At 42.5% G+C, this 52,989-nt stretch overlaps 5 protein-coding genes, 4 long non-coding RNA genes and 1 pseudogene across 17 annotated transcripts in view; 8 read left to right on the top strand and 2 right to left on the bottom strand.

Moving 5' to 3' along the window:
• The first annotated feature begins 865 nt into the window (after positions 1 to 865).
• LOC309689092 (inositol polyphosphate-4-phosphatase type I A-like) lies at positions 866 to 6,109 on the top strand. Of its 3 annotated transcripts, none has more exons than XM_082505264.1 (3): positions 866 to 890; positions 1,888 to 2,347; positions 5,600 to 6,109. In XM_082505264.1, exons 2-3 carry the CDS (start codon positions 2,276 to 2,278, stop codon positions 5,807 to 5,809), a joined length of 282 nt encoding a protein of 93 aa, XP_082361390.1. In that variant the 5' UTR covers positions 866 to 890; positions 1,888 to 2,275; the 3' UTR covers positions 5,810 to 6,109. The 3 variants fall into 3 exon arrangements, with proteins under 3 accessions (XP_082361390.1, XP_082361389.1, XP_082361391.1); XM_082505263.1 differs by lacking the exon at positions 866 to 890 and adding an exon at positions 1,457 to 1,536; XM_082505265.1 differs by lacking the exon at positions 866 to 890 and having other exon boundaries at positions 1,875 to 2,071; positions 2,137 to 2,347.
• A 3,053-nt stretch (positions 6,110 to 9,162) lies between these two features.
• LOC309689833 (calcineurin B homologous protein 1-like) lies at positions 9,163 to 9,808 on the top strand (annotated as a pseudogene). The gene has a single exon. The product of its transcript is annotated as a calcineurin B homologous protein 1-like (transcript).
• A 2,424-nt stretch (positions 9,809 to 12,232) lies between these two features.
• On the top strand, positions 12,233 to 15,957 carry LOC309689832 (multifunctional protein CAD-like; the record flags this gene model as incomplete). The annotated part of the gene is made up of 9 exons (XM_082506496.1): positions 12,233 to 12,250; positions 12,814 to 13,015; positions 13,107 to 13,297; positions 13,425 to 13,565; positions 13,655 to 13,744; positions 14,472 to 14,610; positions 15,154 to 15,347; positions 15,451 to 15,525; positions 15,679 to 15,957. 9 exons carry the CDS (start codon positions 12,233 to 12,235, stop codon positions 15,955 to 15,957), a joined length of 1,329 nt encoding a protein of 442 aa, XP_082362622.1.
• A 91-nt stretch (positions 15,958 to 16,048) lies between these two features.
• On the top strand, positions 16,049 to 17,072 carry LOC309689479. 3 transcript variants are annotated; one of them, XR_014271389.1, is made up of 3 exons: positions 16,049 to 16,260; positions 16,335 to 16,612; positions 16,788 to 17,072. It is a non-coding gene; the product is annotated as an uncharacterized lncRNA (long non-coding RNA). The 3 variants fall into 3 exon arrangements; XR_014271390.1 differs by having other exon boundaries at positions 16,335 to 16,553; positions 16,788 to 17,070; XR_014271391.1 differs by having other exon boundaries at positions 16,335 to 16,566; positions 16,788 to 17,070.
• A 5,612-nt stretch (positions 17,073 to 22,684) lies between these two features.
• Positions 22,685 to 23,762, top strand: LOC309689478. The gene is made up of 3 exons (XR_014271388.1): positions 22,685 to 22,973; positions 23,048 to 23,325; positions 23,500 to 23,762. It is a non-coding gene; the product is annotated as an uncharacterized lncRNA (long non-coding RNA).
• A 242-nt stretch (positions 23,763 to 24,004) lies between these two features.
• Positions 24,005 to 27,156, top strand: LOC309689263 (multifunctional protein CAD-like). The gene is made up of 5 exons (XM_082505552.1): positions 24,005 to 24,122; positions 24,209 to 24,364; positions 24,456 to 24,557; positions 25,083 to 25,177; positions 25,421 to 27,156. Exons 1-5 carry the CDS (start codon positions 24,117 to 24,119, stop codon positions 25,518 to 25,520), a joined length of 459 nt encoding a protein of 152 aa, XP_082361678.1. The 5' UTR covers positions 24,005 to 24,116; the 3' UTR covers positions 25,521 to 27,156.
• A 3,408-nt stretch (positions 27,157 to 30,564) lies between these two features.
• LOC309689099 lies at positions 30,565 to 31,246 on the top strand. The gene is made up of 3 exons (XR_014271254.1): positions 30,565 to 30,721; positions 30,791 to 30,819; positions 31,043 to 31,246. It is a non-coding gene; the product is annotated as an uncharacterized lncRNA (long non-coding RNA).
• A 1,675-nt stretch (positions 31,247 to 32,921) lies between these two features.
• LOC309689637 (uncharacterized protein) lies at positions 32,922 to 36,008 on the top strand. Its single transcript, XM_082506213.1, has 5 exons — positions 32,922 to 33,688; positions 34,456 to 34,560; positions 35,430 to 35,456; positions 35,548 to 35,714; positions 35,939 to 36,008. The coding sequence occupies exons 1-5, from the start codon at positions 33,646 to 33,648 to the stop codon at positions 35,945 to 35,947; spliced, it is 351 nt and encodes a 116-aa protein (XP_082362339.1). The 5' UTR covers positions 32,922 to 33,645; the 3' UTR covers positions 35,948 to 36,008.
• A 9,405-nt stretch (positions 36,009 to 45,413) lies between these two features.
• LOC309689096 lies at positions 45,414 to 50,502 on the bottom strand. The gene is made up of 4 exons (XR_014271250.1): positions 48,081 to 50,502; positions 47,262 to 47,361; positions 46,122 to 46,166; positions 45,414 to 45,563 (listed from the first exon to the last, which is right to left on the bottom strand). It is a non-coding gene; the product is annotated as an uncharacterized lncRNA (long non-coding RNA).
• Positions 50,503 to 51,691: 1,189 nt separating this feature from the next.
• LOC309689089 (inositol polyphosphate-4-phosphatase type I A-like) overlaps positions 51,692 to 52,989 on the bottom strand; it is a 6,259-nt gene continuing 4,961 nt past the window's right edge. For all 4 annotated transcript variants that reach the window (XR_014271246.1, XR_014271247.1, XM_082505258.1 and 1 more), the window contains one exon: positions 51,692 to 52,989. This exon is cut by the window's right edge and continues 487 nt beyond it. The gene's annotated coding sequence lies outside the window, so the exon portion shown is untranslated.

The following is a 52,989-nucleotide window of genomic DNA, read 5'->3' as shown; positions in this document are numbered from 1 at the left end:
TAACATATTTTCCACACTATATGACACACTTAATTAATTTTCTCAAAAATCAAAAGTGTGCCTATGAATTCTGGTTGTGCTTACTGACCTCGAACCGATTTTGGCGTGCAGAAATCTGTTAAAAAATGTTTTAGTACAACTTTGGTAAGCTGCACTGCTTGATGGATTGTCAGAGCATTACGGCTGCCGTAGTGAGGAGCTTCACGGAGTAATCTGGGTCCAAAACTCCGTGGGCTTCAGCTCCCAAAGTCAAACAAACACTGAGAGTTAAAAACGGTCTAAATTCTTTCATCTTTAATGAAATCATCAACCTTGCTGCTTTACCAGGTGTAACAATTAAGTTTAACATCCATGCATCAATGAAAACAGAATTTATTAAATTTAACGGAGTTACAAGTTAACAGGAAGTTAGCTTGCTAGTTTCCATCTAAACATTTCATACCATGTTCTGACTGAGAGATTTTTTAAACTAATTAAAACGTACAGCTCTGCTACCACTTCCAACATAAATGAAGACAGAAAACTAAACAGCAGTGGCGTTTGCAGGGTTACTGAAGTTGGACTACCTGGTATATAATGTTGTGCTACGTGATTGCCAGCTTTGTTAGCATAACATTAGCACAGTGAAGCTGGAGGATGAACGCCAGCTTCACTTTTTTCCACTTGATAAAAGTTAACGTGAGGGACAAATGCAATCGCATAGCGATGACCTCTGCTCCTGTTTTGGGTTTTTATATTTTGCTTTATTCGTCTTGTGATTTGTATTTAAACAGTCGTTTTTGGTCATCTTGTTTCTTCAATTTCTGCATTAATACTTCAGTTCCCATTTTATGGCTTCCTCTTAGTTTTGCTTTTGTTACTTTTCCAATCAGCGTAAATGAGGAGGAATGGTGAGTCCTTGCACTGCTTTGCTTGTTTTCATTTGACTGAACTAACTTCATTAGAGTTATTTGATATTGTATTTTGCACTATCCTACTGTATATTACTGTATTAGTAGTATTCTTATTGTATATATGGTATATCTTATTCCTCTGTCTCTCTTGCTGCATTGAGTATGTGTATGACTAAAGAATTTCCCTCGGGATAAATAAAGTTCTTCTTATCTTATCCTTAAGATTTGTACAACAAAGTATTTTCAGTTTTAAGCTGGAAGAATGGGGTTTTGCACAGCTTATCATGTTAATGCAAGGAAAAAAGGGCACGTAGCGCATCGGTGATGTGTTCACTAATAGAACTAAAATGTGTGTTACCTTAAAATGAGCAAATCCTTTGTCACAAAGTTGTATATGAATACTGCTCATTGTATACATTCAGTCATTTTAAAGTCTATCAAAAACATGTTTCTGTGCTTGGAAAGTCAAATCCTGACAATATTAATGAGACGTTTCTAAAATTCTTCTACACAGATGGTCTGAATTTGTGAAGCGAGTGGTATCGCATTTATCAAAGTCGGCTCCTCGTTGTTTTTTCTAAGCCACGATTAGGCTCATTGAGAGCAGGCATGTGCATGCAGACAGTGTTTGTTTTTACATCTGGTGGGTAACGTCCCTCCCTATATTTTTGGAACAGTACCTCTGAAGCTTGATTTAGATTTCTGCAGGAAATTTACGTTCTAACTTCAGATGTAACACCTCTTAACACTAAACCGGTCCATCACGCTGTTGTTTCCAGTTACAGCGTATATTTCCTGCTGAAGCATATTTCAGGCATAAGACAGAAACATTACAAAAATATACACCTGCAGGCCACTCTATTGTCTTTATTTGACTAAATGCACTAAATTGCTGCCACAAGCTTTTGAACACATGTACCTAATAAAGTGGCTGGTGAGTGTCCTCAGTCCCAGCTCGGATACAGATGTGTTGGTGTGTCTTTGTTCCCTGCAGTAGTGCCCTCTCCAGCTCAGTCATCATCCACATACCCCAGGACACTGTCCGAGCCAAAGAGATCATCGCCTACGTCAACACGCTGAAGACTCAGGTCAGCTATTACGCAGAGAGGCTGTCTCAAGCTGCCAAAGACCAATCGGCCAGCGGACTGGAGTGGACGCTCGCCAGTCTGGTTGACAAGGTACTAAAAGTGTTTGACGTTACGTGGGGACGCTTCATATTTCATTCATACCCTCTTCCTTTCAGACCCGTCAGCTGGTGACAGTGTGCGGCTGCAAACTGCTAGCTTCAGCTATTTAGGCCCTGAACGCAGTACGAGTACATCGCAACCAAAGCTTCTCCTTCCGCTGAGTCTGAACAAGTAGTGCTTCGCAATGACCAGGATATGCTGAGAGCAAAGTACAGCGGTCACAACAGCCAGTCGTCACTGCACGTGGACTGGCACGAAGAGGAGTGGGTGAGTTGATCAGCAGTTATTGGCTGTTTTCTGATTCCAGATTTTTTATTTCTTTAGCATGACAACAGGGCAAACTGAGGGCTCGGTGGAGAGATTACATTTCACAGTTGGCTTGGAAATAATTCAGTTTTCCCCCAGATGAGCTGGAAGAGGTGGCTGGCAAAAGGGAGGTCTAAGTTTCTCTCCTTAGATTGACCAAACCCATGACCTTGAACCTGGATATATAGGACAGGGAGGATAAATAAAAGGATGTTACATTAAACCAGTGGTTCCCAAACCTTTTTTTTTTTTTTGTTAGACCCCTGTTTGTTTTACAAGAAAATCTTCGCAGCCCCCCGGCACAAACACATCCTCAAACCACACACAACCATTTATTGTTTTCAAACTCCACTGCAGTTTCTTTTACACCTCAAACCTTTAGAAAACCAAAAGCAAACAAATAAAAGTAAACTACAATAAATTACAGGTTGGAACAAAATAAACTAATACCATCTTTATTTTAAGCGTAGTTGTTTCTTTCCCCCTTTGTAAGAATAATTTTTCAAAACATGCCTCTATGTGCAAAGTGGGTTTAAAAACATAAAACGTGATTTGGACAGGGGAAATGGGTTTTGGTTTAGACACAAATACATATTGATTGATTGATTGATTGAATCTTTATTTTGAACATGTTGAAAAAGTATAAAAAAAAAATAGAATTAAAAGAGACAAATGAACAAAGCAAACAAAAGGAAAACGAGCAACCACAACTCCAAATAACGTCCATGTTCAAAAAGGAGCAGGAAGAAGCATAAGCTTATTTAATCCCACCCCTTTTCCACTATCTAGTATCAATAGACTACAGAAATACCTCCTTGTAATTACATTATATGTTATGTGTAATTTTTTTTTTTTTTTTTTTATATATACACATATATGTTTCTATTTATCCATACCTACGTATATACACACATACGCACATATACACATTTTCAATAACCCCATTAACACCTGAAGGATACACAACCTACAATTTTATATATATTTAATATATATATATATATATATTTAATATATATATATATATATATATACACACATACATACACACACATACACATATATATATATACATACATACATACATACATACATACATATACATACATATACACATACATATATACCCATACCAACAAACCCGTGCATGCGCACACACATGAAAATATTAGACAAGAACACCCTATCAAATCTCTACCTTTTCCCTGTACCCTGTAAAAACCATATCCTTAAACCGCTTTTTAAACTGCGCCATGCTTGGACATTGCTTCATATCTTTACTTAGTCTGTTCCACAGCTTCACTCCACACACAGAGATGCAAAAACTTTTTAATGTTGTACGGATACGAGGATGTTTTAAATTTAATTCCCCCCTCAAATTGTATCCCCGTTCCCTTTTAGAAAACATTTTTAGAATATTGTCAGGAAGCAGGTTATTTATTGCTTTATATATAATTTGTGCTGTGAAAAAATGAACCAGATCTGTGAATTTTAGAATTTTTGATTTTAAGAATAGTGGATTTGTATGATCTCTGTAACCAGTTTTATGGATTATCCTTATGGCCCTTTTTTTGTAATATAAAGATTGATGATAGCGAACATTTGTAAGTATTGCCCCAAACCTCTGCACAGTAATTCAAATACGGTGCAATCAGGGAACAATAGAGAATGTGGAGTGATTTGTGGTCCAGAATGTGTTTTACTTTACTCAAGATTGAGACACTTCTTGAAATTTTGTTATGTATATGATTTATATGAGACTTCCAGTTTAATTTATCATCTATAATCACACCAAGAAACTTATGTTCAAGTACTCTTTCAATTTCCACACCATCTACATGAATCTGCACTTGTGCATTTCTAAGGGAATTCCCAAATAAGATAATTTTAGTTTTACTTAGATTTAGCGATAGTTTGTTCCTGTTAAACCATTTTTTAATTTTGCACATTTCTGAAGTAATTGTATCCAGCAGCTCCTTTAGATTCCCCCCAGAACAAAAAATATTTGTGTCATCTGCAAATAATACTAATTTTAATATATCAGATGCCTTACAAATATCATTTATATAAATAATAAATAATTTGATTTAAAAAAAAAAAAAATCTTCTTGGGATCGCACATACTTCTTTTTGTGCCTCTAAAACATCCTTGTTTGTCTTTCCAGAAAAGACATATGATGTCGTAACTGTCGGAGCACCGGCCTCTCACTGTTTCTAAAAATGGCGTTCTGAGGAAGCTCATCCAGAAGTTTGAGGAAGCAAAGAAACAGTAAGTTGAGAGTAAAGTCGGGCGTCACATTAGGGCTGGGCGATATGGCCTAAAATCCATATCGCGGTATAATTTGAAGCACGTGCGGTAACGATATATATCGCGAAATATTCTTTTCTTCTGTATAACATATTTTCCACACTATATGACACACTTAATAAATTTTCTCAAAAATCGAAAGTGTGCCTATGAATTCTGGTTGTGCTTATCTGACCTCGAACCGATTTTGGCGTGCAGAAATCTGTTAAGAACTGTTTTAGTACAACTTTGGTAAGCTGCACTGCTTGATGGATTGTCAGAGCATTACGGCTGCCGTAGTGAGGAGCTTCTTAAATGTTGGTTTAGTGTAAGCTCAGCTTTTTAACTAATGTAAGAAGTGTTATAACTGACTCGTTTTTAATACCTAAATCTGGCCTCAGTGCACAAACCTAAATGAATCGGTACATATGAAAGCGCCCAAGTCACGAGCTGAGTTCAAGGACATGGATAAAACAAAAAGGTTCAAATTTGTGCCCAAAAACCCCACAAATCAGTGTCACTGTTTTAAAATCTGCTGCGAGACCGCTCTAAATGTCAGCTTTTTCTTTACGTAAAGACTGGGGTCTGTAACATATCAGCTCGTTTCTTATTTATTAAAGAACATGCCTGACACCAGGCTTTTGAGTCAAACGGCTCCATTAGATCTCTGCAAGTATTTTTAAGTATTTTTAGGTTCTTTCCAGCAGGATTTGTGGCTAGTTCTGGAGCTTGACCCTAAAAGATTTCAGTGTGTCGGTGCTTCTGCTTTCCCTGTTGTCCTTCTGTTCCGTCCTTTTTTCTGTTTCTGTCAAATTTAAAAACAACTGCACTCTGAAATACACACTCTTTGCAAGATGTTGTCTAAACTAGTGGTTGGAAGGCATATTTGTGTTTGGTCTCTGATGGTTTATTTACACTTTTTGCAGGCCACGCCCACGGACTACAGCGCCATGATGAGCAACAAAGCCAAGAAGTCTATTGACTTCCTTCTGATGCAGGACACCGCCCCGACGATAGCCACGGACGTGTCACTGCAGTACCGCCTCGACATCGTCTTCTGCCAAACGGTCACCTACACATATTTTAATTATTGTATGTCTGAGCTGATGCGTTTATCCTGGAGTGACTCAGAGTGAAGGAGAAGGCCAAGAAGAAGTGTAAATATCATAGAAGCAAGGAGTTCAGAGCTCTACGACTTAGTGTCTTTATGGTATTTATGTGTGTAATGGAGACCAGGGGTTCCATTACCCTTACTTGTATTTTTATTAATTGACTGACTGATTTGTATTTAAAAACCGTAATGAAGAAAAACACACACTGGTTGATTGTGATTCTTTATTAGGCTTTTTGGGTTGTTATTTAAGTGACTCGTTAAAGGTGAAGAGACAGGGGGACTGGCCATCCTACCTGTGTCAGGAAAAGAACCTGTGTTAGAGCTGTTCACATTTAAACATTTGTCTGTAACCTAAATTAGTTGTATATGTAAAAAGAGAAGTGTTAACAGTACTCACTTTGTAAAGAGTAAAAGCAGCTCAATCACCTGCTTATGAGCTCCTGGAGAAAACCAATGTGCCAGGCTAGGGGAGTGTGTTGGAGTGATTTTGTTAAAAGTTGTCATTATTGTGCTTGGACCTTGTCTTGAACTGTATGTTCAGATATTTTCTGTTCCTCCCCCACATGTAGGATGTTGGGGATGTTACTAGCTATAGTTTTCAACTGCAGGCACAATCTATGTAAGATTCTGGTTTCCTTATTTGGTAAGGAATGTTCACTTCCTGCCCTTTATGGGCTCACCATGTAAATGGTGGACTGTTAAAGAGGTTAAGCCATATACGAGGTTGAGGGGAGATGACCCTTTTATGACTAGAGATGCGGTTAAAACGTTTGTAAGCAGGAAGTCACGTATACAGACACACATACACTCTCTCTCACTCACACACACACACACACACACACACACACACACACACACACACAGTGCCTTAGCTTTTACCACACAACATATGGGGTTTACAATGGGCGGTTGTGTAACTGTTTTCATTCAATAAAAGGCTGGAGTTGGAGTTGTCTGAGTTTGGGTGTAGAGCTTGCAACTCTGAGAATCCGACCAGGCTTCCCCTGCACAAGTAAAAACCAATCGAGCTCTGATTGTCTTACTTTGTTCTGAGTCAGCGAGGGCTGAAACCTAACTGTGTGGTTAAGGTGTTTTACAGTTTTTCTCGATTGCTTAAACACTATAACCAGGCCTCTAAACTAAAATTTCAAAACCGTAACGCTATTGTTCAAAAAGCTCACCCATTTCCCTGAACTATAAACACTATTCCCTGCTTTGACACATGACTCAAATTTGGTGAACTGTTACTGCAAAACTCTACACACAAATCCCTACATTTTACAGTGCTTACACCATGTAGTCATTTAGAAAGCACTAGCATGCAATAATGTTAACTTAAGTCAGCATAGCTTGAGCTCAATTAGCACACAATTAACCAGGTGGAAACACTAGGAGTCAAAATTTAGCACACACCAATCAGAACCTGCGATGGATAGATAAAAGGGCCAAAGTCAGCTCATTCAGGTTTGAAACAATGGATCCAAAGAGATGCAAAGGAAGAGGACGTGGTGAAGGAGGAGGACGTGGTGAAGGAGGAGGACGTGGTGGAGGAGGAGGAGGAGGTGGAGGTGGAGGTGGAGAACGACGGCGACAAGGAAGGGGAAGAGCAAGGGCACGAAGACAGTCAGTCTCGGATGAAATTCGAGCCACTTTAGTTGACCATGTCCTTGTCCATGGGATGACTATGAGGGAGGCTGGGCAACGAGTACAACCAAATTTGAGTCGCTTCACTGTTGCCTCCATCATCAGAACCGTCAGGGAGGAAAACAGGTAGGTGTACTTGCAGTAAGACTGCTTTGTACAGTAACGTTTAAGTTACTGAACTTATGTGTCTTGAGTTTCAGTATGTTTCCATTATTTTCCTGTAAAATGAATGTGTGACAGTTACACTAATGAGTGCTTCTATTTTTGTAGGACACAGAGACGACCACCTGCTGGAGGCAGGTTAAGGCTTTTGTCGGAGGAGCAAGAGAGGGAACTTGTAAACATGGTAATTGCAAATAATGTAATCCGCCTGCAAGAGATTCAAAGGAGAGTGATTGAGGATGATCATCTTTTTCGAGGCATAAATGCCATCAGCCTCTCCACAATTGACCACATCCTCCGAAAGAATCAATTCCGGATGAAACAGGCATACCGAGTCCCTTTCGAACGAAACTCTGACAGAGTGAAAAACCAACGTGTGGAATATGTTCAGGTATGAGTTTTGATACTGTATAAAGTATTGTGTACCATCACAGCATGGCAGTTTATGCTGCCATTTCAGCACTCTTGCACTGTGGTTCAGGGTACCGATTGACTCTACTGTGTTATGTGTTTTGCAGAGAATCTTTGAGATTGAAGGACGGCCTGTTCCCCATGAAATAATCTTTGTGGATGAGGCAGGTTTTAACCTGACCAAAAGAAGGAGGAACATAATTGGCCATCAGGCTATTGTAAATGTCCCTGGTCAGCGTGGGGGGAATGTCACTATGTGCGCAGCCATCAGCCAACGAGGGGTACTCCACCGCCATGCCGTACTAGGACCCTATAACACTATGCTTCTCCTTGCTTTTCTTGATGGTTTAAGACAACATATGTTCCAGCTGGACTACAGGGAACCAGCACAGCCAGAGCAGCCTCACTACGTTGTTGTGTGGGATAACGTCAGCTTCCATCGCGCTGCTCTGGTTCGTGACTGGTTTACCAATAACCCAAGGTTTTCTAATATCTTTCTGCCTGCATACTCTCCCTTTCTAAACCCGATAGAGGCGTTATTTTCGGCATGGCGGTGGAAAGTGTATGACCGAGAACCTTATGTCCGTGTTCACCTCCTTCAGGCCATGGAAGAGGCCTGCCTAGACATATCAGTAGATGCATGCCAGGGGTGGATCAGGCATGCAAGAGGATTTTACCCCCGCTGCCTGGCTGGGGCCAATATAGCCTGTGATGTGGATGAGATTCTCTGGCCTGACCCAGACCAAAGACAAGATGCTGAGGTGGGATAATGTTTCTGGTGTGTGTTGTACTGTATAGTACATGAATGACAATGTGCCACTGTACATTGGTTGCGTCTTTTGTGTTTATCATGTGACAAGGGTTTTGAAGGGGAGAACCATAAGCAACCTAATTGTTTTGGAACTATTGTTTTGAATTAATTGTACCAGTGTGCAAAACTCTGTTGTAGTGTGTGTGTTTTTGAGGGCTTGTGTTTGATGTCTGAGGGGAAAGTTTGGTTTTTCAGCAGGAGTGAATAGTTTTGAGTGTAGAGCTTCATTTTGACCTGGAAATAGGATGTTTGGGGAATTGAGTGAGATGTTATGGATTTGTGTTTACTGTTGTGAGGATATGAGGCGTAGTTTCAAGAAATGTGTTTTAGCAATCGAGAAAAACTGTAATAGAGACTCTTGGAGAGCTTGCGCAAGACGCCTTAGCGAATCATCTCGATTTTAAACCTCCGTTAACATCTCACCATGGGATCCAGAGCGTCCAGATTACTCAGAGAAGAGGAAATTGAAGAAATTAAGAAGGAAACTGGCTTTTCCCACAGGAAGATCACTCGCCTGTACAGACGTTTCACCAGCCTGGATAAAGGGGAAAACGGCACCCTCAGTCGAGAAGATTTCCAGAGAATCCCCGAGTTGGCCATCAACCCTCTGGGAGATATAATCATCAACGCATTCTTTCCCTTTGAGAGGACCAGGTAAATTTCCGGGGCTTCATGCGGACCCTGGCTCACTTCAGACCAATCGAAGACAACGAGAAGAACAAGAACCCCTCAGCTACAGAGCCCCTGAACAGCAGGACAAACAAGCTGCTTTTTGCTTTCCGTCTGTATGACCTGGACAGAGATGACAAGATCTCCCGAGATGAGCTCCTGCAGGTCTTGCGGATGATGGTTGGAGTTAACATTTCAGATGAAAAACTCGGCAGCATTGCTGATAGGACCATCCAGGAGGCTGACACAAACGGAGATGGCTACATTTCCTTCAATGAGTTTATCATGGTCTTGGAAAAGGCAAATGTAGTTCAGAACCAATAAAACATTTAGAAAAATGTTTAAAGGAAGAGGTCGATAAACATAAGCCAGGCAAGACAAAACCATGGAAACAGGAAGAACAAAGGCGTGCTGAAAATAGAAAGCAGAAACAGTCTAGACAGCAACTCACATCTCAGGCCAGTAATAAACCACCAGTTCCACAGGTGGCCTGTTCACAACCACCACCATATCAGCCAGAACCCTCAGCCTCAGAGGCACCCACAACCACAAAAAAAACCCCAACGAATCCGTTCCTACCACCACAAGGCCCATACGCCTCAGCCAGACACCAATTGAATTAAATGTCTCGCGACGTCCCCACACACAAAGAGCAAGAAGAAATAGGGACAGATCCTTACAACAGGGACATGGGAGGACACGGTCACAGTTACCCCCAAGAATTTAAAACTGCTCACCCTCTCCACCGCCTCACTGCCAATGAAGAGAGGCAGATGGTTGTTATGACCCCTCTTCCGGAAATCTACAATGATCTCCTTGGTCTTTTTGGTGTTTAAGACCAAGTTATTGTCGTGGCACCATGACTCTAGTTGTTGCACCTCTGTCCTATAGTTTGTCTCATCATTGTTGGATATAAGTCCGAGCACTGTAGTGTCATCTGCAAACTTAACAATGAGATTGGACGCGCAGGAGGAAATACAGTCATGGGTGAAGAGAGTGTATAGCAGAGGGCTCAGAACACACCCCTGAGGGGCACCGGTGTTGACCACAAGGGTGGAAGAGGTGTTCTTACCCACTCTGACACTCTGTCTACGGTTAGTGAGGAAGTCCACAATCCAGTTGCACAGAGAGGAGTTAAGTCCCAGTTGGTGGAGTTTGGGACGGAGTTTGTATGGCCGGATGGTATTAAAAGCCGAGCTGTAGTCTACAAAGAGGAGCTGTGCATAGGTATTCCTGTGTTCCAAGTGCTTCAGTAATGTGTGCAGCACTGTGGCGATCGCATCCTCGGTTGACCGGTTCTCCCTGTATGCAAACTGGTGCGAGTCCAGGGATGGTGGAAAAGCAGCTCTGATGTGTTTAATGACCAGTCTCTCCAGGCATTTGGCGGGAATGGGGGTGAGTGCCACAGGTCTGAAATCGTTCAGACATGTGACATTTGACTGTTTTGGGATGGGAACGATGGTTGCTGCTTTGAAACAGGATGGTACCAGTGAACAGGACAACGAGGTGTTATATATAGAGATGAAGACGTCCGCCAGGTCTTTTAGCACCCGGCCCAGCACTCCATCCGGCCCGGCCGCCTTCCTGGTGTTAATGCTCCGGAACACACGCCTCAGCTCATGAGTGCTCAGGACCGGAGCAGGGTCGGTTGAGGGGAGAGGGGACAGGACAGGGTCGGTGTTCTCCCTGTCAAAACGGGCATAAAAGAGATTTAGATCCTCAGCCAGAGTAGAACTGTCGGCTGAGGGTGATGGTGTTCTTCTTTTGTAGTCCGTGATAGCCCTGATGCCCTCCCAGACCTGCCTTGGGTTTGTGTTGTTCTCAAACCTGGGTGTTGTTCTCAAACCTGGCCTCGATACGCCTCCTGTGCTGCTGCTTGGCAGTCTTGATGCCTCTTCTCAGGTTGGCCCTGGCAGCACTGTATGCCTCCTGGTCCCCGGATTTGAAAGCGTTGTTCCTTGTTCGAATAAGTTGTTGAACTCCGTGTGTCATCCAGGGTGGATTATTAGGGAACACACGGAATCGTTTCCAAGTTGTTACATTGTCCACACAGAAACAGATGTAGTCCAAGACAGTGGAGGTGTAACTGTCCAATGCGACACGATTGTCAGTGTCCTGCACCTTGAATACATCCCAGTCTGTGCAGTGGAAACAGTCCTGAAGCATCGGAATAGCATCCTGCGGCCATGTTCTCACGGTTTTGGTTGTAATCCCAGTGCTCTTGATCTTTTGTGTGTATATTGGGTGTAGCAGAAGGGAGAGATGGTCTGACCCAGGTGGGGATAAGCCTGGGCTCTGTACGCATTCGCCATGTTGGTGTACACCTGGTCCAACGTTCTATCTCCTCTGGTAGCACACTTCACATTACGGTGGAAATTGTGAAGTACAGATTTCAGGTCCGCGTGGTTAAAATCCCCAGCCGCAATAAAGACACTGTCCGGGTGTGCTACCAGGCTGTTATTGATGCTGCTGCTCAATTGTGCTAACGCTAGCTTAGCATTAGCATCTGGTGGAATGTAAACAGCGCAGATGTAAACGGCAGAAAATTCCCGAGGGAGATAGAATGGACGGCACTTTAACACCAACAGTTCTACCTCCGTACTGCACAGTTTTTCCGTTACCGTGACGTTCGTGCACCAAAGGTTGTTAATATAGATGCACAGCCCCCCGCCAGTCTTCTTACCCGAGTCCGCAGACCTGTCGGCTCGATAGGCGGTGCGGCCTGCTAGATCGATAGCCGCATTGGGAATGGCGCTGTCCAGCCAGGTTTCAGTGAAAATCATGCACGAACAGTTATTAAAAGTCCGTCGAGTGGCGATCTGCAGTCGTATTTCATCCAGTTTGTAACGGATTGAACGGGCGTTGGAGAGGAATATGATCGGGAGTGGTGGTTTAAACGGACTAGTCTTTAGCCGTGCCCACAGGCCTCCCCGCTTGCCTCTCTTCTGCCTCCGCTCGCAACGTCTCCTCCTGCGGCTTGCTGTTGCGGGTAGCCCCGGGGGTTGCTTAACGATCTCCGGGGGGATGAGATACTCGGATGTTAGTTGAAGATCTCCACGGCTTAGTTGTAGTAGATCATCTCTGTTGTATTGAAGTAACCCCAGACTGTGTGAAATAATACACAGTACCACCAAAAGTGCAAAAGTGTAGGAGCTCCGGGCCGCTGCGTCTGCGCGCCGCCATCTTGGTTGCTGCTGAACCTTTGAACCTGGTTGAGCAGTTGGAGCCTCGGTGCTATTTGGTGTTTGATGCTTCGGCTGTTAAAGTGCATCTTATCTTAATTTTTTGGATTCTTTCCTACAGTTTTAATACTTCTTAATGGTTTTCAGATCCTGATAATCCGAGCTGCAAAGCAGAAGGGCATCCAGGTCACATGCGAGGTCGCCCCTCACCACCTCTTCCTATGTGAGGACAATGTGGCGCAGATCGGCGACGGTCGAGCGCAGGTTCGACCCATGCTGGGAACACGCGAGGACATGGAGACACTCTGGGAAAATCTGGACATTATCGACTGCTTTGCTACAGACCACGGTCAGAGAGCATTCATTTTCTGTCACCGATCATGCAGAAAGACTTGTCTTCGACCTTCCTGAACTGTACGGTTTTTGTTTTGTTTTGCTAGCTCCTCACTCTGTAGACGAGAAGAACAGTGAGCGTCCTCCTCCTGGTTACCCCGGTCTGGAAACAATGCTGCCTCTGCTGCTCACCGCCGTCAGTGATGGACGTCTGACTCTGGATGATATTACCAGACGTCTTTATGACAATCCACGCAGGATCTTCAACCTGCCCGTTCAGGAAAACACCTACGTGGAGGTAAACAGACAAACACAATTAAAGGGAATTCATTTTAAGGAGACATTATTTTGATGCAGTAATTAGCAGCCTATCTGTACTCTGATGAAATATGTTCCTAATTATTTATCAATTACGTGTCTTTCAGGTGGACCTGGAGCAGGAGTGGGTTATTCCTCAGGCCATGCAGTTCACTAAGTCTAAGTGGACTCCTTTCAAAGGTATGAAGGTGAAAGGTAAAGTCCGCCGCGTGGTCCTGCGAGGAGAGGTGGCCTACATCGACGGCCAGGTCAGCATTCGTGCATTTTGCTTTTGAACAAGAAAACAAAGAGAATAAATGTAGTTGATCTAATAAAGTACGTGTCCTGTCTCCTTCAGGTGCTCGTGCCTCCAGGTTACGGTGAGGATGTGAAGACTTGGCCCACTTCTTCCACCCATCCTCCAGAACCTGTCAAAGAAACTCCAATGGTAATAAAAGTGAATGCGGTAATAATGCAGCTGCCTTCCATGCTTTCTGTTGAAAGATAAAGACTCTACAATAATATTACATCACATTGGTGTTTTGGCCACCACCATGATTATTTTTGGAGCCAAAATTGACCAGATTTAAGAAGAGAGTGAAGTTATCTGCCAACACTAACACACTTCTTTAGCAGCCATAGCCATGAAGAACGTGCACACAGCAGCAGATATCGGCTAGTTGATGCTAAGTAAACGTAACTGAAAGAAAACACTAGAATTTCATTCAACAAATTGAATAAAAGAACTTCTTAGATGTAATTAGTTTAAAATGCTGTAAAAGACACAGCAAGCAAAATCGAGAGGTTCAGATCAGTGATTAAAGTTGGTGTTTCTTCCATGCCTGAAATGTCTGGTAGGAGGCAAACAGCAGGTATCAACTTGTTCCTTTTGAAATGTGGAGGAATAGCAGCTCCTCACTTTATTTCTAAGAAAGAGGTCTTAGACGCCACCGTTTGGAGGAAGCTCTTTTCCGGTGCTTATATCCCCGGTCTTCTTTCTTATGAGCGTAGATGACATCTAAAAAGTTCACAGAATTTGAACGTACAGCTAACAGAGTTTAATTACAAACAAAAACATTTAAAGCCTGTACTTAGAACTGTTTTGAGTGTTTCTTGAACTCCTCTATGTGGGGATTACTTGATGTGTTTTGTTTACATTAATTCTGCTCCATCAGACTCCTGAGCGTCGGCGTCCAACTCCACCCCGGGATGGAGTGCGGACTCGAGCTGCGAGCCCACGACGCATTGGTGGAGAAAGCCGCTACCTGCTGCCGTCCCGTATCCACCGTGCCTCTGATCCCAGCCTGCCACCAGGTATTACAGCTCCCAGAATGCTTTGGAACAGCAGTTTTTTGTTTTACCTCGAGGGTTTCTCCCAATGTTTCTACCAGTGTATTATCAGCCTGCCTGGCTGTGGTGGGGCGTGGTCTGCGGTGCCGTGCAGGGAGGGCGGACGTACCTGCACGGCATCCTTAATCACGCCCGTCTAGTTAAAAACACGGGGACTCAGGGGTTTGGGTGTGTAGTGGTGAGATGTAAATAAAGATGGCGCCGAATGATACTCCGTGGTCCCGCCGTGCCTTATTCTCGCCACACTGGCCTTAACAGGGGATTTTTAAAGCCTTCTTTAGGCAAAAGGTATCAATAAGTTGAAAGAGGGGTTAAAAAATGAAGCAGATGTTATCATATCATTTCACATGTTCAGCTGGTATGTCCATTAATCAAGTATGTCAAAACTGTTCATTGCCGTATAAAAACAAGTTTAATTAAAGTTGTTTGATGTTCTCCTGCTGATTCTCAGTGAAACACCTTTGCTGTGTTCCAGTCATTGATACACTGCGACTCTTATCCCCACAGAGATGGTCATGCTCCCACCAGCCGCTGCTGTTGACGGGTACAGCCATCCTCCCCCACTGTCCAGGCTGCTGTCCCCACAGTCTGGGTCAGGACAGGTGCCTCCTGGTCAGGTGTCACACCTGCAGATGTCTCCTCTGCTTCACCCACTGGTGGGACAGCACATCTTGTCTGTCAGACAGTTCAGCAAGGAGCAGGTACGCCGAAGAAGATGAAACACACTCTGGGAATGCTGACAGGTTTGAAACAAGATCTCGGGTCTGAACAAAAGCTTATTTTTGTGTCCTTCGTTTGTTTCAGATCTCACACCTGTTCAATGTTGCTCACACTTTACGTTTGATGGTTCAGAAGGAACGAAGCCTGGAAATACTCAAGGTATCTCCTAAACGTGCCTCATGTTACTGCACTATTCACTAATTTCAGTTATGTGCTGTTACAATGGTGGATGTTCGTATCAAACATGACCAAAGTTATAGAATGATGAGGTACCTTAAAGTAATCCCTCATTCCTCATGCCTTCCTGTTCAGGGTAAAGTAATGGCCTCCATATTCTATGAGGTCAGCACTCGCACCAGCAGTTCCTTCGCAGCGGCCATGCAGCGTTTGGGCGGCTCCGTCGTCCATTCCAGCGAGGCCACTTCCTCCTCGCTGAAGGGAGAATCGCTGGCGGACTCTGTCCAGATCATGAGTGGCTACGCTGACGTCCTCGTGCTGCGTCACCCAACACCTGGAGCTGTAGAGGTGGATTTTAGATGGATACTTTTTTTTATTAAAAGTTTTCTTTACGTAAAAGAAAATAAACACTAATTGGTCATGAAAGTAACTGCAGCAGCACCCTGTTGTGTGTTTTTTGATGCTTGTGTGGCAGGATGAATGTTATCCCTCAGTCCAACCCACTTTCAGCCTGGCCCATTAGGGGGCGCTGGTATAAATAGTGGCCATTTGAGTGTCTCTGCATTGCTTGCCTGTGATCTCCTTTTTGGTCACCTGACTTCCTCGGTGTGGTAGAGATCGTTTGTGGGTTACTCTAAAGTCTCCATCGCGGCTGGTCGTAGCTATAGAAGCCTCCTCTGAGCTATTCTGCTTACATTCTATGACCCGGCTTACTTGGTACGTAATCAACTTTTGTTACGCTCTCTGCCTTCTATTGTTCTTTTATAGTAATTATTTATTATGTTTCGCAGGAAGTGTGGACCTTAGTTTTGCGCCAAGCTACGCGAACTGAAGTGCTGCTGTTTTGCCTTGCTGTGCTTTTACCGTCTGTTCCCGTTGTGAGAATTCTTTCCCTGCTGCTGTCAGCTTTTACAGTGGACGTCGGCGTGGACAACGGCCATATGCATGCCGGTTATCGGAGTCAGCTGGCGTGCATATTGATTGACTGTTAACTTATCGTCGTGTGGACGGCAAGTTGGAGCAGTACGGCGATTCCGTTTGCTCCAGATTTTAGAGTTTTATTCAGATTGTATGTGGTTTTATTGCTTTTTGATTTGTAGTTTGGATTCTCTGTTACACCACTGGTGGGAGGCCCTTTTTTTTAGCTGTGGATCACCAGTGTGGTCCTGCAGTTGGGTTATCCCCCGGTGCTACACATTAGTTTGTTGTAATATATTAAAATTTTCTTTGTTTCTTTTATTCAGATGCGGAGTGCCGACGTGGAGGAGACTAGGGTGCCTTGGTGGTGGGATCCCTTGAGTGTACACACCTGCCTTGTCTAGTTTATTAGTGTGAGTGTGTGATAGTGTGTTGCACTTGTGTTTTGGTGTGTTTTCTTTCTTTAGTTGTGTGTGGCATCCCTGCCCCTCCACTGGTAAGCCTCAGCTCTGAATACCTTTTTAAGCATATTTGTATTTGAATATTTATGATTGTGCTTTTATATGGTGTTTTAAATAATTATTAATAAATTGTCAATTTGTTTATTATTGAACCTCGTCTCTGGATTGAGTATAGCGAACCTAAGTGCCTTTTTGGTGATTTGGTGTCATTTCCAGTATTCTCTGGGTGAAATTCCCAGGGTGGCGTTGTCGTTCTTTAAAACTGAAGAGTATTTACTTTATATCCCAACCTCGTCTCGCCACAAACTTGGCGTTGTTGTCGACAGGATATACTCTTTAAAACAGAGACGTGTGTTCTTCTTTTTTTGTTTGGTGTAACGTAAATTGTTTTTTTATATTATTTTGTACAGAATAAAGGCAAAGCAGCAGCTACTTTGGTGTGGGATTTCACAGCTGTGTTACAGAGATGGAGGAAGAGTTACAGGAACTCAGGGACTTGATCGCGCAGCTGAAAGCAGAAAATGAGAGGCTGCGTCAGGAGAGGGCTGTTGGGTCAGGTACTAGTGCTACACCTTCTACTTCAACTGCATCATCTGTTAACCCCCCAACGGCTGGTGTCTCTGTAGCAGAGAGACTAGTTTTTGTGCCCCGTGACAGAAAGTGCCCTATGTTTAGAGGAAAATCAGGTATAGGGTTGAATGAATGGTTGGAGGAAATAGAAGGTTGTGCTAGAGCACGTCATTTGTCTTTGGCTGATAAAGCATTTTTCCTGTTTGACCACCTAGAAGGGGAAGCACGTGAGGAGATCAAATATCGCTCTAGTGCAGAGAGGACTGATCCTGCTAAGATAATCACTATATTGCAAGAACTGTATGGCTGTTCAGACTCCTATGTAGCATTGCAGGAAGCTTTCTTCTCTAGAAAACAGCAGGAAAGTGAGACACTGCAAGAGTTTTCCCTCGCTCTCTTGGGTCTTATGGAAAAAGTTAAATCGAGTGCCCCCAATGGCATGCCCAATGCTGATCAATTTGTTGAACAGGTCTTAGATAGTACCTTGCGGCGGGAGTTAAAGCAGCTAGTAAGGAGGCAGCCAACACTGACATTGCTGGAGATTAGAGGGGAAGCTATTAGGTGGGAACGTGAAGGGTTGCCTAGTGGCGTTAGGCATAGAAGCAGTTCTGTCCCTTCTGTTTATGGCATTCAGTATGGGGTCCATAGCGGTCCCTCAGGAATAGCTCAGTCTACCCATTTGTCTGAGATGAGCGAGATGAAGGAATTGTTAAAGCGCCAGCAGGAGCAACTTAATCAGCTCACTCAGAGCATTGCTCGATTGCAGGGCCCCCATCGAATGCCTCGCTCAGGACGGGGCGACTCCATTATATGCCGTCGTTGTCAGCAACCTGGACATGTTGCTCGGGAGTGTGATGGGGAACGCGTTCCTCATTCCCGGCCTCCTCCGCAGGCCCCTCTGCATAATCGCAGGCACTCTCCTTTAAATACGGCTTCGGAAAACTAGCACCCTCCGTATTGCCGAGCCACAGTTCGGGTGGGGTGTCTATTGGCTCAAGGGTTGTTTCTAATGGTCCAGAGGCAGTCTCGAAATTAATTTCATCCTGTCCTCATATAGATGTGGACATGGGCGGTATAAAAGTACCTTGTTTGGTTGATACAGGGTCCATGGTCTCTACCATTACTGAAAGTTTTTTCCGCCAGCATTTTGAGTCCTGGGGTCAAGAGCGTCTCCAAGCTTGTCATTGGTTGCAGCTTAAAGCGGCTAATGGGTTGTCCATCCCTTACCTTGGCTACATCGAGCTAAGTGTAGAGCTCTGTGACAAGTTCCTTCCACAGTGTGGCGTGCTGATCGTTAAAGATCCTCCAGGTGCAGGACCTTCCACGGTTCCGGGTGTATTGGGGATGAATGTCATTCGGAAGTGTTACCACGAGCTTTTTGGGCAACACGGTGAAGCATTGTTTAGTTTGGGCTTTGCCACAGAGGTCCCTAAACCCCTTGTGCAGGCACTGCAAGAGTGCCATGACGTTAGTATAAGAGCCCCACTGGATTTGTCTGGCCATGTGAGAGTGAGGGGTAAGCGAGCATGTTGCATTCCGGGTGGTGTAATGAAAGTAGTGGCCGCCACCTGTTCTGAGCAATATTCAGGTGCCACTGTGTTATTTGAACCTACTGATGTTAACTTGCCTGCTGGACTTTTAGCGTCCCCTGCATTGGTTCGAGTGGTTAGAGGTACTGCATACATACCAGTTGTTAATGTAGGGACTACGGCGGTCTTGCTTTACCCTAGGACCGTTATAGGGACCCTGGAAGATGTTCATGTGGTCAGTTTGCCCGCTGGTGTGACAGAAGTACTCCCTAACGTAGCCACAATGGCATCTTACACCGCCACTCCTACTGTGCAGGATCAGATGGAAGGGATTGATTTGTCTAAACTGTCAGCAGAGGAACAGGGACAGGTGAGGTCTCTCCTTAAGAAATACAGCTCGGTCTTTTCTGCTCATGACACTGATTTGGGTTGCACTAACTTGATCTCCCATGACATTCCAGTCTTAGACGATACCCCCGTGCGGCAGCGTTATAGGTGCATCCCCCCTTCAGAGTACGAGGTTGTGAAAGAGCATATTAACCAGTTGTTAGGGGCCGAGGTGATTAGAGAGAGTAGCAGCCCCTATGCTTCTCCCATTGTGCTCGTTAAGAAGAAGGATGGCAACCCGCGCATGTGTGTTGATTATCGGCAACTGAACAACAAGACAAGGAAAGATGCATTCCCCCTGCCGCGCATTGAAGAATCCTTAGATGCGCTGACTGGTGCCCGTTGGTTTTCCACCATGGATTTAGCAAGTGGCTATAATCAGGTCCCAGTTACGGAAGAGGATAGGCCCAAGACTGCCTTCTGTACTCCTTTCGGCCTATTTGAATGGAACCGAATGCCATTTGGGCTCTGTAATGCCCCTAGCACCTTCCAGAGACTAATGCAACGCCTTTTCGGTGATCAACAGTGCCAGTCTCTGCTTCTCTATCTTGATGACATTGTAATCTTTTCATCAACAGTATCGCAACATCTTGAGCGGCTGGATGTGGTGCTAGGTCGGCTTCAGCAGGAAGGTTTAAAAGCCAAGCTTGCCAAATGTGCCTTTTTCCAGCAGGAGGTTCGCTACCTAGGCCATGTCATCTCCGATCAAGGTGTCTCTACGGACCCTAGCAAGGTGGAAGTGGTGGCTAACTGGCAGCCTCCTAAGACTGTTTCGGAACTACGCTCCTTCCTTGGGTTTGCCAGCTATTATCGCCGTTTTGTGGAGGGTTTTGCCAAGTTGGCGGCACCTCTGCATAGACTGGTGGCAGAGTGGGGAGGCAGAAAATCAAAGAAGAGGTCAGAGCATGGTGTCGTGGAGAACTGGACTGCAGAGTGTGCTCAAAGTTTTGAGGCATTAAAGACTAAACTGACAACAGCACCAGTGCTCGCTTATGCAGATTTCTCTTTGCCTTTTATTTTAGAAGTGGATGCCAGCCATGCTGGCCTAGGGGCAGTGCTTTCCCAGGAGCAGGGAGGTAAGGTGAGGCCAATAGCCTATGCCAGTCGGGGTTTGAGGCCCACTGAGCGCAATATGCTAAATTATAGCTCAATGAAGCTCGAGTTTTTGGCACTTAAGTGGGCCATGACTGAGAAATTTAGAGAGTACTTGTTGGGCCACAAGTGTATTGTTTACACCGACAACAATCCTCTTAGTCACTTGTCTTCTGCTAAACTTGGGGCTACTGAACAGCGCTGGGCAGCTCAGCTCGCTTCGTTTGACTTTGACTTAAAGTACAGGTCAGGAAGGAGTAATAAGAATGCAGACGCTTTATCTCGCCAGCATCCACCTGATCCTCAGGAGATTAAAGCCATGGTTCCTGGTACAGCCTTGCCTGGACCTCTTCAACAAGCCTTGCGGCTGGGACCAGCTGAGGTATCACAAGCTGCCATTACAGTTTTGCCCCATCTCACTACTCCTGATCTTCATACCCTCCAACAGGTCGACTCAGTGATAAAGGAGATCTTGGTGTTCTGGAGACGGAAGCAGCGACCCAGCTTTGAGGAGCGGCAGCAGCTTGCTCCACTTGCTCTGGTGCTGCTACGACAATGGGATCGTCTGATTGAAAGGGAAGGAGTTCTGTATCGTCAGGTTCATCGCCCTGACGGTGCCGAGGTGGTACTTCAGCTTTTGCTGCCTAGTGCACTAATTGAGCAGGTGTTGACTCATGTTCATCAGGAGCACGGCCATCAAGGTGTGGAAAGGACCCTAGCGCTTCTCCGCTCACGGTGCTATTGGCCAGGTATGTCTGCTGAGGTAGCTCGTTGGTGTCAGAGATGCGAACGTTGCCAAGTTGCAAAAGACACCCAACCAGCAGCTCAAAGTTTCATGGGACATTTGTTGGCTTCTCGACCAAATGAAATCTTGGCCATTGATTACACCTTGCTCGAACCTTCCCGGAATGGGCTGGAGAACGTTTTGGTGATGACTGATGTTTTCAGCAAATATACATTGGCTGTCCCCACTCGTGACCAATGTGCGGCTACAGTGGCCCAGGTTCTCGTGACTGAGTGGTTTTCGAAGTTTGGTGTACCAGCGCGTATCCATTCTGATCAGGGTCGTAACTTTGAAAGCTCCCTGATCCAGCAGCTCTGCAGGTTTTATGGTATCGAGAAGTCCCACACTACTCCTTATCATCCGGCTGGAAATGGTCAGTGTGAACGTTTTAATAGGACTTTGCACAATTTGTTGCGGACCCTGCCAGTATCCAGAAAAAGAGACTGGAATGTATGTTTGCCCCAGTTACTCTACTGTTATAATACCACTCCCCATCAGGCTACTGGGGAAACCCCATTCTTATTGATGTTTGGGCAAGAACCCAGGTTGCCAGTGGACTTTCTGTTGGGCAGAGTACCGGACCCCATCAGTGGAGATGTGCACGAGTGGATTCAGGAGCATCAAGCCCGGCTACAGGTTGTACATGAAGGAGCCAAGGAACGATTGCAATTGGCTGCCGACCGCAGAAAGAGGCACCATGACAAAAAGGTGAAAGAGGCACCATTGAACGACGGCCAGTTGGTGTTCCTGCGCGATCGGAGTGGAAGAGGGAGATGTAAAATCCAAGATCGATGGAAACCCGTGGTATATAGAATCCTGAAGGCACCTAAAGGAGGTGGGGCAGTATATACCATTGCACCTGCAGATGATCCCAGCAGTGTGAAGCATGTTCATCGTACCTTGTTGAAGGCTGTGGTAACGGCAGCTACACCATCAGAAGGGCCTGCTCCAAGCAGTACCTCACATGGCCCAGAAATATCCTCCCCAGAACCAGGACATGACTCATCACGTGACAGTGACCTGTTATTCCTGAGCATAGGAGCTCCTCAAGTAAATGTTTCACCATCTTACAGCCCAGCGGCAGTGATTCCAAGTAGCCCTGAGTTGTTGCTTCCACCAGAAGACCGAACTTCCGATGTTCCAGCCACTTGTACAGTTACTCCGAGTGTAGCACCAGTTCCATCTAGCTCTCTTCCTGCTCCCTCTACGAGTTCTGATACAAGAAATGTGGTGGTGCGAAAAACAACCCGGTCCACAGCTGGCCAGCATTCAAACATCCATCATCTCCCAAGACCAACAGGGGAGGTGGCACAAGGGGCTGCTAACTCTATTTCTGAGCCTAGGGTACATGCTGTCTCTGCATTTTTTAGGCCTTGGGACTAATCTGGGTGGCTTTGTAATTCATCGTCGGGGCGACGATGCAAGAAGGAGGGGTAGAATGTGGCAGGATGAATGTTATCCCTCGGTCCAACCCACTTTCAGCCTGGCCCATTAGGGGGCGCTGGTATAAATAGTGGCCATTTGAGTGTCTCTGCATTGCTTGCCTGTGATCTCCTTTTTGGTCACCTGACTTCCTCGGTGTGGTAGAGATCGTTTGTGGGTTACTCTAAAGTCTCCATCGCGGCTGGTCGTAGCTATAGAAGCCTCCTCTGAGCTATTCTGCTTACATTCTATGACCCGGCTTACTTGGTACGTAATCAACTTTTGTTACGCTCTCTGCCTTCTATTGTTCTTTTATAGTAATTATTTATTATGTTTCGCAGGAAGTGTGGACCTTAGTTTTGCGCCAAGCTACGCGAACTGAAGTGCTGCTGTTTTGCCTTGCTGTGCTTTTACCGTCTGTTCCCGTTGTGAGAATTCTTTCCCTGCTGCTGTCAGCTTTTACAGTGGACGTCGGCGTGGACAACGGCCATATGCATGCCGGTTATCGGAGTCAGCTGGCGTGCATATTGATTGACTGTTAACTTATCGTCGTGTGGACGGCAAGTTGGAGCAGTACGGCGATTCCGTTTGCTCCAGATTTTAGAGTTTTATTCAGATTGTATGTGGTTTTATTGCTTTTTGATTTGTAGTTTGGATTCTCTGTTACACCACTGGTGGGAGGCCCTTTTTTTAGCTGTGGATCACCAGTGTGGTCCTGCAGTTGGGTTATCCCCCGGTGCTACACATTAGTTTGTTGTAATATATTAAAATTTTCTTTGTTTCTTTTATTCAGATGCGGAGTGCCGACGTGGAGGAGACTAGGGTGCCTTGGTGGTGGGATCCCTTGAGTGTACACACCTGCCTTGTCTAGTTTATTAGTGTGAGTGTGTGATAGTGTGTTGCACTTGTGTTTTGGTGTGTTTTCTTTCTTTAGTTGTGTGTGGCATCCCTGCCCCTCCACTGGTAAGCCTCAGCTCTGAATACCTTTTTAAGCATATTTGTATTTGAATATTTATGATTGTGCTTTTATATGGTGTTTTAAATAATTATTAATAAATTGTCAATTTGTTTATTATTGAACCTCGTCTCTGGATTGAGTATAGCGAACCTAAGTGCCTTTTTGGTGATTTGGTGTCATTTCCAGTATTCTCTGGGTGAAATTCCCAGGGTGGCGTTGTCGTTCTTTAAAACTGAAGAGTATTTACTTTATATCCCAACCTCGTCTCGCCACACTTGTTTAGTTTGAAGATGAGTTTTTAATATCTTACGCACGTGACTCCTTCTCCTCAGAGCGCGTCCCGTCAGTGGCGTAAGCCGCTGATCAATGCTGGCGACGGTGTCGGGGAGCATCCCACTCAGGCCCTGTTGGACGTCTTCACCATCAGAGAGGAGCTGGGAACGGTCAACGGCATGACGGTGAGCGACATGATTCCTTTTTAATTTAATCTTCAGCCAGAATAAAACTTTACATGAAAACATGTTAAAACTGTGGCGTCTGTCAGATAACGATGGTTGGAGATCTGAAACATGGCCGAACGGTTCATTCCCTCGCCAAACTGCTGACCCAGTACCGCATCACTCTGCGTTACGTGGCTCCCAAAAACCTCCACATGCCAGCAGAGATCGTCAGCTACGTGGCCTCAAAGGGCATCAAACAGGTGAGGACTAAACATGGTTACACAGCAAAGAGGAGTTTTCACAAATATGTACTAAAAACTGCTAATTTTTAAAAAACATGTTTGTTTGCAGGAGGAGTTTGACAGCATCGAGGAGGCTCTGCCTGACACCGACGTCCTCTACATGACGAGGATCCAGAAGGAGAGGTTTGCATCTGAGGAGGAGTACAAAGCCGTAAGTTTCATTTCACCGACGGGTTTTATTTTGTGACACAGATACTTGCATATACTCACAGCGCATCTGTAGTTAGGCCTGGTGCTTCCTGCCTCATGCTGGCCCGGTAATCGTTTTTGATATCGTTCAGTTGGTCTCATGGTGACATTTTCCCTAATCCACTATTCTGGACTGCAAACTCCACTGACTCCATCTGGTGAAGCTGGGGTTTGTCTGCATTTGGAGTTCATCTTTAGTGGAAAGCAGCTGATTTGTTCAGTTATTCGTCACAAAGTTCTTTCCAAATGAAATATTTCTAGAGGCAAAACTATTAAATAGAATTGTCTTAAGAAAACAAGAAGATATGCGAGAAAGAAGGCGTTCCCTCACCCCTCTACAGATGTAAGCGTGTGGGGAAATATGGAAGTGGAACCCTTTAGCTAAGCATTCATAGGTGCAGACAGAACCAGTCAGCTCAGGTCTCATGTGACTGGATGATCCCGGAGTATTTTTGATCTTTAACTGTGACTCTGTTGTTTCTCTCAGTGTTTTGGTCAGTTCGTCCTCACTCCTCACATCATGACTGGAGCCAAACAGAAGATGGTGGTGATGCACCCGCTGCCCAGAGTCAATGAAATCAGGTGAGACGCGCTCAGTCAAATGTCTGACAACAATATCAGTTCCAGCTGTGTTGTTTAAATGTTGCTTGAGCCCTTAAATGGGCTGCAGAAATGTAACGTTTTGTGTACAATGTCTAATTTCAGTACGATTTCTTTTAACTAACTTAAATTTGAACTGAATTTTATTTTAACCCACCTTACATTATTTGCTATTGTGTTGATTAAGTGGACTAATGATCTGTTTCTTTGTTATTTCTCTCTCAGCGTGGAGGTGGACACAGACCCGAGGGCGGCATATTTCCGTCAGGCAGAGAATGGCATGTACATCCGAATGGCCCTGCTGGCCACCGTACTGGGCCGATAACTCAGTGTGTGTCACAGGCTGGGTCTCTGACCCAGCGCTCTGAGTTCATTTTGTATTTGTCTCATTTTAGATATGTGATTAGTTTGTGTCATTCCTATTTAGCTTTAGTTAAGGAAAGGCAGTTATTAATTATTGTTTCCTTGGTTTCTATGTTTGAGTTCTTGTATCGTTCATCACGTGTTAGGTCTGTTAAGCTTGTGTTGTCATGTCTAGTTTCAGTGTTTCCTGTTTTATTTTGAAGGAGTCGTGTGTTCTTTGTTCATTGTATTTAGTTTCACTTCCCCCGTCCTGTCATTAGGTTCATGTCAGTCAGCTGTTCCTCCATGTGTTCCCACTTCCCCTAATCACCTCCTGTGTATTTAAGTCCTGTGTTTTCAGTGTGTCATTGTCAGATCGTCTGCTTTGTTTGCAAGCCAAGAAGTTGCGTCAAGTCTCCTCGCGGCAAGTCCATGTTCCTGTTGTAGGTTTTTAAGTTAATTTAGCTCACCCAGTTTAGTTTATTGTTAGCCTTGCATTTTGCCTTTTGTTTCCGTCTGCATTTGGGTCCACCCTTCACTCTACACACAATCAGCCCTGCTGATTGTGACAGTGTGCTGCTTCTTTGTCCTACAAACTGTCAGAGAAACAAAAATGTATCTTTTCTGAAATCTATACATTTCTCATTTCCTGCCCCCGAGGGGTGCAAGTAGGTTTAAATACTAGATTTAATACTGAGTTAAAGTTTATAACATGCTGCTGTAACACAGAACTTTTTTTTTTCTCCAGTCACACAAATGTTTACTTGTTTTCTTTCCTGCTGTATTTCAAGGTTCCTTTATTTTTACATGTCTTAAAACCATTAACATAATTAACATATAGAACCAGAATCTGTCTTGTTTGAAATGGTTAAGAGATGATCAGTGTTTGTGCATCGATGAGCCAAATCGAGGGGCAAAGGGAAGAAATAGGAAGTGGGTGCTGCTATCGATGTCTCTTTTACATATATATATATAATTTGCAGCTGCTGCATCTGATTAATGATGTTTAAAGGGACCAATGAGGATGTCAAAGAAGATAAATCCTGAATGCATTTTTACGTTTAGACCAATTTACTGGACCAGCTTCATCAGATGTTTGTTTGGGTTGGCACAGTCCTCTGAAAACCAGCAATGGTGGTTTACGCCTCGAGGTTTTTCAAAAGAAAATTTCTAACAAAATACAGAGAAAATATTTTTACTACACCAAACAATCCGATTGATCTTTTGTTTTAAAATGAGCAAAAGCAAAACTAAGTGTCTAATATATTTCTAGGTTACCGGAAAACCTTCATCATTCCAGCTCTACATGAGTATAATGGTACGATACGGCTTACTGCACATGTTTGTCACATGATTTCAGTCTGTTTCAGAGTCGTGACATCCTTGGTTGTATGAAATGGTTGATTCCCTTTCTTCAAATGTGTTGCATTAACTGCAAGTGGAAACGCACAAATATCCTCAGAGCACAGTCTTTGATGGTTTTGGGGTAATCTCTGTAACTATCAGTAATTTCTTACACTGTTGACATAAACTTTTTTTTAAAATCAAAATACAAACGGATGTTTGTAAAGTGTCAAACGACTTCTGTGTCATGTGGAGAAATAAATAATGAAAAAGGATGTTTCTCTTTGTGGTTGATTTCATTTACAGTTTTTTCTGATTGCTTAAGCACATTTATTGTAACTATTGGCTAACTTTGCAAAACTCACAAATAAGAAAACCTGTCACCCAATAATCAAAACATTGTAGTTCTCTTGCAAAAGCAAACACAGCCAGATTAACTCTTCACACCTTCGTAAAAATGGTGTTTCCGTATCAAACAGTACACACAAGCCATCATCTACTAAGCACACAATGCGCCAACTGCACACTGATGGTATGAATACAAAACACATCTGGCTTTTGCTTTCTCTGTGCACAAGGTAAGCTATGTCAGTTTGAGCTCATACTTCTGTCATAGAGCCATAAGCATAGAGGGATCCAAACTTCAAGTACTGGTGTTTATTCAAACACATCAAAACAAACACAAGTGTTTATTTCCAAGTATAGGATTATTTGCAATCGCTATAATGACTATATGGGTTACTTGGTCTGCAGTGAACATGCTTCCTCTGCCCCCAGCATCTGGTCATCTAGCAATTCTGTAAAGTAACAATTTCAGTATTTTTACATCAATGGTATTGGTGTGTTTCTCATTGGCATATGGCAGTGCTACAAATCTTTGTGCAAAGTGACTGTACTCACCGATTCTCATTTCAAGATGTCCTTATGGTACTTGCTACAGTGTAGCGGCTCGTGTTAGGCTGGACCCGTTGGCCAGCTACCCTCAGGGTCATTCCATAGTTGATTACATGGTCCACTATTGTAGCTCTGATGTAATCAGCAATTCTATTTCTTACTCTTCCTACCCTTCCTCTCCCCCCCTCATCTTCCTCTCCCCCCTCCTCGTCTTCCTCTTGCTCCTCCTTGTCCTTGTCGTCCTCTTCATCCTACTTCTTCACCTCCACGTCCTCTTCCTCGGCCTCCTCTACTTCTCACTCTTTCTGCTCCCTCCATTGTACTCCGCACACACAGCTTACCTGTATTATAGTGCTTAGGCTGATTGCAAAGTGAACTAATTATCTAAGAAAGTTTTGACATGTGAAAGTGTGCCAGACAGTTGGCAAAATAGTGTTAATGATAGCCATACATGTGTATACTTTGCTAGGAGTGTGTTGGAAATTTGGTAATTGAGTGTTGTGCAGTGAATTGTGCCTACAGTTTTGCAAAGTGTGTGTTACAAAATTGCAAACTGAGTGCAAAGCAGTTTTTGTGCTTTTAGTTTTGCAAACTCAGTGAGTGGTTTTGCTATAAGTCTGAATAGTTTTAGAGATTGTGCTACAGGAATCACAGTTAGGGTTTAAGCATTCAGAAAAAACTGTAAACTGAATGATAAGAGATGCAAATCAAAAATTTTATAGTGACAACATTATGAAAGGCAGTAACTGTGAACGAAACATTTATTTAGATGAAACACTTATTTTGTGTAGTGAAAATGATATTTTGTCATTATGTGTATTGTACTAACACAATTGAAAATATGCTGAAATGTTTGAAAAAGGTGCACTTTTGATGATCTGTTGTGATATAAGTACTAAGAGTTTTGAAAATGTACCAGTTGCTTGTGAAAACTGCGCCAAACCAATTAAAAAAACTGTATTCGTGGTTTTGGTGTAGCGTAGCGTAGGAAACTTCAGGATCTGCCTACGCAGTGAAGACGAGAAGATACATGGACAACAATGATGAGATGATGATGATGATGATGATGATGATTATTATTATTGTTGTTGTAGCTTATAATAGAAGGTGATCACATGTGGGGTATGAAATGCTTTTTGTTTCAGTCTTTGTGACAGTGGAACTGAATCAGCCTGTTAGAGAAAATGGCCAGATGTGGATGCCCAGATACTTGTACCTCCTCCACCACATCAACATACTCCATATATTTATTATCTTCCGCTTATCTTTACCAGGGTCACAGAGGAGCTGGAGCCTATCCCAGCTATCATAGGGCGAGAGGAGGGGTACAACCCAGAGAGGTCGCCAGTCTTTCGCAGGGGAAACAGAGACAAACAGAGACAAACAGACAATACAGTTTTTGCCCGTTGCTTGAACACTATAAACCCATGCTTAGACTAAAGTAACACAACGTGAAGCTGTTGTTACCATACCTCAAACACATGTACCCCTACCTTAAACAAAAGCGCTGCTTTGCACCCCAGTACCAATTATGCAACACACCTACTCCCTCATGCAACACACATGGTCCTGCATGCTACACTCTATTTCATACATAAGACACTTCGCTCACAAAATGAAATCTCAGGGTGCCATTCGGAAAACACATGTATCCAAAATACAAAACACATCGGGTAATTGCAACCACTGAAATACACACCTGAAGGCACCTACTTGCAAAACCGAACACCAATTAGCCAACTACAAAAAGCCCTCAGCGTAGCCATTCCAAGAACTTTGCAAGCATGGATGGAGGGAGAGCAAGAGGATATTTACCCCGGTGCCTAGCGGGAGAGGACATTGCTTGCGATGTTGATGAGGTCCTGTGGCCAGACCCCAACAGACGGCGGGATCCATGAGCCCACTTATGCACAATTGTCATGGTTTTTTGTGTTTACAGTATAGTGTTTTTTCTATTGCAGTACTATTGTGTTGTTGTTGTTTTATTTGCTGTACCTGTATTCATGGTACTGCAATGTACAGTATTGAGTAGGTCTATTTGCGTTTATGGTTGTTTGGAAATGTGTCTCCTGTAAATGTGCCTTCTGAATAAACAATGGGAATCAAGGACTGCAGTGTTTTATGTACAGCAGACTAGTGTGTTCCCCCTGATCTGTGAGTGTTTGCATATGGTGCAGGTATGTGTCATTTTGTCAACAGAGTTACATTTTGACAAAGGAATGTTAGGTTTTGACAGCAGAGTTTAGGTTTTGGGAGTAGAGTTCCAATTTGGCACAGATGTGAATGGTATATTTCCCAGTGTTGTGTCATGTGTACTTGTGTGTACAGTTTTGGCACAGCGAGCGGGGTTTTGCAAAATGTGTTCAAGCAGTGGGCAAAAACTGTAATATAAGTAAAATCACATCAAACATTTACTTAAATATTTCAAGTGTGAAAGTAGAATATTGTTTCTCATGTTTACATCAGATGAGAAACATGAAAAACTTTTGTGCTTTTACTTTTTCATTTATTCAGGTGACACAAAAACAACAAAGAATCCAGCCAGAAAAACTGAAATAAGCACAAAATCAGAAACAACCCCAACAATGAAGAGTCCTTCAAAAGCAGGACTGAAGATTAAGCTGGTTGCATAAATATCTGTTTATTTTAAATTTATTTGAGCTTTTGAAATGATATGCAAATGAAAACTCACTTTAACTTTGTATATAAATACTTTTAAATACAAATCATATCACAGAAATTTGCACATTTATTAATAAAATGCTGTTACATTTTTAAAAGAAAGGAATTTACACGGAACAGAAAACTGCAACCAAATAATTTTAATAATCACATTTTTTGTGTTTGACAGATTTTTTGTTTCTTTGAGGTTCATTGTTGTCTCTGTGGGATTAGCAGCGCTTTTAATAACTGCTGCAACAGTCAATATAAGGACAAGACATAAAGGTACATTTAAGATTAAATGATTTTGAATTTTAAAACAAAACTGAAATTGACTTTCTTCTCTCATTTTAGGGAACAAAACTCAGATGGATGAAACCACAGTAAGTACAAATCTCAATAATCCTAAGGTTGTTATTCTGATCTTGTTATTTGATATTGTCATTGACCCATAACTGTGGATGATGATGTAGAAGTGTCTTTGGATAATGGGATTAAATAAACATGAACCAGCTGTCCCTCTCTGAGGGAGTGTTAACAAAAACAAAACTGCCTTCACAGAGACAGTTTTCATCCAGATATAACTGGACTGTGTCTGTTTTCCAGGGACTGAGTTTAAACCCTGCAGAGACTCAGTCTGCTCCTCAAACCAGCTGGGACTCGGTGTGATCACACACTTCACCCAGAGTTTAGACTACTTGTCAAAGTGTGCTCTGTAAATACAAATGTGTGTGACTCACTGTGAGAGCAGACGAGAGATAAGAAAGTTGGACAATGCAAAAATGTGTTTTAGTGCAACTGCAATTTTGTATTTACAGCTCACTTGTTTCAAAATTCCATTTTTTGAATAAATTGTTTGGATGATTGATGTTTGTTTTTTTTAAATAGCCTCATATTTAAATTTGTTTATTGATCTGAAACTTTCACATGTGAAAAACATACAAAAAAAGGAAATAAGGAAGAAGCCAAAGACTTTTTCACTCCACTGTAAATCAAGTAGTTGTAATCTTGAAGGAAGATTTCATGAATGCTGTTTCAGGGTGAAGAGAGTGTCCGTCATTATCACGAGTTTGAAGCTGGAAATCAAATGGATTATGTTGAAAGTTGTCAGTTTGTCGGCCCCGAAGGAAAAGACTATTTGTGGAGTAAGATGGATAAAGATGGAAATGTGCTAAACAGTGAAAAGAGTGTGTTGGGAAGATGGAACGAGTACTCTGAGGACCTGATGAATGTAAAAAATGAGAGAAAGAGGAGGATGAATGGTCAGTTAAAAGTGTCCAATGTTGGGGAAGTCCTGACGTGAAGGGAGCTTAGGAGCAGTTACAGCAAAGGCAGCATTAATCTGTTTATCAAACATTAGATTAGAGTAAAAAAAAAAAACACTCCTAGGTTCCTTGCAAAGGTTTTTATTATTATTATTATGAATTCCTAAAGGGCCAAAGTCACAGCGGTCACAGGGACCAAACACAATCACCTCTGTTTTCTGTTCATTTAGGTTAAGGAAGTTAAAAGCCATCCATGCCATCCTCAACATCCTCCAAACAATCTAGCAAACCCTTCAGACGACTCACAGATTCACGTTTCAGTGGCAGGTAAATCTGTGAGTTGTCTGCATAGCAATGGAATGAGATCCCATGTTTTTCAAAAAATTGAACCCATGGGGAGCATATAAATAGAAAAGAGAACTGGACCAAGATTGGACTCCTTGAGGACCCCACAAGAAAGTGAGGCTTCTGAGGACGATGTTTCCCCCAATCTAACAGAAAAACTTTGGTTGGACAGGTAAGATTTAAACCACTCCAAAGCAGTCCCTTTGATTCTGACACAGTGCTCAAGCCGAGCGATAAGAATCCCATCAAATGCAGCACTGAGGTCTAACAGTATTAAAATGGCAAAATCTCCCAAGTCAGAAAAGTTAAAAGGTCATTAAAAACTTTTACAAGAGCAGTTTCAGTGTTGTGGTGCGTTTTTAAAACCAGACTGAAATACTTCACTAATGCCATTTTTATCTAGAAAGGTCTGGAGCTGAAGAAGGACAACTTTCTTTAGGAATGTCTGGACTGACAACCAAACATATCAAGCTTCTGTGTTTGAGCCAGAGACTGCACTTGTGGGTGAACAATACAAACATTTTATATTTCTTATATCAGTAATGTAACTTGCAACAAAACGTTCTGGGAAGCTTAAACTTAGTTTCAGAATAATTAAATCTGAGACTTTGTTTTATTGAAAAGGTTAATAAAGTTTGAAATTGTATCAAAAATAAAACAAATTATTAAATAACACCGGCTACAATATTGGTAACATATGTGTGTTGTTCAACAGAACTTTTTCCCAGGCTTTTGTTTATATGCTCAGTCGAAAACCACTTTAACATAATTTTCAGCATAATTACTATTTTTTGTGACTATTCAGTACTTGAGTATAATTTATTGAATTATTTAGTAATAAATATGAAGTAAAAATTTTTGATCACAAATGGGATTTTTCCAAAACTAAGCTTGCTTAATAGTTCTGAACTGTTACTGTAAAGTTTATAATAAAGTCATAATAACCTGATATTTAGAATCTCCATATATCATTTCCTTTATGCTTATATGTTGTCAAACAATGGCAGTAAGAAACATAGTGTTAAAATAGCTCTATATAGCATTATCTAATCTTGAGAAGAGGTCAAAGGTCAGTTATGGGGTCTTGCTATATGCTATGAGACAAACATAGCACAGTTTTAAGTATCATAGTTTCTAGGCTCTAAGGCTTTGTCAGTTTAATAGTGAGCTTTACAAGATTGATTTTCGTGCTAAAAGCTGGCACAGAACTAAGTTCGCTTATGACCACTAGAGCTGGAAACAACCTCAAGCAATCCTAAGGCTAATCAGCACGGCTAGCATTGTTAAATGTTGTCATTGCTAACATATAGCTGTTTAACAGCATAGTGAGTAGCGAGAACGCTAAGTTATTGTTAGCTTTTAAAAGAAAAATGTTGGCAACCGTAACCATGGCCTGCGGAGGGTATATAAATGCTGCACAAGGTTCCATTCGTCCCTTTACACTTGCTATTGGACTTGTTTTGACCTGCTCCAACCTCAGCCTGTGGAAAGTTAAGTTTTCGGAAAATATTTACTGAAAGCGGATTTGACTTGCTCGCCACAACAAGTACTTCATCTTTGGATTGTTTGTACTTGTTTTTCATACAGCAAAGCCTGAAGATGGCTCGTCGTGGACTCGACAGCCCCCTGGACTTCGCTGCAGGTACTTTTAACATTTCTTCAGTTATTTTAAGAGCTACTAAATGACTGTAATAATTTAATAAGTTCCAGTGTGAATATCAAGTTTTAATGTTATCAAAATATGCTTATTCCAAGATTTTTCCCCGTAAATTGTTTGTATGCTTTAAATTTTCCGGGAGAGGTGTAGAAATTATTAACGACTGGTGTATGAATTTGAAAAAAAAGGTGTTACTTTGATTTGAAGGCTTCAAATTTGACACTTTTTTAATGATTTGGTTAAAAATAGCTTAACGGACTAAAATTTGTAAAATGCCCCAAAATCAGTCTCTGTGGTAACAGCATCTTCAGCATGTCATGACGTCAGAACACACAGGTGTAAACACACCAGATCCCGGTCCCTTCCTAACATCCTGTTCTTCTTGGATCAAAGGCTTTATTGAAATAAACTATAACTTTTCCCCTGCTACAAAACATGATAATAAAAAATAACAAAAATAAATGAATATAAAAAAGAATATGAAAACAGTAATCATAGTACAGTAGTAATAATGGTATCCTTATGTTATGCCACTACTATATCTTATTATATAGCAGTTAATGATGTGAACTTAGTTGACTTAGCTGTTTTTTGCTTGCATGAACAAGTAGAAGTGTCATTCAGTCTGACATAAATGTAGCCTAAAATGCTTTTCTCTCATCGTCTGCTCAAACTAACAGATGTAGCTCTGTTCCTTTAGCACTTGATGTTTATTACATTCTTAATGTTATTTTAAACTTGTTTCCTCACAGGTCGTCTCGACTACGTGGTTGAGCGTCCTGCAGAAGAAGGCCTTCCAGAGGTCATCAGGATCCTGGATGACTCTGATACCGAGCGTGTCAGTGAAGGTGAGTATGGTGAGTATATCCCTCTCCCATCCTCACCCTCTTCTCCTGAAGCACAGGATCCTGATGACAGTGAAGAGGAAGGTGAGTACCCTCCCTACATACCTGAGGACGTCGAAGAGGTGAGTGAAGACACTGACAATTCCTCTGACTGGAACAACTCAGAAGAGTGGGCCGATTGGCCTAGTGACGACTCGGGGTATGACACCATGGATGAGAGAGCTGATTCCCCTCTCATCCAGGAGCTCCCTCCAGAGCCGTTTTGGCACGATTGGCAACATCCTATTGCTCCAGGTGCTGCCCCGTTCGCCATGCCGCCTTTCGGCCAGGCCAACGCCCCACTCTTCCCGGTTGGTGATCCTTTAGCTTCTCCTGCTTCCTCTGCTCCTCCCTCAGCTGCTTCCTCTCCTGCTCCCTTAGCTGCTTCCTCCCCTGCTCCCTCAGCTCCTTCCTCTCCTGCTCCTTCTTCCGCTACTCTCTCAGCTTCTCCTTCAACCTCAGCTCTCACCTCCTCAGCAAAGAGAAGCGGAGACGACACCTGCACTGATGAGGTAAGTGCAAAGAGGTGCAAGGTAAGTGATGACACGTTTTATGGCCCTTCAACATCCTCGGGTTCTGTTGGTGTCAGACGCTTCTGGGAAAGGCCTTTTAACCTTTCACTTGATGACAGCGACTCTGACTAGATTATGTTAGAACTTGTTTTTAAGCTTTAAATGTTTAAGTTGGCCTTTGCAGTGTTTGTAAATGACTAACATTTTTTTCTCAAGCTCTAGCTCACCATGCAGGACAAAGGTAAGTCCGTACTTAATGTCAACACAAATAAGTAGAAAAGGTTTAAAATGATGTCGTGAACTGACTGTAGTCTCTTGTTTTTACATAAGGTATAGCCTGTGGCTCAGGGATCAGAGGTAAGGTAAAAACACATAACAGAAGAAAAGTAAAGTGAACAACTCTGTGATCTGTGAATTCATGCTTTTCTCTTTGTCTTTTTGTCTTCAGGTGCTTTACACTTGTCCTCTCCCAGCATTCAGCACTTCAGACACTCAACGCCCAGGACGGAGCTAACACAGAGAGATACTCCACCCAGAAGACAGCCTTACCCCAACCCGATGAGAAGGATGGATGACCAAATGACAAACTGGAGAGTGGTGCTGTGTTCCAGCTATGTAAGTTATCACCTCACATTGGCTACAAACTGTCTTGAAGACTAAATCCTTCCAATAGCTGGTGTAAATCATCGTCCTACAGTACTGTAGGTTTAAGTTTAGTTATAGTTATTGTGTGTATATGTTGAGTTTAAAATTGCATTTTAACAACATGCTGCAGCTACCAACAATGGAAATGCTGTTTTGTGTTAAAATGACGTCTTTCTCGTGTTATTGCTTTGCAGGGCAGCTGAGAGTGGACAGAGCTGCACAGAGGACCAAAGATCCACTCTCAGCACTTCATACCTGACTGGCCACAGCACCACCCCTCTTCACCCAGGGTGAGGAGGGCCCTGACCCCACCTGCACAGAGGGAGTTGTGAACATGCACTTCTGTGTCGGTGGGTTTAGGAGCCTCCTCACACTCACACGGATGAAGACTGTCACTGGAAGATGTCTCCATTGCATCAGCAGGACGTAAGCATTTGTATAATATTACAGTTTGTGATGTTTTATACATGTTTTTATTGCTTCACTTCAAACTAGGAGATATAAAATAAACCAGTTTTCATAATATTTTCTGTGTATTTAGTTGTTTTCTTAATAAGTTATTTGGAACATCATTGCAACCTGTCAGCTTTTTATTGGGGATTTATAAAGTTGCTGGTGGCTCAAGTGTGTACAGTGGGGTGTTGTTTTTGTCACATGGTAAAAGTGACCTCATAGGGAGCAAAAAGAACAACTGAACAATTTGGGGATTCACAGACTTTGGTAATCATTAAAAGATGAAGAAAAATAGTTTTATGTGATCAGTTTTAAGTAGTGAGCAGCAATTTAATCAAATGCTGGGATGAAATGGGACAAAAGGGTCATGTGACAGCCACATTAGTTCCCTTCCCTCGTTTAACAATGTGTAAGCAGACTGCTTTAACCTGCAATTTACTGCATGTTATTAGGCTGCATGGTACAACCACAGTCTGCTAACCACCTGTGGTGAGCGAAGGTTTTGAGGCATTGTTCGAACTACTGATGAAGCTTTATCAATGCTTGTTAAGTTTCCCAACCACATTTCATCCCGATGGTCCAAGGCTTACATCTTTATGCTCACAAACGTGCTTCTGTAATTAACCAGTAACAAATGTATTACTTTAAGTTACAGTGTGAGGGGCACTGATGAACATAAATTAGATTTAACTTGATTATGTGTTTAGGTCAAGAGACACAGACCTTCATCTGTAAGAGGCTTTTCTTAAATGTCTGATCACGATGTTTGTGTTTGTCTGCAGCATCACTGCAGCAGAGAGGGTATAACACAAGGCCACAGTCACGTGGTATTCTGTCCTGCTATTAAGTGAATAAAATACTGAAACTCTGGCAGTAGACTGGAGCGAGGCAAAGAGTATGTAAAGGGACAATAAGAGGAAATGATGGGAGAAAAAAAAAACCAAAAAAAAAAACATACATGTCTGAGAAACAAAGGAAGAAGAAAAATTTAAAAAAAATGGTGGAAAAAAGGATTAGAGCCTAAATTCTAAAGCTGCAGCTTTGCATGCTGGCAGCTCCAAGATCTCACTGACATGTAATCATAGACTGAATAAACATAGGCCAGTGTGATGTCATTGATTTGTAGACTTTAATTTGTAACAAAGGGCAACCTCTGGGTACACACGACACAACACTGGGAAATATACCATTCACATCTGTGCCAAATTGAAACTCTCAAAACCTAAACTCTGCTGTCAAAACCTAACATTCCTTTGTCAAAATGTAACTGTTGACAAAATGACACATACTTGCATCATATGCAAACACTTACAGATCAGGGGGAGCACACTAGTCTACTTTATATAAAACACTGCAGTCTTTCATTGTTTATTCAGAAGGCATATTTTCAGGAGACACATTTTCAAACAACCAAAACAACAAATAGGCCTACTCAGTATTGTACATTGCAGTACCATGAGAATGGGTGAATGACTGAATGTAGTGTAAAGCACTTTGGGGTCTTTAGGGACTGAGTAAAGCGCTATACAAATGCAGGCCATTTACCATGAATTCAGAGAAAGCAAAAAAACCCAAAAAACACCATAATACAGTAATAGAAAAAACACCATACTGTAAACACAAAAAATCATGACAATTGTGCATACGTGGGCTCATGGATCCCGCCGTCTGTTGGCGTCTGGCCACAGGACCTCATCGACATCGCAAGCAATGTCTTCTCTCGCTAGGCACCGGGGAAAATATCCTCTTGCATGTCGAAACCATCCATGGATTGCTGTCACCTGAATGTCGCCGCAGGCCTGTTCCATTGCCTGCAGAAGAGGCATGCGGGCATGTGGTTGGCGGCCATATACACGCCATCTCCAAGCCGAAAAAAAATTCCTGTATAGGGTTTAAAAATGGTGAGTAAGGGGCAAGTATACCACTTCAAGTTGGTTGTGGTTGGAGAACCAGGCCTGGACCAGAGCAGCCTGATGGAAACAAACCTGGGCTGATCTGGTCTGTTCTGTACAACTATGTTATGGAGAGCATCTAGAAATGTGAGTATATGTTGGCTGTTGTATGGACCTAGTTTTGCATGATGATGCAGAAGCCCTCGAAGGCTTATGGCGGCACACAATGTGACATTTCCCCTGCGCTGCCCTGGGACGTGCACAATTGCCTTTGACCAATGACATTACGACCCCGTCGTCTTGTTTTGCACAGGTCGAATCCAGCTTCATCAATGAAAATGAATTCATGAGGCTGTGCAACTCCATCCATGGCCAAGAGAACATATTACTGTACTACAGTGCTACACATACAGAACCCCATCACACAGGTACCTGTGTAGCTCTCAGAATGGATCCATGTGGTACTGATATGGTACATATTCAGCTGCTACTGGATTTCACCAATACTGTATTGTACATGTAAAGGACAGTTACACTTACCCGTACATATTCAGCTCAAAGTCCTTTGACCCTGTCACTGTTCCTCTCAAATGGGACTCTGTAGAGCTGCTTCATGGTGATGCTGTGTTTACCCAAGATGCGTCTGATGGTGGTGATGCTCACATGGTTTATGCTGTTGAACACTTGCCTGTCTGCAAGTATTTGCTTTCGTAGCTGGTGGAGACGGATGGCATTGTCTGCCCTCACTAGGTCCACAACGGCAAGTTCCTGCTGTTGTGTGAACAGGCGTTGGCGTCCTCCCCCAGAAGGTCTTCGAGTCAGTCTAGAGAAATACAACCACATATTGTCATCGCTTTGCTTATTTTTCTTACAGTACTTTACTGTATGTACTGTGTCATCCACTGTACTTCAATATAAGTAATCATGCTATGTTTCACAGAAACTACCACTTTGGCTGCAAAAGGAGCCTTAGCACCCTGCAATACCCTGTACACTTGATATGGTAATGGTATATACTGTAGAACAGTGCTATAAAAACCATCTGAGTGGAGTAGAAGGTAGAGAGGTGAAGACAGACCTGTTTTCTAGTTGGAATGTTCTTATTACAGATGCCACTGTGAAGCGGCTTAGATGTGGGTGGACTCTCTGCCCAGCTTCCCTCATAGTCAGGCCATGGTTGATGACATGGTCCACCAAAGTTGCTCTTATATCATCAGAAATATGGGTCCGTGCATGGCCTCTTCGACTTCGACATCGACCTGCTCCTGCTGCTGCTGCTGCTGCTGCTGCTGCTGCTCCTCCTCCTCCTCCTCCTCCTCTTGCTCTCCCTCCATCCATGCTTGCAAAGTTCTTGAATTGGCTAAACTGAGGGCTTTTTGTAGTTGGCTAATTGGTGTTCAGTTTTACAAGTAAGTGCCTTCAGGTGTGTATTTGAGTGGTTGCAATTACCCGATGTGTTTTGTATTTTGGGTACATGTGTTTTCCAAATGGCACCCTGAAATTTCATTTTGTGAACAAAGTGTCTTATGTATGAAATAGAGTGTAGCATGCAGGACCATGTGTGTTGCATAAAGGAGTAAGTGTGTTGCATAATTGCAACTAGGGTGCAAAGCAGCGCTTTTGTTTAAGGTAGGGGTACATGTGTTTGAGGTATGGTAACAAAAGCTTCAAGTTGTGTTACTTTAGTCTAAGCATGGGTTTGTAGTGTTCAAGCAACGGGCAAAAACTGTAATATCTCAAAAAGTATGAAAGGTATGACCACCAAAAGATACAGCTGGCATTAGCACAGGGAGCAGAACAGATTCAAGTTTAAATGGTGGAAATCGGCTGAAAACGGAGGGAGTAGTTAACCAGCAAAGGTCGGAGCAACTAGAATAAGGTAGAATAAAGTTTAAAGAGAAACAGGATCTCAATAGTGTGAATTCACACAATAAACAGAGGAGACAGTTTTCTGGTTGTATGAATCTCAAACATACTGGTTCCAGTCTGAGTACATATACTGGGTAAGTGACCTGGAAACTTACTGGAAGGTGACTCTAACGCATGATAGGTGGAGCAACATGTGAAACCACAGCCCCTAAATGTTTGTTTACACTGTCTTCTTGAAATATCTACTTGTGTGATTGTGTCTTAAAAATGTTCTGTGTCTTTAAAACGGAGAAACCTCTGCTTTTATATGAACTTTTCAGACGACTAAAAAGGACGATAACTAAAAGGTGTTTCTCGTAGTTCTGTCAGTCTGTGATAAATATCTTATAAAAATCATTGATGTGTCACAGCTGTGGCTGTCAAAAATGATCTTAAATAAATACAATGAACTTTGCAAATTCTTCTTTAAGCTGACTGTCCAGAGATAAGCTATCAAACCTGTGATCGATCAATATGCCAGATCTACAAGTTTTTTAACTGAAGGAAAAAAGTGTGTGACTGAGGAAAGTTAGTTTTGCAAAACACCCCAAAAACACATTTTCAAGAAAATGATAAAAGGAATCTTGAGTCTATGTAAACCTGTTTAGAGCAGATGGTTTACTTTATTTTTACAAACATATAAACTTCATAGAAAAAGTAAGGAAACTTATATTTGGACAATCAGTTCTTTGCTGTCGCACTTCTTGGCAAAAAATCTTATGCTACTGGAAAGTGTTGGGTCTGCGCTTCCACAGGCCCCGCTGCTTTAGAGACTTATTCCCGTTAATGAAACAAGACGAACAGCTCAACCGGTTTTTCACATGCTAGCAAGGGAAGGATCTCAGAGCAGCCCCTCTGCCCTCGGTGTCAGACCACTACGAAGAACCATCACGCCACAGCAGCCTTTTATTTCTGTGACACACAGTTTACACAAACACCCATTATAAAAAAAAACCTGTGGTTATAAAAGATAAGGCACTTTCATGTATACTTTCAGTTATCTCCTAAAAGCAGGAAAAGTTGATTTCAATCAATAAGAGACCCTCTGACTGAACTGTGCTTTATTTTAGGTCCCCTTCAGATATGCGATAACATGCTAAATGAAATATAACTCTCCAAATGATGCTATAATTGACTCTTGCACACAGGATGTAGGGAAGAAAAGTATTTAAACTTCAGTTTCACGTGGTTATTGCTTCAAGAACGTAAAATATGATTTTGTGAGTTTGAAAACACATAACATTGTGTGCTAAAATCCTTCAATTCAGAGCCTGGAGACATGCTTACAGCTGAGTTTTACTAAAGACATTGCCCATATTAGGAAAGAGACATGTGTTTGGCTTCACTGATTATGTAATTTTCTGGCCCTCTTTCAATGTGACAAATCAAATACAGTCCACTCCAGAGCTGCAGACATTTCACAACTCAGAAACCACAACCGAAAAAAAATCTGCTTGATTTATTTATGCACTTTGTAAAAGACATGATCCACTTTGTCTGACTTTCATTATCTGTATCATTATTATATTATATGTAAACAAGGAAAGCTTTCCCCTCATAGACATAGAAGTACTCCTGATAATTTTATCACAGCTGTGGTAATGTAAGCCACAGCTGGCCAAACAACATGCTAACATGTGAAAAGGAGAATCCACGTCTTCATACACTGAACAAAAATATAAACGCAACACTTTTGTTTTTGCTCCTATTCCCCATGGGATGGACGTAGAGACCTAAAATTCATTCCAGATACACAATATAACCATCCCTCCCAAACAGTGGTCACAAATCAGTCCAAATGTGTGGTAGTGGGCACATCTGCTATATTGAGATAATCCATCCCACCTCACAGGTGTGCCACATCAGGATGCTGATCTGACATCATGAGTAGTGCACAGGTGTACCTCAGACTGCCCACAACAAAAGGCCACCCTGGAATGTGCAGTTTTGTCTCACAGCAAAATGCCACAGATGCCACAAGCAATGAGGGAGCGTGCAATTGGCATGCTGACAGCAGGAATGTCAACCAGATCTGTCGCCCGTGCATTGAATGTTCATTTCTCAACCATAAGCCGTCTCCACAGGCGTTTCAGAGAATATGGCAGCACATCCAACCGGCCTCACAACCGCAGACCTCGTGTAACCACACCAGCCCAGGACCTCCACATCCAGCAGGTTCACCTCCAAGATCGTCTGAGACCAGCCACCCAGACAGCTGCTGGAACAATTGGTTTGCACAACCAAACAATTTCTGCACAAACTGTCAGAAACCGTCTCAGGGACGCTCAACTGCATGCCCGTCGTCCTCATCGGGGTCTTGACCTGACTCCAGCTCGTCGCCGTAGCAGACTTGTGTGGGCAAATGCTCACATTCGATGGCGTCTGGCACGTTGGAGAGGTGTGCGCTTCACGGATGAATCATGGTTCACATTGTTCAGGGCAGATGGCAGCTGAGAATGTCCCAGTTCTTGCGTGGCCAGCATACTCACCGGACATGTCACCCATTGAGCATGTTCGGGATGTGCTTGACCGGCGTATACGACAGCGTGTACCAGTTCCCACGAATATCCAACAACCTCGCACAGCCATTGAAGTGGAGTGGACCAACATTCCACAGGCCACAATTGACAATCTGATAGACTCCATGCGACGATGTGTTGCACTGCATGAGGCAAATGGTGGTCACACCAGATACTGACCGGTTCTGGGTCCCCAGACCCCCAATAGCGCAAAAAACTGCACATTCCAGGGTGGCCTTTTGTTGTGGGCAGTCTGAGGTACACCTGTGCACTACTCATGATGTCAGATCAGCATCCTGATGTGGCACACCTGCGAGGTGGGGTGGATTATCTCAATATAGCAGATGTGCCCACTACCACACATTTGGACTGATTTGTGACCACTGTTTGGGAGGGATGGTTATATTGTGTATCTGGAATGAATTTTAGGTCTCTACGTCCATCCCATGGGGAATAGGAGCAGTAACAAAGGTGTTGCGTTTATATTTTTGTTGAGTGTATATAAATTAAAGTTGAAAATAAAATAACTGTACAACAAAATACACAATACACAATATAGAACTATATAAGAATGTATGAAGAAATCTAAATATAAATAAATATATACACAATAACAGCAGCTGTACAAGTATTAACCGGAAATGAAGAATATAGTGACCAGTGTTGTGCAAAACCAAAGTCCAGAAAGTCCAGTGTGTGTGTAAGAACCACATGTGTGGGTCAGTACTGTGTGGTGGTGTGATTGAGAAACCGTATCGCCTGCGGGAAGAAGCTCCTCCTCAGTCTCTCTGTGTTGGTCTTCAGGGAGCAGAATCACTTTCCTGACCTCAACAGAGAGAACAGTCCGTTGCTGGGATGGCTGAGGTCCTTCACCATCTTCCTGGCCTTGGTCCAGCACCGCCTGCTGTAGATTGAGTGCAGGTCAGGGAGCTCGGAGCGGATGGTGCGCTCAGCTGACCGCACAACCCTCTGTAGAGCTCGTCTGTCCTGCATGGTGCTGTTCCCGAACCAGGTTAAGATGTTTCCCGCCAGGATGCTCTCTATGGTGCACGAGTAAAAGTTCCTGAGCACCTTGGAGGGCAGTTGGAAGTCTCTCAAGCGTCTGAGGTGGTAGAGACGCTGTCGGGCCTTTTTCACCACGGTGTTGATGTGACAGGACCATGACAGGTCCTGCGTGATGTGAACTCCGAGGTATTTGAAGCTGTCCACTCTCTCCACTGGGCACTCGTTGATGACGGGGGTCTGGTAGTTCCTCTCCTGCTTAGTGCTGAAGTCCACTATCAGCTCCTTTGTCTTACTGACGTTTAGAAGGAGGTTGTTCCTCTGGCACCAGTTCTCCAGATTCCTAATCTCCTTCAGGTAGGCCGTCTCGTTGTTATCAGAGATCAGGCCCACCACGACGGTGTCGTCAGCAAACTTGATGATGGTGGTGGAGCTGGTAGTGGCCACACAGTCATATGTGTACAGCAGGGGGCTCAGAACACACCCCTGGGGGGCTCCAGTGCTGAGAGTGGTGGAGGCTGAGACATGTCCGCCCATCCTTACTGCCTGTGGTCTGCCAGTTAGGAAGTTGGAGATCCACTGACACATAGATGAGCTGAGTCCCAGATGCTCCAGCTTGGTGGTGAGTGTGGAGGGAATTATGGTATTAAATGCAGAGCTGTAGTCTATGAAGAGCATTTTAACATAATTCCCCCTTCTAGTGTCCAAGTGAGTGAGTGATGTGTGGAGGAGATGAGAGATGGCATCGTCTGTGGAACGATTTGGACGGTAAGCGAACTGTAGTGGGTCCAGTGTGTCTGGTAGTGAAGAAATGATGAAGTCTCTGACCAGGCGTTCAAAGCACTTCATCACTACTGAGGTGAGGGCTACAGGGCGATAGTCATTGAGAGAAGCAGGGTGGGGTTTCTTCGGGACAGGAACAATGATGGACTCTTTGAAGCATGTGGGGATCACCGACTGAGATAAAGAGATGTTGAATATCTCAGTGAATATCTAATTTGTGCTTTGGACTGTCACCAGATTTCTTCTAGAAGTTTCTTGCCAGTCAGCAACTATCTTGGCAACACCACTTGAGTTTGTGTGTTGCATGCTAACATCCTTATCATATGTGTAATAATACTAAAGCGTCATCTTATGCACACACAAAAAACAAATATGGCTCCTTCGTGCAGGGTTTTCTGGTATGTTCATTTATGCTTCCCAATTTAAAAAAAAAGGAAAAAAAAAAGAAAAAGCAAAGTTCTTGCTTCTCAGCCACTGCGGCCACATCCTCACCGTTTTTTAGGCAGTTATATAAACATACTGGGAGTGAGTCATAAGTTTAAATACAATAGTTGAAGGAACAAAAACTTAATGTTTAAAAATACCAGTCAAATCTGATTAAAGTAAATAAATAATAAGTATACAATGTAGTTTTAAGACTTCTCAATGTTTCGTAACATTAATGTTCTATGAACTCGTGAGTCCAGAAATCTGAATGTCATGAAAAGTATTTATTATTCGTGTATTATTATTTTACAATACAAGGTTGTTTTTTTCCTGATACTTCATGCAAACCACATTTCTCCAGGCCTGTCCTAATCAGCTTACTCAGTATCACTAGATCCAATGCTGCTCCTCCAGCAGAGCACACAAAAGTAGGAGAGACCAGAGATGCCATGGCTTAGTTAGGAGACTGTTTGCTTCAAGGCCACTAGAGGGTGCTGCCATAAAACTACAATAAATGAATTGACCTTTTGACCTGCTCACACTCTTTTATGCAAAACCCTGTTGATGTTACACACACACACACACACACACACAAGAGATTCTAGGTCTCACCAACCGTGGGCAAAAAGATGACAGTCAATAAAATTCTAAAATTTTATTTATAAACACAATGAATAGTAGTTAGAAGTCCAGTGTCCCATTTAGGTACAAAGTAAAAACACACAGTCCAAGGCCAGAGCCAGCTATGCCACAAAGCCAGTTGCACTCCACACGTTGTTCACTTCAACAGGGGTAGCAATTGTCCTCTGAGACCCACCACCCTGTAAGTAGAAAGCCTGCACAGAGCGACAAAATAAGACAATTCACTATATAATTCACAGCCCATCCATCCCAAACATATCAGATCATTAGAGGTTTTGTCACATTACATACCTGCACTGAGAGACAAAATAACACAGCAGTGTTTGTAATGTGGGCTATAAGTAGACTAGCATATCAGTGCAATCAATTACACCTGCCTCCAATTAGTCCAGCCCTTTTACAGTCATTGACTGGGTGAGAAAACACGAGCAAATCAACCCAAGAGACAAGCAGGAAGACTCTCTGAAGGCTCCTGTGGCTGCACAGGCAGTCTTACAATTACGAGGTTGGAGAGTTGTTGTTTCAAAATGTTCACACTGATTTCACATGCTCATTAACTCACAACCAGCTGACCATATATATTTCTGCTGCTGAGCTGCTTTTTGATGGAGATTTTCTGAATTTATTTTGCTACCATAAGAGCAGACTCCATGCTGAAAGCATGTGCACTGTCACTTGCAATGAGTGGCACTAATGACGCTAAATTTAATTACAGGTCATGGACAGCCTTCATAAATGCTCATATTACTCACCCACACTGAATTCCAGCACAGGTTCATCTGGGTCCTGACTATTTCCTGCAAAGTAACACAAACGTCATCAGAACATTAAGTCAGAGAAACAACATTTGGAGCTTTTGTACATGATAAATTATACTGCAGTAGTAAAACAAAGTCAAGCAGCAGTACATTTATTAAAATCACCTTCAGCTGTAATATTTAAACTGATTTAGTGTCAATTTAGATTATGTTTAGATTAAAATGAAACTAGTACCCTTGTAATGTCTTTTTAAATTAGAGGTAAATATTTGTATATTTTTTACATAATATAATTATATTTACTGGATTTTCTCTCTATTGTAGTTTAGTATTATAGTTATTACTTGTTTTTTATTGACTTGTCTTGTTTTTACAATGATTTGCTCTGAATGCAGCCTTTAAAGAAAAGACTATCTGTTCAGTAACTATCCATCAGACTGGGTCCATGTTACCAGCCAAATGGGTAATAATTAAAGTAAGTTTTGAATTACGTATATTTGGGTGTTTAGGTGACACTTTTGCAAAAAATATATATATAATTAGGTTTAAAAGAGCTAAACATGTATGTATTTAAAAACAATAAGTGTGTTAGAATTACTACAGCAACAGCTTGTAGCTCACTGTACTATTTTTGAGCACAACTTTGGTGCTTTTGCCTCATTTTTAAATCAGTGATCCCAGTAGCACAGTCTAAGCAGAGACCTCAGTGCTTGGCAAACAATCAATAGAATCAATAGAATTATTAAAAAGAAACAAAATAAATGCCAACCATATAAAAAAAAACATAAACTTAAGGAAAAAACTAAACTTGATTTTGTGTCTTTAGGCTATTGTTAACAGCAAGCATGAGGTTAGTGCATATGTATTATTATTGGAAAGATTACTGCAAAGAAAAAAAGGTTGAACCAGGAGGGGGCGATATTGCTCTTCTTACCATGAGTTACATGCAGGCTATTACTTACCATGTCACTCACATTTATTTCACAAAACAGCTGAACCCACTTAATTCGATTTAATTGTATTTATGCAGAGCTGAATCACAACAACAGTCTCCTCGAGGTGGTATAGATTGTAAGGTAGAAAGTCTACAATTAAAAAGAAAAAACCTCAATACAGTGGGAAGGAACAACTCACTTTTAACAGGAAGCACCCTCTGGCAGAACCACGGTCAGGGAGGGGCAGCCCGCTGCGACCCTTTGGGGATGAGGAGACGAAAAAGGGGACAAAAGACACACTGTGGACGAGAGCCAGAGATGAACAAGAACTAATTATTGAATGCAGAGAGGTGTATAAACACATGGTGGGAATCCCCCAGCAGGGTAGTCCCAGGGTAACTAAGGGAGGATTCATGGTCACCTGATTCAGCCCTAGCTATATGCGTTGGCAAAAAGGTAACTTTGAAACTTAATCTTAAAAGTAGAGATAGTGTCCGTCTCTTGCATTCAAACTGGGAGCTGGTTCCACAGAAGGATGATCCCCTTCTACTTCTAAATATCCTAAAAACCACAAGGAAGCCCACAGTCTGAGAGCAAACTATCAAACTACGAGGTCTTTAAAATAAGATGATTATTCAAGACCTCATGTGTGATGGGAAGGATTCTGAATTTGATGCTGGACCCACAAATCATAAAAGAGAAACACTAACTCACACACACCAGAAAGTGCCAAGAATTATAATTATATGTAATTTAGTTTTGCGTTCCTTTATAATGCTTTCAACTATACAAATAAGACACTTCATGGGGGCGCCTGAGCCTTGTAGACACAACAAATACTGAACAAACCTCATGCGCCCTGTTGTTGACAAAACGATAAAAATGAATGTGTACTTCTGTCTTATTTAGGTCATTTTTGTAGTTTTTGTAGACAGACTACTGTAATTTCTCAATAAAATGTCGCTTATTATCGCTCACTCTCAAGAACAAAAACGTGAGTAATTTCCCAGTAGCTCACCATATTTGGGATCTTCTAACATCCACACTTCATGTTTAAACGGTGGTGCGGAGGCGGTGTACCGTCGCAGGCCGGATGTAGCATTCAGCGCGGTGTGCCTTTTTTTCAGTTGCTAAGCAACAGATTTGTCCCGCCCCTTTCGTTATGACGGGGCGGGCCAGTCCTTTGACTGGTGACGTTACAAAGAAACGTCAGGTGACGTTACAAAGAAACCTTAAACCGACCTTATATATAGACCTGGCTGTTCAGTTGAAACGCATTCACACAGCGGGACAGCAGCGCTTTAAACGTTCAAACACGGAGTTTAACACAAAACAACATTTTAGACATAAAAAACAAAAAAGTGAAATGGCAAGCTCGAACTGTAACACAATGACAAATGATGAAACAGTTCAGACCAATGGGGATAATTCTACAGTACATGCTTTGGTATCCCTCTTGAATAACTTGTTCAGTAGTTTTTCGATCAAGCAGTGGGGAGAGCTTATCTCAGGCTATCCGGATTGCTTCACCGCTAAGCGGCTTGTAGGTTTTGTAGAGGACGTAATGGACCTGTGTGCACAGTCAGTAGCAGTATCACCACTGAGGTCTTCCCAGAAGTCCCCTGTACATGAAAACTGTTCTGTCCACACCACTACTGGCAAAACGGTTTTGTCACGTGTGAAATTTTTGGACGATTCTGCTGAGCAGGAGTTTGATACAGCACAGAATATAGATGCTAACAGCCAAGAAACAGCTAACACAGAAGAAAGCTGTCAAAATGCTGACCAACACAGTGCTGCAAAAGCAGAAAACAATCCAATTCCAGATCCCCAGCAGCAGAAATCCTGTGTTGAACATGAAGCCAGCATCCCACCGTTAACAAACGTAAGTCAAACGGAGTCATATAAAAAGATACAGCATCACAGATCTTCTGTAGACTGTGAGCCACCTGAAAAAACCTTAGACTTTGAAAGATGGTTAGAGACATTAATTCAGGCTGTGCTTTCAAAGCTTGGTAAACTTTTAAAGTGCCCTCATTCTCACCAAAAACGTTTGTTGGATCTACTCTTGGACAAATTCAAGGGGATGGATTTGCATTTAGACCGAAAAGTGCAGAATTATTTTGACTGCATTGCTAATGCGATTTTCACTGATATTTGTGACAAATTACATAAATTGTCACTAATATCATTGAAAATGGGGAGGAGTGGGGAGGAGGATTCAATGAATTTAATGGAACAACCAATATTTAATATCATAACTACTTCAGTATTCCAAGAACACCTGTTGGCAGTAACAGTTACTGATAGACTGGAATCATATGAAAAGAAAGAAAGATGCAGATTTTCAGTGGAAATCTTTGTGGAAGGACTGATTTCCCAGGTTTCAAAAAAATCAGGCACAGTCTTCAGCATTGAAAGTGCTGAAGCTATCTCCAACCGGCTTACCATGAAAATCTGGACTGAAATCAGGGCCAGATACGACAAAATCCCACCAGAGAAGTTCAAGAAACTCAGCGAGAGGGTTTTCAAATCCCTCTGTAAAAGATGGAAGCATGCATCTTTGGTGACATTCTGGCAATTAAACTTCCAAGATCTTGATGAAGATATTGTTAAAACTTTCAAAAGAAAGATATTCACAGAACCAAGTTGCATATCTAAGTGCTTCTCATCGGTGCGGGCATTTTTTGGGAGGTGTAAGGGAAGAAACAAAGTTTCCACTTTATAGTGACATCGTGATATCAACAGCAAAATATTTTCTAAAACTCACTGGACACTTTAAATGAGCTAGTTTTACATTTAGATCAGATCAAGTCATTTTTGAAATCCCCAGGAATGGTCGCGGCAGATGGCCACCCCGCCCTGAGCCTGGTTCTGTCGAAGGTTTCTTCCTCTTAAAAGGGAGTTTTTCCTTCCCACTGTCGCCTCGTGCTTGCTCAGAGGGGTTTGTTCTTTTGGGGTTTTCTTTTTAATACTGTAAGTTGTTACCTTACAGTGTGAAGCACCTTGAAAACACCATTGTTTCCTTTGGTGCTATACAGATTGAAGTGACTTGCACTGACAACATAACTAAGCTGGGACTTTAATTTAACATCAATAAAATTATAAAAATATTACATCTTGATTTCTGCTTGTTTTCATTGTCTGTGACTTAATGAATACAAATGTGTAATTTAACAGATTTTTTCTTTATGTTAGTCTGACCGGTGATTCCACGTTGGCCTTAGGTGTTGGCGCGGATACGCTGCAGCCCCTGAGCCATTAATGGCCCAGCACACTACAGTAAAAACAAAACAACAGCCATCTGTCCAACTAGGAAAGGAAAATAATAAACTGCCTCCTTGGAGGCAACCTGACTCAAAACAGTTGCAGTCCAACTCAGACCGACTGCAATCACTCTCAGGCAGATTGATGAAGATCTGCAAATAACTGTTGTCTAATTTATAAACGCAGACAGATTGCCAACACGTCTGTTCACAATAGAGGACTGTACTTACATGGTTGCAAACTGGTTATCTTGCTTATATGAAAACATTACTTTGGAGCAATGAAACTCAAACACATTCATTTTTAAAATGCTTCAAAATGAAATTTTGAAGCATTTGGCTTTATGCTTTGAAAGTGCCGTTGTGAGTGGGAGTGTGAAATCCTTACTTGATGTGTTCCCTTTGCCTTTACTGTTTTCAGTTTTATCAGTTTTCAGTTTTATTTGTCATATGCAAGTTAGCACAGGGTCAACATTGCAATGAAATGTGTTTGACGAGCAGCAGTCACTCAGCAGCATGGTACAGTAGAAGAAAATATAATAAAATATAATAAAATAAAATAAAAAATAGAAAAATAGTAAAGAGCAAAATATTAGAGAGACGTGGTAAAAGAGAAAAGATGACTAAATATATATATATATATATATATGTATCTATAAATATATGTACACTAGTGATTAAATAAGAAAATCTTGAAAAGAAATATGACGGGAGGTCAGATGGGATATTGCACAGGAATGAGCAGCAGAAAATTACAGTATTACTCAGACTTTTAATAGTCATATTGTCAGTTTTGGCCGACGGTCATGGGTCACTTCCACTAAAATAGCACGAGACTGGAGTAAAATGTACTTTATTAATGAGAACACATGGTGATACAGCAAAGAATCCAACCCTTCTGAAAAGCAAATGGCTTCCTGTTATACTCTACCTGATTCAGGTGAGCATCTGGAATAGACCAAGTCTGGGGGTCAGCAAACCAAAGGGAAACAAAACCCTCCCCATAAGAAAACCACTACAATATAACCAACACGTTCTCACTCCCAAAGCGTAACATTTTACGCTAGGTGACAAATCGTCACCATATTACGTTTTTGGCTACCCACCACGTTCCTAAATGACGACCTCGGAAAAAAGAGGAAATATGAGAACTGTCTGGACTGAATCTACACATGTTTGCTCTTTTTCTTCAAATCGCTTAGAAACACGCTATTTAACATCATTAAAGTCCTGGTTGAGGTCAGGAATAAGGTTATGGTCAGGGCTAGGGATAAGGTTAGGTTTAGGGCTGGAATACAGGGCTGGAACGTCTATTACCGCGGGAGCGTCATTGCACTGGATTCCAGCAATAGCCCGCCGCGTACCATAAGAACGCCGAAGGTCTCCTTTCACGTTCCTCAGGAACGCCGCGGGACGTGACAAAACGTCGACATGTTACGCCTCGGGAGTGAGAACGGGCTGATATAACACATCATAGACATATGAAGATTTGTAACAAGTCCTATAAATAACTCCATAACATATAAACTTCAGTCTCTTCTATATACATTAAAACAGCGGTCCCCAACCTTTTTTGCGCCACGGACCGGTTTATGCCCGACAATATTTTCACGGACCGGCCTTTAAGGTGTCACAGATAAATACAACAAAATAAAACTAGTACCGATACCGGAAAAAAAGAAGATTTATTCATAACACACGTGAAAGACCCAGGAAAACAGAGTTAACGATAAAAACGATAACAAAATAACGATAAAAAACGATAAAAACTCTGAAAACCATACATTTCACACCCGAGCCTCATCTCTCGACCAAACGACGGTCCGTGGCCCGGCGGTTGGGGACCGCTGCATTAAAACACCTTAACCACAGTTAGGTTTCAGCCCTCGCTGACTCAGAACAAAGTAAGACAATCAGAGTTCGATTGGTTTTTACTTGTGCAGGGGAAGCCTGGTCGGATTCTCAGAGTTGCAAGCTCTACACCCAAACTCAGACAACTCCAACTCCAGCCTCCACTCGCAGCCTTTTATTGAATGAAAACAGTTACACAACCGCCCATTGTAAACCCCATATGTTGTGTGGTAAAAGCTAAGGCACTGTGTGTGTGTGTGTGTGTGTGTGTGTGTGTGTGTGTGTGTGAGTGAGAGAGAGTGTATGTGTGTCTGTATACGTGACTTCCTGCTTACAAACGTTTTAACCGCATCTCTAGTCATAAAAGGGTCATCTCCCCTCAACCTCGTATATGGCTTAACCTCTCTAACAGTCCACCATTTACATGGTGAGCCCATAAAGGGCAGGAAGTGAACACTCCTTACCAAATAAGGAAACCAGAATCTTACATAGATTGTGCCTGCAGTTGAAAACTATAGCTAGTAACATCCCCAACATCCTACATGTGGGGGAGGAACAGAAAATATCTGAACATACAGTTCAAGACAAGGTCCAAGCACAATAATGACAACTTTTAACAAAATCACTCCAACACACACTCCCCTAGCCTGGCACATTGGTTTTCTCCAGGAGCTCATAAGCAGGTGATTGAGCTGCTTTTACTCTTTACAAAGTGAGTACTGTTAACACTTCTCTTTTTACATATACAACTAATTTAGGTTACAGACAAATGATTAAATGTGAACAGCTCTAACACAGGTTCTTTTCCTG

Source organism: Aulonocara stuartgranti (assembly GCF_965226115.1).
Source record: "Aulonocara stuartgranti genome assembly, chromosome: 15".
NCBI lineage: Eukaryota > Metazoa > Chordata > Actinopteri > Cichliformes > Cichlidae > Aulonocara > Aulonocara stuartgranti.
This window is presented reverse-complemented; position numbering and strand designations above follow the sequence as displayed.

What these genes read in the sequence shown, in the direction of transcription:
- LOC309689637 (XM_082506213.1), top strand. Translation starts at nt 33,646, where the DNA reads ATGGCTCGTCGTGGACTCGACAGCCCCCTGGACTTCGCTGCAG. An exon ending in TGTCAGTGAAGGTGAGTATG is followed by an intron (nt 34,561 to 35,429) that starts GTGAGTATATCC and finishes TTTTTACATAAG; the next exon opens with GTATAGCCTGTGGCTCAGGG. An exon ending in CTGTGGCTCAGGGATCAGAG is followed by an intron (nt 35,457 to 35,547) that starts GTAAGGTAAAAA and finishes TTTTGTCTTCAG; the next exon opens with GTGCTTTACACTTGTCCTCT.
- LOC309689092 (XM_082505264.1), top strand. Translation starts at nt 2,276, where the DNA reads ATGCTGAGAGCAAAGTACAGCGGTCACAACAGCCAGTCGTCACTGCAC. An exon ending in ACTGGCACGAAGAGGAGTGG is followed by an intron (nt 2,348 to 5,599) that starts GTGAGTTGATCA and finishes CACTTTTTGCAG; the next exon opens with GCCACGCCCACGGACTACAG.
- LOC309689263 (XM_082505552.1), top strand. An exon ending in CTGAGGAGGAGTACAAAGCC is followed by an intron (nt 24,558 to 25,082) that starts GTAAGTTTCATT and finishes TGTTTCTCTCAG; the next exon opens with TGTTTTGGTCAGTTCGTCCT. An exon ending in CCCAGAGTCAATGAAATCAG is followed by an intron (nt 25,178 to 25,420) that starts GTGAGACGCGCT and finishes TTTCTCTCTCAG; the next exon opens with CGTGGAGGTGGACACAGACC.